Below are 72,089 nucleotides of genomic sequence, written 5' to 3'. Positions count from 1 at the left end.
GAACTGCGACCAAGAGACCAGGGAGCATGCGCAAGAAGGCAAGGTGAAAAGTTCACCTCAGAGGAAGACTTGGAAAGACTCATTTACTTCCTCCCATATGACCACGATACGACCACCAGAGAGCAGTACGAAAGCGCAGAAGGACTTGGAACTAATTATAATATGAAGCAAGGATAGGCGGGGTTAGGAAATGAATATGTATTAGGCACGTTGTGCAATTTTATGCAGATGTAAGACTTTAGAGAGTAAATAGACGAATAGGTGCTGCTGATGGTGCGCATGTCTTTGAGGAGCTATCCCACATGCATCTCAGTGCTGAATAAATACATACCTATTTTACAATCTTTACAAGTTGTAGAGTTTTTCTGTGTATCACATGGAAAAAACAGACAAGGGGCCCTGCATTAACATTCCCTGTTTTTTAACTGGGCATAGTACCATACCCCTTGTGTGAACGGTAAAATTTTTTTCAAATATATTAATGGCAGTACGCAGTGTAATAATAACATGGGTCTGTTACAGGATGAGGATGGTCACCTCAGAAAAAGGGACAGAGACAAGGCAGAGATGTTTAATGCATTCTTTGCCCATCTTCCACACGGATGACAGACCAAGGGGGTCTCAGTGCCCTGAGCTGGAGGACCATGACTCTGAGAATAATCAACTCCCAGTCAACCCGGAAATTGCGCAGGATCTGCTGTTTCAGCTGGATCCCCACTGTCAGGAAAATGAATCCACAAACACTAGAGGTTTATGCCCTGTGAGAAATGACATTCACTTTTAAAATTTCAAAGGTTTATTAAACCTTTACAAAAATACAACAAAGGACTAAATAAGGAAAAATTATAGCACTGGGAGCATGGAACTAAACCACCATGTGCCCATCTACAAAATGGATGGTCCGCCTTTTATACCTCTAGCCCCTCCCAAAGTCTTGTCAGTCAACTCCTACTTTGCCATCTAACGGTGATCACTTTCTTAGATCTTGATTGGAGGTCAGGTGTTACCATAGTAACAATCTGACCCTCCCCAAATGCCCCAACGACCAAGGCCATCCCGTGATAACAATGCAAGGGGGAGGACATATTACAGTAACATAACTATACATCGACAGAACTTCTCCTAACATATGCATAATATTCAGCCCTTAATTGTGAGAGCAAACAATCGCATTTCTCATCTATAACATGTCCAAAAAGGAGACAGAGGAGTCCTTTAACTTTATTTGAATAAAGAGAGAGGCCATGGGGCATTTCCCCTGGGGTCTCTCAAATTTTTGGAGGACACAGCCTCCTTTTTATCCTAATTTCCCAGCAGCATTTCCCTCTCTCTTTCCCCATTGGCTGAGGTACTTGAGAGGTACAGACTTCCCAAAACGCTTAATACCTAAGACCCCCTTCTAATGTATACTCCCCCACTTTTTCTTTTGCTTGTGTCAATTAGAAGAATTCCTATGGAATTTATGGTTCTTCTCATTGTTTCTTTCATCTCTTAGTATCCAATTTTATTTATCAGTAGACCTACATTTTGTTTGTAAAGACAAGTCCTTCATTCCTTTTGCTACAGATCTATGGGACCTGATGGGATTAATCTAAGAATCCTGAAGGAACTGGCTGATATCATCGCAAAACCTCTCTCAATGATTTTTAAGCAGTCTTGGGAATTCAGAGAGGTCCCAGCTGACTGGAAGTTGGTGAACATTGTCCTGATTTTCAAGAAGGGCAAGACAGAGGACCCTGGAAACCACAGGCCTGTTAGTCTCACTTCAGTGCCTATTTAAGTTATAAAGAAGATTATTCCGGGAGTGTCTTTGGTTGCAAATGCAAGATGTGGTCTGGGGTGTGTATTCTATTGCCATCTGTTAGAGGTAGGGCAGTTATCTTCTGTTAATTGGGCCACCTGTTAAAACCAAGTGGGGCAGTTCTCTTTATCTCTTCCACAACCAATCTCCCTCTGGGAAGATATCTTCTGTTAATGGGCCATTGAGTCTCACTACATGACTGATAAAATTACATCATCCCCATTGTGAGATGCTCCGCCCAGGGGGAGGAGCCAAACATTCCTACCTGGATATAATCGGCAATTTGGAACACCACAGTCAGCCTTTTCCTCCTAGATTCCCAGAGGAGAAGCTTTCTTTTCCACTGGATTCCCAGAGGAAGACCAGGCCCATCAACACTACCACTGGACCTTCAGAAGAAAACTACACCCTTCTACAGGATCACTGCTTTAACAGAACCACATTTTTCACTCCAGGAAGACTGCAGCCACCATTTAATGAAACTGCTACCAACATCCTGACTGTGATGGGTTTAGCACTGGCCAAACACCAGTGCACCCACCAGAATATACTTACTCATTTCCTGCTGTGAGATAGGATTAGGAGGAAGGCAAAGCATGCTCAAAAGCTTAAAAGAAAGCTTTAAATAACGGTAACTAAAAGAAAGAATAATAAGAATCTGAATAACACCTTTAGTACACCTCTCCTTCCTCCTACAACATTTTCTTTCCCACTCACAATGTACAGAAACAATTCAGTCAGTTTATCACTTCTAGAATAGTCTTTCTTTAGTTCTCTTAGGGAGATGTTGGGAAGGATGAAAGTTTGACAAGAAAGTTTAATGGATACATATGCTTGGCAGAAAGTTCTTTGAATGTAGAATCTGAGAATGAAATAGAGATGGAAGCAAGTTTTGATATAAAAGAATAATAGATATGTAAATTGACAATTGCTGAGCCAGTCTTACTGGATAACTAAGAAGGCAAAGGTTATGTCGAGATGGAAAGAGGTTTTATGACTTAGAGCAAAGGATAAGCTGACCACAAAAAAAACGATGTTTTTACCAAGCAGAAAGATACCACAGGCAAAAAAGACTGCTGATGTTGCAAGTAGAAAAAAGGTCTCAGAATTTTCCACTGCAAGAAATCTGAAAAACAACTTTAAGCTTAAACTGTAACATACTAATTCATGTGATTGGATAGTATTAACCATAATATGGCAATTATAGTAGTTATGATAGGCTATAGGTAAAAGTAAAGGTATAGATTAGCTCTTCTGTATTAAGATGCTCAGCAAAGAAAAGTATATAATGCAATGTTACCAAAATTAAAGGGTCTTCAGGCTTGTCTATAGCTGGAGCTGACAGCTGTAGGTGCAGGTTCAGTCACCCATGACCCTGGACTGTTGTAACATCTTGGATACAACTGCATTTTGAAGAGTCGCCTGAAGTCCCGCATCTCTTGTTCAGGCTCTTAATGGGAGAGAAGTCCCTCTAGTTTATGGAGACTGCTCCACAAGAAAACAGTTCTCTCATGGCTTTTATTTTCCATGAATAGCAACTGCCCTGAAAATCTGTAATCGTCAAATCCCTCCCATTTTCACAGCTTTTCCCACAGTTGTGTTTATGGGCCATGTCAACTTATGGAGTACTACTTTAAAGATGAGCTGGTTAAGAGCAAAGGTCTTTTTTATCGATCTCTGAGATCATCTTCATCTCTGGAAAAAAGAGGTTTTCTTCTTCTCTCCCTGGGGGCACAGGGTCTCATCACTCTTCTCTCTTTACCTGTTCAAACTTCTCATAGGATCACAGCTACTTCAACATTTGCTCACTTTCGAATGGAGGCCTTTGCCAGATATATACAATTTGAACACTTTCATCTCCCCATACTTTTAACGAGTTACAGGGAAAAAGAGTCTGATGTATCAATTACATTCTTCTCCATAGCTTTACAAGTGGATTTCAGACCTAAGATTTAGGCATCTCCTCATCCCTCCCATCTGGGACTTGACTTCTTCACTGACCTCAGTGTTTTCATGTTGTTCCTTTACGTGCCTGCATTTTGACCTTTTCTCTCACTCGAGGAAAGACTGAAGCACTGAAAGAGTTAATATCTCGCTCGGGGCTGCAGATGGTCGGGTGAACCCTGCCAGGCTCGGTATCTTGCAGTCGGAGTTGTGTCTGGGCTGGGGGAGTGGCTAGGATCTTAGCCACCAGGCCAGAACTCAGCAGCAGCACACCGAGGCCCTGTGGTGTCCCCTCCCTTGCCCGTCAGCCAATGGGGCCCGGCGGGCTCCCTGGGAAGGGACCCAGCCCCGCGACAGGGGCCACCCAGCCCGGCCCGGCTGAGCCGGGGGGGAGGGGGGGGGGCAGGCCAGCTGTGTTACCTCTTTGCCAGCCAGAAGGGAAAGAGAGAATTCCTGGGATTTTTCATTTTTTACATGCGTGTTCACAGAGGCATATCAGCTTTCTCAGTGATTTAACAGATTGTCAATTCTCATAACTAATTACTGATTTTTTTTTTTTGTCAGACACGGAGGAAACTGATAGCAGCTTCTTTTAGAAAGTCACTTCAGTGATTGCCTCCAATATAAAACCACCACACTGACCAAGAGGGTGTCAGGTCATATTCTGACTCTGTCAGTGTTGTTTTGTATTACTGCATTTTTATTTTTATTTTTCCTAATAAAGGACTGTTATTCCTACTCCCATATCTTTGTTTGAGAGCCCCTTAATTTATAAATTATAATAATTCAGAGGGAGGGGTTTTACATTTTCCATTTCAAGAGAAGCTCCCGCCTTCCTTAGCAGACACCTGTCTTTTCAAACCAAGACAGGGAGGTATTGAAAAACACCTGAAGGACAACGCAGGCACTGGTCACAGCCAGCACAGCTTCATGAGAGGAAAGTCCTGCTTATCAAACCTGATTTCCTTTTATGACAATGCAATCCACCTGGTCAATCAAGGGAAACAAGTTGATGTCATCTTTTTGGATTTCAGTAAAGCTTTTGATACTGTCTCTCTCAGGATCCTTCTGGACAAAATGTCCAGCCCCCAGCTGGATAAACACATCATGTGGCCTGTGAGCAACTGGCTCACAGGTGGGGCACTAAGGGTTATAGTGAATGGGATGACATCAGACTGGCGGCCTCTATCTAGTGGGGTTCCACAGGGCTCTATCCTTGTCCCTGTGCTCTTCAACATCTTCATTAACGACCTGGACACAGGACTGGAAAAGATACTAAGCAAGTTTGCAGATGATACAAAACTGTGAGGAGCTGTCAACTCCCTCAAAGGCTGGGAGATTCTGCAGAGAGACGTCAACAATTTAGAGAGTTGGGCAATCACCAACCATATGAAATTCAACAAGGGGAAGTGCCGGACTCTGCACCTGGGACAGGGCAATCTTGGATGTACAGACAGACTGGGGACTGAGATGCTGGAAAGCACTGCCAGGGAAAGGGACCTGGGGGTCCTGGTCAACAGAAAGTTGATTATGTGTCAGCAGTGTGCCCCTGCGGCTAGGAGGGTCACCCGTGTCCTGGGGTGCATGAGGCAAAACATTGCCAGCCAGTCAAGGGAGGTGATTGTACTGCTCAGCTCTCTAATACTAAGCTATTAGAGAGCATCCAAAGGGGAGGAACGAAGATAGTGAAGGGCCTTCAGAGGAAGCCTTATGAGGAGCGGCTGAGGCTGCTTGATCTCTTCAGCCTGGAGAAGAGGAGACAGGGGAGACCTCATTGCAGACAACCAGGGGAGGTTTAGATTGAATTAGAAAAAAGGTTCTTCACCCAGAGAATGGTTGGGCACTGGAAGAGGCTCCCCAGAGAAGTGGTCACAGCATCAAACCTGACAGAGCTCAAGAAGCATTTGAACAATACTCTCAGGCACATGGGGATGGTCCTGTGCAGGGCCAGGAGTTGAGCTCAATGATTGTGGGTCCCTTACAACTCAGCATATTCTGTGATTCAGTAATGACCAGAAGTCATATAAATTGAGGGGTGTATTGGGTTTGAATCACCTGGTTTTTGGGGGGGGGGGGGGGGGGGGGGCAAGTCTACAGGAGTGGCTTCTGTGAAAAGGTGCTAGAAGCTTCTACCATGTCTTGCAGAGTCAATCCCAGGTGGCTCCAAAGATGAATGTGCCACTGGCCAAGGCTGGGCCAATTAGAAATGGGGTAAGACACGTGATAACATATTGTAGCAATGTATCTGAACAACTTAGGCCTCATTATGCACCAGCCATGGTGTCTGTAACTGTTCTTATCAGAATTTTCTCAGACTACTGTGGAATTCATCAAGTTTACTAAGACATAAACTGTGCTAAAATAAGAACGAAGAAGCTGAGAAGCCACATATCAGGATCACAAGAACTAGATAACAGAGGACTGTAAAACACCTGCACGGTAACCAATCACAGATGCTGAGAAATGGAGGCAGAGAACAAAGGAACAAGACAAAGGCACCAATCAAGAAATGTGTACTTAGTTTATAGAATCTATAAAAGTGTGTGTAATGTAAACAATAAATGGCTTCTGCTTGATCATATTGGTCAGTTGTTCAGGAGTCCTGGATTTCCCACAATAACATATTTAAGAAGAAAGAAAAACAAAAAGTTTTTTGCACAGTTGTAATTGTGACCAAAGAAGAGCAGAGGGAGAACATGTGAGAAGAACTATGCAGACACCAAAGTCAGTGAAGAAGGAGGGGGAGGTGATGATCCAGGCACCAGAGCTCATTCCTCTGCTGACTGTCATTAAGACAATGGTCAAGCAGGCTGCTCCCCTATAGCCCATGGATATCCATGAGGATGCAGAGATGCACTCGCAGCCCAGGGAGGAGACCCACGTGGGAGCAGGTGGATGACTGAGAGGAGGTTGTGACCCCATGTGAGACCAGAGGTGAGAGGACCCCATGCTGGAACAGCCTGTCCTTGGAGGACTGCACCCTGTGGAAGAATGACCCATGCTACAGGCAATATTAGGAGGATTGTTGCCCATGGAATGGACTCACGTTGCAGCAGTTTGCAGAGGTCTGTTGCTTGTGAGATGGACGTGTGAGAAATGATACTCACTTTCAAAAAAAATTTTAAAAGGTTTATTAAATCCTTATCAAAAATACAACAAAAGACTGAATAGAGAAAATCATAGAGAGCCTGGGAGCAAAGGATTTTTCCCACCATGTGCTTGTTCACACAATGGATGTTCTGCGTTTTAACCCTTTAGCCCCTCCCAAAGTCTTGTCAGTCAGCTCCTTCGCTGTCCAGTGGTAGAGATCACATTCTTACATCTTCATTGGAGGTCAGGTGTTGCCATAGTAACAAGCCGACCCTCCCAAATGCCTCGACTACGCAGGCCCTCCCATGATAACAATGCAAGGGGGAAAGGGGGGGGGTAGTGAAACAGAGTGTAAATTTACCAGGGTGGAAATCCATTTCGGATTTAGGTGAAATGTGCTGTTTAAAAAAACTGCCTCAGCTGAAGGAAAAATGCGAGAGAGATAAGAGGGACTCCTTGAACTTTGAAACAGATGAAAAACAAAGCTGAGGCTGCGGGAGACAGGGAAAGATGGCCCAGGAGTTCTTTCTGTACTTTCTGATTAAAAAACTAGCTGCAAGTGTAATGGGAAACCAGTAAAATGAATATGTATGAACCTATTGTGAAATTCTATGCATATGCACCAGTAAGGGGGATAAAAAAGGATCTGGAGTTCTCAGGGGTGCGCATGTCCTTTATGGGGAATGATCCCCACATGCGTCCAGCGCTATAATAGACATACCAGCTTTACAACTTTTACAAAGTTGTGGAGATTTTTCCTTCCACAAATCAGGTGAAACATAACTATAAATCTATAAAACTTCTCTTAACATATACATAATATCGACCCTTTAATTGCGAGAGTCAACCTTTGCATCACTCATCTATCACAGACTCATATTGGAGAAGTTTGCAGAGAACTGTCTCCTGTGGGAGGGACCCCATATTGCAGCAGGGGAAGGACTCCCATCCCTGAGCAGCAGGAGAAACCATAGGTGATGAACTGACCATAACCCCCATTCTCTGTGCTGAGGGTTAGGATTCACAGTGAATTTTTTCCCATTTGTCATCTGAAAAGATACTGGGGGAAGGAGATGGGACACCCCTGGGGATAAATGGTAGGTTATTGAGTGAACAAAAGGAGTAGCCAATCACTCTGGCATACCTGGGAAATGGTTTGGGGAGGGGAGGGAATGGGAGTTTGGCAGTTCTTAGCTGGGTGTGGACAGTCTTCTTCCCTGCTGGGAGCAGACTCGTTCATGCAGTTTTTGCCTTGGACTTCTGTGCAGAGGCTCAGTACTGCTGTGGAGTTCTCCTGGCCACCTGCTTGTAATCCCGTTCCTTGCGAGAGAGAATCCTAGCTACCCTGTTGACTTAGACTTTGGTGGCTGCCAGTGCTGGGAGACCAGCACAGTCCGTGTGAGTGCTCAGGGGAATCACCCTCCCCATACACTTCCTTTCTCTCTTCCGAACTGCCATTATCCCTGGTGAGGTTCTGCGCTTGCACCAGAACACCCCATTGCCATCACGAGTGAGCTACTGCACGTTCTCCATCTTGCCAGAGCCACCAGCATCCCCTATCAGTTGTGGTCGTAACTACACCAAAGGGGAAAAATAGTGCTTAATGGGTGGGAAATGTTTGTTATTGTTTTGTTGTTTGTTCTGTTTTGTTATATATATATTTTCTAGTATAGAACTGTTATTCCTTTTCCTACAGTTTTGCTTGAAAGCCCTGTAATTTTCAAAGGTATAGTAATTTTGAGGGAGGGTTCTTTCCATTCCAGAAAAGTTCCCTCCTTCCTTGGCAGACATTTGTGTTTTAAACCAAGACACCCTGTCTCCTTGTGCCACTGGCGTAGGAGGCAGAGCTGGGAAGGGGGGAGGGGTGGGGGAAGGTGTTTTCAAGGGTCTATTTTACTTCTCATTATCCTGCTCTGATTTTGTTAATAATAAACTTAAATCGTATCTCTAATTAAAGCCTGTTTTGTTTGTGATGGTATTTGATGAGTGATCTCCCCCGGTCCTTATCGCAACTCACAAATGCTTTGTTAAATTTTCTCTCCCCTGTCCAGTTGTAGAGGACAGTGAGACAGCAGCTTTGGTTGGTGCCTGGCATTTGGCCAGGGTCAACCCACTACAAGAGGCTGTCAGGAATCTGCAGGGAAATGGTGACTTTGCGACTGATGAAAACCTGAGGATCCAGCATATTGCCAGGCATGGGGGAAGGGGTGGGAGTGTGGAACTATGAAGGAATGTGCAGGGGAAGGGGATCAGGGAGGAACAATGGGAGAAGAAAGAGACAGGGGTATAAAAGGGGCCAGCTGTATGCAGAAGTTCTGCTTGATTGATCCAGCCCTGCGCCTGATCATTGCAGTTTGTCCTATATTTTCAGTTGCCAAGGTACACGGCGACAGCAGTGACAGCACCGGCAACTATGGTAATTCTGGAGCAAAACACCTGAAGGAGCTAGGTGGGGGGTTCCCAGAATCAGGGAAAACCAAAAGAGAGTGGAAAGATGTGGCAGTATCTGGCAGCTCTCATGAGAAAGGCTGATGTGGCAGGGGCATTTCTACAGCAACCATGGAAGATTTAAATGGCTCTAAGGAGTGCAGTGACCAGGGTGGGCAAACAGAATGTGGCACGGCAGCTCATGCTGACACAGCATGTAGGAGGGCACAGCCACTCTTGTGGCTCCTGAGGCAAGGTCACCTGATGTTTTTTGCCTGCCCAACTAGAATAGATCCAGCGATGGTTTCCACATAGTTGAAAGGTGTCTCTAGAAGGAGCATGGTGATTCAGATGGAGCTCCCACAGAAGCATACAGCTGTCCATATTTCTGCCTGCAGGGAGTGTTTGAACCTGGCATTAGTACCAAAGGGCAGCAGAGATAGCACCTGCATGCAGTGTGACAAGGTGGATGATCTCGTCAGCCTGGTGGCAGAGCTTAAAGAGGAAGTGGAGAGGCTGAGGAGTATCAGGGAGTATGAGAGAAATATCTTGGTGGAGTCACACCCTTACAGCCCTGAGGGAAATGCAGTGGATGGAAGCTTGTTGAGAGTCAGAGAAACCCTGACCCTCAATATAATAGAATCATAGAATAGATTAGGTTGGAAGGCACCTTAAACATAATCTAGTTCCAATTCCCCTGCCATGGGCAGGGACGCCACTCACTAGATCAGGTTGCTCACAGCACCATCCAACCTGGCCTTGAACACTTCCAGGGATGGGGAATCCACTACGTCTCAGGGCAACCGATTCCAGTGCTTTACCATGCTCTGAGTAAAAAATTTCTTCCTAACATCTAATCTAAACCTGACTTTGAAAAACGCCAGTCACTTGTTTTAAAATTTTAAAGGTTTAATAGTAATAAAATGGTTATAAAAATAGTAATACAAATTACAGCAATAAGAATTTGGACAATCAGAGTTAGGACAATAAAGGACAATAAAAAGCAAAGAATTACAGACGTCTGGGTGCATTTTTCTCTCTCTGCCACACAAAAGCACACCTCTCTAACAAAGGATTAACCCTTAAAAACAATAGCCTGTTGCATATTCATATATCTCATACAGAATTCAAAAATTCTTTTCAAACAAAGGGTGTTTTCTGGTTATTGTCAACTTCCCCCCTCATCTTGTAAATCAATGTTTTGACTCCTTGAAGTTTGGTTCTTCCTGATAAGGAGGCAATAATTCTTCTCTTGGGGATTTTGGTGTCTTGTTGCTGTTATCTCTGTGTGAAGAATTTCTTGATTATCTTATTCATTTCTTGAGATAGTTAGAAAAAGTATCTTAGATTGCATAGTTTCTATTTTAATATTATGTTATAGCCTAAAACTATATTTACCACACTACTTTAAAAGGATTAATACAGTACTGCAAAGTAATACAACTTTCCAACCTAACACATTTAGTATTCCTTTTAATATTTGCGAAGAGCCAATCATATAATATGTGTTTTTCACAACTACCATAAAACAACTGACAAAGAGTATTAAAAGAATAGACTGACATTTGTTTGCTTGAATACTTTCTGGTGCTGAACCTTTTTGTTCAGGTTTCTTTAGCTTTTTAAAGGCTTTATGATCTGGCATTTTTACATACTGAGCATTATCTTACTCCACATGCAGACATATGGAAATTAATGGATCTCTGAGAAATTGTCATGGAATGAGTGGGAGCTTCAGACAAGCCCTGCCTTGACCTCAGATTTTTGGCAACAGCATAAATTTAAGAAATCTCTCTGGCCCACATGTTCTGAGGATGGCAGATCAGGTCTATTTATAAAATGAGTTAGTTATTGAACAGACAGGAGATAACAGACAAAAGGTCTTAATCAGAGTTACTATACAGTATAAAATTTAAAAACTACTGGTAGATTACATAAAACTGGGCAATATCAAGGTACCTGTATTAAAGCTAGCAAAAGAAATGGTATTGATTAGGAGTCAAATGTAACTTACCACAGAAATTACAATAGTGTACACAGAGTCTTTTCACTCAATCTCCAGAGTAACCACAGCAGGTGTCCCTGCTTTGGGGAGAAACTCCACACATTTCTAGGGAATGTGCAGAAGATTTCTGCTTTGTGAAAATTTGGTGTAGCTTTCATAGTTTGTAAAATGAGGTGTCTCTCAGTCAGAAATCCAGTTTATCTTTCAAGATCTCGCTTCCACAGCAAGATGTTTATTGTCAGCTGGGGGTGTGTATTGGGTCTGACTGAAATAGAGTTCATTTTTTCTTGGCAGCCCTCACAGTGCTGTGCTTTACACTGGTAGCTGGAAGGGTGTTGATAACACACCAGTGTTTTGGCTACTGCTGAGCAATGCTGTCCCTCTAACATTCCTTCCCCCCATCAAGGGGCTGGGAGTGGGCAAGATCCTGGGAGGGGACACAACCAGGCTAGCTGACCCAAATTAACCAAAGGGATATTACATACTATATGGCATCAGCACAGATGTAAAAGCTAAGGGTGAGAGGAGGAACAGGGGGCATTTGGTCTTCTACAATGTTTGCCTTCCAGAGAAACCCCTATACGTGCTGTAGCCCTCCTTCCCGGGAAGTGTCTGAACATTGCTCACTGATAGGGAGTAGAGATTCTTTTTTTTTTTTTCCCTTTTGCTTATGTGTGTGCAAACTTTTGCTTGTTTTTTTCCTCTGCTTTAGTAAACTGCCTGTGATGGGTTGATGCTGGCCAAATGCCAATGCACCCACAAAAATAATTTATTCATTTTCCTCTGCTATAGTTAAGCAGAGGAGGGGGTGTCCTAGGGTGACATTATGATGCTTGTATCCCCATTCATGTGTTCTGTTAATGTTGGATATTATGTTCTGTACCTTTAAGACTGGCTCTGAAGAGGGAAAGTTTTGTTTTGGTTTTCTTATCAGCCTGGCAGGACACAGAGACTGCAGCTTTTGCTTTTTCTGCTTTTGCTTTTCGCTTTGCTCTATCTCTCGCTCTTGCTTGCTTCGCTTCTGCTTGCTTTTGCTTTTGCTCATTAGCTAGTTTAGCTAAACTGTCCAAATTTCTTCCTGGACTGTTTCTCTTTTCCTTTTTCCAACCATTTCAAACCTGCTCTGGACTGGGACCTGGGAACACCGAGAGTTTGCACCTTGTGGCCTGCAACAGCTGCCCCAGCGCTGGAGGGACTGAGAACAGAGCAACCATCCCCGAGAGAGACTTTCTGAATTTGTCATCCTTTTCAGAGTGGTACCATCCGGTATTGTTCATTTTGTGTGCTGGGGGGTGCTGTGCCTATTAAATAAACAGGTTCTTTGCACTTCTCTCTGAGGAATTCTTCCCGAACCGGTTGGGGGGAGGAGCCGTGTGGGTTTGCTTTCTGCAGGGGCCCTCCTTTGGAAATTCTCTACCAAATTTGCCCTAAACCAGGACAGGGGGAAAGAAAATTCATGGGGTGAGACAAGGATTAGGACAAAAAAACTTTAAGGTCAAAACAGGCTTAAAACTTTAAAAGGTATAAAGAAAAATTTATTAACAGAATTAAAAGAGGATAATGAGAACTAAAAATAAACTCTTAGAATACCTTTCCCCCTCCCCCCAGCCCTTCTTTCCTTCCCACCGACAGCACAGGGAGACAAAACATGAGATTTTTAGTCAGTTTGTCACTTCTAAAAATCTTTCTTCAGTTCACTTAGGGAGAGGAGTCTCTTTTGCTATGCCAAGGTGTCTTTCCTACAGGAAACAGTTCTAGGTGAACTTTTCCAATGTGGTTTTAATTTTCACGGCTAAGAGTCCGCCCAGAACCTGCTTGCAATGTGAAGTCCCTCCCACGGCTTGCAGTCTTCCCACAACTGCTTTTCATCAGCCATTTAGCTTATGGGGTGCAATTTTTAAGGATGAGCTATTCTAGTATAAAAGCAAGGATCGTCTTCCTCTATTTCTAAAAGCAAGGGTTTTCTTTATCTCTGTTCAAGCCTCTCACCCGATCACAGCTTTTCAGCATCCACATACTCCAGCACCAGTGCCTTTTTCTCATGGGCTGCAGGTGAATGATGCATCCTCCCCATGCACTTCATGAATTACAGGGAAAGAGTTTGTTGTATTATAATCCTCACCACAGCTTGCAGAAGAATCTCAGCTCCAACACTCGAAGCACCTTCTTCTCCCCCTCCCTCTTTTGCACCAACCTTAGTGTCACCATGTTGTTCTCCTCATGTTTCCTCACTTTTTCTTCTTCTCTGACTTGGGAGAGAATTGGTGTTTGTAGATTCATTTGTTCTCAAGTTCTATCAATTGAAACATTTTTTATAGAGTTATGCAGCCCTGAAAGGTTAATTTTTCCAGGCTCTGCAATCGGGGAATCGCTTGCCATGCTTCTTTCTCTATTGGTCATGTGGTCTATGCTGGCACTGCGCAAGCTGCACCTTTTCTTCATGATGGACGCCAAAAAAAGAAAAACTGCTGCGGCTGCTGTTTTTTTCTTTCTGTCCGCAGCATGTCTGCTTAAAAGTGGCTAAGTATATAAAGTCCATTGTGAGCCATGCTGAGACAACTGCAGCTGTGCAGCGCCACCCCAGCTGCATGGTTGCTTGTGGAGCCAGGATGGCCCCCAGCAGCATGGCCCAGCAGCTGCACCGGGATGGGGTCAAGTGGCCCTCTCTGGGAAGGGGCCCCAGCTGGCTGGCCCCCCCACCGTTCTGTAGGGAGCAGGGAGCAAGAGAGCTTCCAGTGGTTTTTCATTCTTAAATATCTTATCATAGAGGTGTTATCAGCTTTTTCCTAATTGGCTTAGCAGTGTGCTAATTGTCAGAGCTGGGCAGCGATTGGTTTTGCCAGGCACAGAGGAAGCTGCTAGCAGCTCCTCACAGAGAATCACTTCTGTGGCTGACTTTTTCCCTCTTCGCCACATATCAATTAATGCTAAACCAGCACACTGCCTTATCTTAACCTATGAGTGGTTTTCCATCTTATTTTCTCTCCCCTGTCCCACTGGGAAGGGGAGTGATAGAGCAGTGTATTGTGACCGTGGTCACAGGGGTTTTCAGGATGAGAGGAGAGACGAGAATGTTGACTCCATGATCAGAAGGCTTGATTTATTATTTTATGATGTATATATATATTACATTATAACTATACTAAAAAGAAAAAGAAAGACAGGTTTTCTCAGAAGCTTGCTAAGCTAAGAATAGAAAAGAAAAGAATGAGAACAAAGGCAGCTCTCTCGGACTCTCTCCGAGATAGCTCTGTCTTGATTGGCCCTTAATTATAAACATCCAAGAGGGGCCAATCAGAGGTGGACCTGTTGCATTCCACAGCAGCAGATAATAATTGTTTACATTTGTTGCTGAAACTTCTCAGCTTCAGCAGGAAAATCCTAAAGAAAAGATTTTCACGAAAAGATTTTCACAAAAAGATGTCTGCGACAGTGTAGTGGGCACCTGACACCCAGCCAAGGTCAAACCACTACAGGGTAGTTAATCCCATGGCACCAAAATAACTACAAGGGAGCTTGTCCTCATTGAGTTATTTCACCAGTTAACAAGCAACAGATAAGGTTTTGTGGGGGGCAAGATGCCCTGCTAAAGAAGTGGCTACTCTGTAGGTAAGGAATTCATGGTGTGGTTCCAAAAGTAGGTAATAACAAGCAGTGAGAATCAATTAGCCTTTGCAAGACTGTATATTTTTCTTTGTGTCTCTTCTGCTTTCTTTCTGCTTTCTTATGTTTAAATTCCAGGGACAGTCCATTGTAGGTAACCACTGTTTCTTCAATGCAATCATGAAAAATACATTTCATAGTAGGTAAAGCTCCTCATATACTTGTCTCCCTTGACTTCTCCAACACTATGACTAACCAATAAACCCCCACAACAGAAGAAGATCCAGAGGAGCTGGGCAAGGGCATGTGCCCATGAAACTCAGAGGATAATGAGGGATGTAACTGACCACAGCTGTTGCAAAGAAGTTGACTTTATCTCAATACAAAGGGGACTGGAGGGTGACCTTTGTTTTAGATAAACAGCTATATGTCAGTTGAGTGAATCAACTGGTGGTGTAAATGCTTCTTGCTTGATTTTGTAAAAAATGTGTAAATCTCTCCTTGAGTTAGACACACCACCATGAGCTAAGTGAATACATGGCTTTGCCCAACATAGAGTATAAAAACTTGGCAGCTAAAAAAAGAATTTCAAAGTCAGCAATGGGCTTGAACTGGCTTTAATGCATGGATTCCTTCCTGGTGACTGGGGATGCCCAGCATTGTGACAGTAAGCATATTCTAGAGATTGGTAATGGGAATAACATTGGTATTGTGATCAAACTGTTTATTGCACTTGTTATATATATTTTTCAAAGTGTAACTCACATTTTTATTGTGTTATGGAATATGTTTTGTATCACTTTGCTAAATCAGAAATCCTATGTAACATCAGCTATCATTAAATAAATAAATTTGATATTAAATATACTCTCCATGTGTGGAATAGCTAAAAAAGAAAATATCAGAAAGTACTGGATTGTGACAAACACAAATCTAATTGAATGTTTTGTATTTTGACCATCAGTGGGATTTGCCTTATTGAACACATTATTTTTGCAATTGGGGTTTTTATTTTTTAGTTTTCTCAGTGAAAGTTTTTTTTTAATTTATTCTCTTACTTTCACTCACAAAAATTAAAGATCATTTATAGCCAAATCTTAGTCTTGCAAAATGATCAGAAACATCAGTATAAAATTTAGATGTTGGGAAGGATGAAAGTTTGACAAGAAAGTTTCACAGATATGTATGCTTGGCAGAAAGATCTCTGGATGTAGAATCTGAGAATGAAATCGAGATGGAAGCAAGTTTTGATATAGAAGAATAATAGATGCGTAAATTGACAATTGCTGAGCCAGTCATTACAGTCATTACTGGACAACTAAGAAAGCAAAGGTTAAGTCGAGTTGGAAGGAAGTTTTATGACTAGAGCAAAGGATATGTTGACCACAAACAAAAAAGATGTTTTTACCAAGCAGAAATAGGTCTTAGGAAAAGCAGAAAGATACCATAGGAAAACAAACATGCCGATGTGGCAAGTAGAAAGAAGGTCTAAGAATTATTCCACTGCAAGAAAACTGAAAAACAACTTCTAGCTGAAACTGTAACATACTAACTTTTAGTGATTGGAGAATAGTAACATGAATATGGTAATGATTGTAGTTATGATAGGATATAGGTAAAAGTAAAGGTATAGATTGGTTCTTATGTATGAAGATGCTCAGGAAAGAAAAGTATATAATGGATTGTAACCCAAACCAAAGGGTCTTCAGGCTTGTCTACAGCTGGAGCTGACAGCTGTAGACATGTCTCTGCCACCCACAACCCTGGACTGTTGTAACATCTTGCTACAATAAACTGCATTTTGAAGAGCCGCCTGGAGTCCCGCATCTCTCATATCAGGCTCTTACTTTTAGGGATTGTCAAGGGGTGTTTGGTCTTATAGCTTTGATCCTTCAGAAAACTCCAACTTGCTGCCAGAATCTTCCTGTCTTGGTGTCACCAAAAACCAGGAAATAAACTCTCCAACCAGTTGGTTAGGTTAGAAAGCTGACATTATTCAGTGCACTGGGTGCATGTGGAATAACTTCACCAAAATGCATGTGCAGCAGCCTAACAGACCAGGTTTTATTAATGAAACTAGCATATAGTCACTACATTTTTATTACATGTTCGTTTCATTGCCTCAATATGCGCATATTCCAGTAATTTTCGTGGACTTATTTGGATATGAGTAGGGGTCTTTGAGAGTCTTTGGTGGTTGTTTGGGTACATCCCATTCCCCAAATTTCCCTTTTATGGTTCCAGATCTTGTAATGAATATTCTCTCCTTGAGAGGATCTCAAATATGTAGTCAGGTCATGATGCACTTCTCTTATCATTCTTTGCTCTGACACACTATCGTTATTCTCAAAACTAAGACATCTGCTAGTACATATTAATCATTGCTATAAGTAAACAAGGAAGCATTAGCTGGCACAAGACTATTAGTCACAGATGTAGGGAGCTAACACGAAGCCACATTAATCTCTGGTATTTGTACTAAGCACTGTATGGCAACCATGGCAAACACTATCGTGCTAAAGTTTAAAGAATTTTTCAACATCTTCCCACTCTGCTGCAGAGAATCCTTTTAAAATAAATATACCTTGTTTGGTAACATTGGCATTTGTTGACAGATCTCGATTCCAGTTATTGCTGGCTGTTAGCACAATTCATGCTTTGGGTTTTTTTTCTTCCCAGGAGTGGTTTGGGTGCACCCAGGGCTGAGGCTTTCCCTTTGTAATTTGAATTAATGGCTACAGGCTATGCTGAGCCTGTATATTCAATCGAGTATATGGGAATTGTAAGAATTAAACATGCATTTCAACACACTAAATGCACGCTCCTTGAATTAGGTTGTGTGATTGTTGACCAGTGTCCCACAGATCCTGCCTCCTGATGGTTCCCCTCTCTTTCTCTCTGCCCTATGCATGCACTATCTTCTCTGCAGATGTAAGACTACTGTTGTGTTTGTCTCACAGAGAATGAATGACTTGTCTCTGAACTTTGGTAAAGGGACACCACCTCTCTGCTAGGCTTTTTTCCCAGTCTACAGGAATGACTCCTTGGACCAAGGGACACTGATCAGGGTAGGGCTGTGATATGAATTAGTCCTGTTGCTTCAACCTGGCCCTTACCCAGAGCAGCAGAACTTGGTCAGAGGTCACAGGAGGTGTAGGAAGACAAGTCACAAGAAGGTAGAAGCTAAAATAATCTCTCCTCCAACTTTTTCTAGTGAAAAAAAGTTGTCTGCAGTGATCATGAAATGGTAGAGTTCAAGATCCTTAGGGCAGTGAGGAAGATGCACAGCAAGCTCACTACTCTGGACTTCAGGAGAGCAGACTTTGGACCCTTCAGGGATCTACTTGATAGAGTATCATTGAATAAAGCCCAGGAGAGAAGAGGGGACCAATAGAGATGGTTAATATTCAAGGATCACCTCTTCCAAGCTCAGGAGTAATGCATGCCAGAGAAAAGGAAGTCAGGCAAAAATGCCAGGATGCCTGTATGGATGAACAAGGAGCTCCTGGACAAATTCAAACACAAAAAGGAAACCTACAGAGGATGGAAGTAGGGCAGGTAGCCTGGGAGGAATAGGGAGATTGCCCGAGTAGCCAGGGATAGGGTTAGGAAAGCTACATTCCTGATAGAATTAAACCTGGCCAGGGATGTCAAAGGCAACAAGAAAAGCTTCTACAGGTATGTCAGCAATAAAAGGTAGACCAGGGAAAATGTGGGCCCTCTTCAGCAGGAAATGGGAGAGCTGGTTGAAACAGGGGGTTGAAAATTTAACTCGGGGTAGAAACCAATTTTGGATTTAGCTGGAGTCTGCTTGTTTAGTCTGTTAACTTGTATGCTCACAAAAAGGCCTGCAGAGACAACAAAGGAGATTCAAGGCTACTTAGAAAGGAATGCAAGCATCCAAGCTGAAGAAAGATAAGAAGAGGTCTCACTGACCCTGAGGCTGAAGCAGATGGAAAAACTGAATCTGGGTTACAAACACCACATTAGAACTACCTGACTGAAGAACTGTGGAGGTTCACAAAAATTGATAAGACAGTCTAATACATATGCATATGTCTTTTATGTATATGCAACAGGTTAGGGGATAAGGTAGACTTGGGAATTTTCAGGGGTGTGCATGTCCATGGGGAGCATGCATCCAGCGCTGAAATAAATCATACCGGCTTTACAACTTTTACGAGTTGTGGAGGTTTTTTTCCGCAAATCATTTGTGGCAAGCCAGTCAGGAGGGTCTCTGTCCCCGCAGGAGCAGGGGTGGGGGGGGGGGGGGCGGACTTCCTAGGCACACCCCTGGATCTTCCCTGGAGGAGCTCCGTGCCTCAGCTTGCACCCTGTGGAGAAAAACAACGACCTGCTGGTTCGAGGATAAAATGGCATGTATCCTTAGAAGGGCCCTGGGGGGGAAAGGAATAGGGCTGCTGATAAGCTGCTCAGAGACATCTGAGTGCATGGCCTCATCCCTGTGTGAGTAAAAGTTTGAGGTTTTGCCCGCACCCATCAGTAGAGTGTGGCCAGCGGCGGAGGGGTCCCCTGGTATATAGGGCGACCAGGGAGGAGTTCACTGTTCGATTGCGAGACCGCTAGTGGCTCTGGGGGTGAGCCGAGTGAATCTGGACCTTATTGCTACTACTGTGTGTTTGTGATTGTGTGAGTGAGTGGCTTGGTGGGCTTGGTTATATGAAAGGGGGAGCGAGTGAGGGAGTGCACCCACGGAGGGATGGGGGGGAGGCTCTACCCGCATCTGACGTGGCTGAGTGAGGCCCAGGGCAGCGGTTGGGGTGCACCAGCTGGGAGGCTATGGGGGCAGATAGCATCCCGCAGAGAGGCAGCTGGGGAGAAGCATAGCAAGCAGAGAAGTGTGGGTGAGGACACCTGGCGTTTTAATGTGTTTGTGTAGAATGTGCATGTTTTAACCGTGGCTAGATTAACTGAGGGGATTCCACTGCCTCAGTCGTTCAGGCTTCACCCCTGGGATTTTGTGAATCCAGTAAATCACTGGATCCAGTTAAAAATTTTACTGTGTGCTGTTATTTTGATTGTGTCCAGAGAGTGTGAAGGCCAGCGGAAGCTGATGTGGGTGGATGCTGAAGTGTCGTATGCTGTGTTGTGTTGAGAAAAGTGGACACTTTAAGAGATATCCCCTTTCCCGGTGAGTTTGTGTTTCTATAGACCCCCACAAAACACAAAGCACCAGAGATCTGTCAGAAGGCTGTTTAGACTTATTTATTAAAGCAGCATGTTGCTTTTATAGTTTTACAAGATGTTTACATTTACTTAATGAACACATACACTGCCCATTGGTCATAAAGAAGAAACAAGGCTTTCAATAGGTGAAAGGAGCCATACCACTGTGTAAGCCAACCAAAGTCCAGGTTTTTTGCTTATACTTTTTTCTTCTCTCTTTCTTCGCATTGTCATGGTGATAGCCTTGGTAAATTCTTTGAGAGAGATATGAGGCTTTCCTTATCTTCAAGAAGCCTTCGCTGGTTCACAAGAACAGAACAGAAATGTCTTTCCCACAAGTTTGTGTGTGAACTTTCTAGTTGCAGGGAATGGTATTCCCTGTGACACCTGGTGTTTGAGTATAACCAGTCTTTCGTCAACGCTTTGTGTTTGGGTATTAACCAATTTTTTGCCTGTGAGACTTGGGAAGCAAGGGACAGATGCTGTAACATGGTGCCTTTGTGGGCCCTTCTCCTTGTGGAGTTTGCAAAGTTGCTCTGTTAAAGCTGCAATAGAGACAGCTTGCTGTAATTGACTCTCGTGAATTTGAGGTACAGGGGGTTTGTGTGGTTTTTCCCCCGCATTGTGGTAATTTGATTCTCGGGATTGTATGGTTGTGTTTGTGGAGATTTTAGGATTTTGTTTGCAACAAGTTTATCATTTTATGCAGAAGAACAACAGTATGGTGATTTATGTTTAACCATGGTAAAACGAATTAAAGGAATTCCAGGAATTCCCCTCCCCCAGCAACTTAAGCCTTGACTCTTGTGAATTTGAGATAAAGGGGGGGGGGGGGTCTGTGTTTGTGGGCATATCATAGTTTTTGCTGTAACAGGGACAGACTTTTGCAAGGCAGCAAAGTGAGTGTGTCCTGTGTCAGTGGAAACAATGCTTTAATTGAAGATTGGATTGTGCAGGAAGAGAACTGGAAAAGACTGAGATTTTGTAAAGCAAAGTTTAGGTGGAGGAGACCAAGAGAGGCACTTTGTCATTTGTGTTATTCTAAGGAAACAAAGGCTACTCAGAGAGCTATAAGGATTTTAGTAGCAACCAGTTGTGAGAAGCAAAGAAGTAATAGGGTGTTTGAATTGTTAGAAAAGAGAGTTTCAAGTAAATTAAGAAACCCAGCAAAAATAATTAAAGCTGAGTGTGCTCAGCCTATTTTTATATTCCAAGACTTTTAAAATTAAGTCAGAGTAGGGATGAAGTATAAAAATGGGGGACTAAGAAAATGGAATTTTTAGTAGACATGGGGGCAACATACTCAGTGTTAAATAAAGCCTTGATACCTATAACAGATGATTATGTTATGGTAAGGGGGCAACTGGCCAATCTGAAAAAGCATATTTTGGCAAACCATCAAAATGTAAACTTGGAAAACAAGTGAGGATTCATAGGTTTTTGTATATGCCCAACTCTCCAAAGGCACTGCTGGGTAGGAATTTGTTGGAGCATTTGGAAGCAAAGATCACATTTAAAGATGGGGAGATTATTTTGGAGGTAAAGGATCAAAGATATGTAGACATACTAAACTTGATGTTAACAATTAGTGAGACCAAAATTGAAAATGAGCATGAAGTTAACAAGAAAATAATGGATCCGGTGTTTCCTGGGGTATAGGCCTCTAACATACCAGGGAGGGCAGAGAATACACCTCCTGTGCAAGTTAAGGAAAACAACCAGTTAGGGTCAGGCAGTAAAAGCCTGATCTGTACCCAGTGGTGGCAAACCCATAAATGTTTGACACATGAACTAACCTCATTTACTGTTTTAGATTTGAAGGATGCCTTCTTTTGCCTCCCTCTCCATGAAGCCAGACAGAAAATTTTTGCCTTCGAATGGGAGAATCCCAAGAGTGGGCGTAAGACTCAGCTCACATAGATGATATTGCCCCAAGGTTTAACAACAGCCTCAGGATATTCGGAGAACAACAACTTGAAAGAGATCGAGAGTCCTGGGAAACTCCATCAGAGGAAGGACAGCTGCTGCAGTATGTAGACAACCTCCTGGTAACTACCCAAACCCAAGACGCATGTGTGGATTAGACGGTAAGCCTCCTGAACTTTTTTGGGTTTATAAGGGTATAGAGTACCTCAGAAAAAGGCTCAGATAGTGAAGCAAACAGGTACCTACCTGGGTTATGAGGTCAATGCTGGGCAAAGGACTCTAAGGCAAGACCAAAAAGAAACACGCAAGTTCACCCTGGGCCAGAAGATGACTCTGCTAGGGTCCCATACAGTGTCTGCAGTGCTGGAAGTAAAAGGCAGACACTGGCTTTCCCCAGGAATGTTCCTGAAGTACCAAGACATAATGGTAGGACAAAATGATGTAGAGATTGTAGTCACTAGCCTTGTGAACCCAGCTTCTTTTCCCTAATGAAAGAACAAGCAGCAGAAGTCTAAACTGTAAATTGAATAGAGGGTGATACAGGGGAGGAAAGATGGGTCAGCATGTCTCAGCCCAAGAAAAAAACATTGCTAATATCTGGATTGGCATGTTGGGGAGAAAAGGCAAAAAACGTGATAAGCATATGCTACAAGCTCTGATATTATGGCGTAAGACACAAGGCTTCTATATCGATCTGGAAAATACGTTTAACATAGCCTATTGGGAGAAGACGGGAATAGTAATTGTGGAGTCTGCCTCTCAGGGTGACGAGTTGGCGGGGCACATCCTTACTACCTAGAGATCACTTTCAGACACTTTGAAGCTGTTAAAGGTGGAAAGTGATGCAGAAATGGGAGTTCCCATAGACCCAAAAGCATGAGGGGGACCCAGGGGGAGCAGCGGGGGCAGTGGAGCAGCACTGGGAGAAAAAGTGAACTCGGAGCTGCTGGGGGCGTGTGCAGAGTCAGACACGGAACAGAGTGTGCCATCCATGCATGTGCAGAGTGCCTGTATGGGCATCACCCCTGTGCATGCACAGTCCCCCTGTAGGGGCATGTCATGTTGTTTGATGGACATGATCCTCATGCATCCACGGTGCCATGATACGGATGTGATATGTGCAGCTGCGCAGTGCCCAGGTGCGGGGGAAGGGGGGGGGAGCGGGAATCACCTGCATCTCCTAGCCTTACAAACTCAGTTAATCCCTCTTTGCATATGAGTGATGGGAATGTTAAGAATGCACCTATACCAACAATACCGCTTCTTGATTTGTCAATCCCTCAGCCACCACTGAAAGAGGAGGGTAAAACTCCCTCTTTGATAGACATAAGAGACCTGAATTTGGGAGACTCTAGCCTGAACCCTCCTGTTAACGATAAGGCTGGTACCTTTGCTTTCTGATCAGCTACTACCCCTGTTCAGAATCCGATTAGTTTCTGGAATCAAATAAAATTGATGGCTGCAACTGATGAAGACTTAGAATGTGCCCAGCAAATCACTGTGCCCATGCCAGCTGGTGACACAGATCCAATGAGTAATACAGCTGGAGCATTTCCCATAATGCAGAACCACAGTTCTGTACCTGATGTCCATGTGGATTTTAAGTGGAAGGTGCTTTAATTAGTAGCAAAGCATGGACTTGCATCTCCAGCTGTAAAGAACATGCTAGGATTTCTAGCTGCAGAGGAGATGACACCTTTTGATGTAAAGCAATTGGCAAAGCTGGTTTGTAGCCCAGTTCAAGACATGATGTTTGAATCTACGTGGCAAAGGCTATCAGAAGAGAGAGCCTTACTTAATGCTAATTTGACAATAGATGACCCACGATGTGGTGCTGGACTTGCCACCCATAGCGAATCCACAGTTACAAGCAAGACTCCACCCTTTCATATTAGATCAAGCCAAAGATCTGGGATTGCAAGCAATATTAAAGGTTGCTAACATGTCCACACCATCTCAAAGTTACACAGCCATAAAACAGGGTGCTACAGAGCCATATTTGCAGTTCATAGACAGATTGAAAGATGCATTAGAAAAACAAATAGTAAAGAAAGTAAGCCAAAGAACAAATAATACATCAATCAGCCAGAGATAATGCTAACTAAGAATGCAGGAAAGTTATTGACTTAATGCCTGGAACCATTCTTTAGACAAAATGATTGATGCATGCTCTAAAGTGGGGACTGCACCTTCTAACATAGCTTTGTTAGCCGATTCTATTGCAGCTGCAATGAAGGTGCCACTTCGATGCTTCAACTGTGTACAGTGAGGCCATATGAAAGCATACTGCCCCAACAACTCTGATTCATCAGACACATGACCGAAACTGAGACCTGTGTCTATGATAGAAAACTGCAGCTGATGTGAGAAACCTGGTCATCTTGCCAAGCAACGTAAGTCTAAGTTCCATGCTAATGGTCAATTTCTTGGTGAGCAGGGAAACTGCGACAAGAGCACAAAGGGAGGGAGCGCAAAGACACAAATACCTTCTCGGCCCCAGATGCAGGCCTGTGCAACCGACTCACAGGGACAACAAGAAGGGTTGCTGGAATTGATGTTTCCATCACCACCTCTGTCACTATAGACTCACTGCAGGTACACAAAGTTCCCCTTGATGTCTACAGACCTATAGGGAATGGACTAAGTGCATTACTATTAGGACAATCCAACGCTGCAGTACTAGGTGTTTTTGTTTGCCCTGAAGTTATAGATGCAGACTTTACAAGACAGATATATGATGTGGTATTGACACGTACTCCTCCTGTGAATATTCCAGCTAAAACTTGTCTTGCTCAACTGTCGCAGACAACTTTTATGAAAAATCCTTTCCTTAGGATTTTTCCTCCTGAGAAGCTGAGAGGCCTCAGGAACAAAATGTAAACATTGATTATCTGCTGCTGTGGAATGCAACAGGTGGATCTTTGATTGGCCCATGTTGGATGTTTGTAATTTGTGGCCAATCACAGCCCAGCTGGCTCGGACAGAGAGCCGAGCCACAAAACCTTTGTTATCATTCTTTCCTATTCTATTTTTAGCTAGCCTTCTGATGAAACCTTTCCTTCTATTCTTTTAGTATAGTTTTAATGTAATATATATCATAAAATAATAAATCAAGCCTTCTGAAACATGGAGTCAGATCCTCGTCTCTTCCCTCATCCAAGAACCCCTGTGAACACCGTCACATTCAACTCGTGCCTTTTAAGTCTTGTGTTTTAGAAAGTGATTCAGAACTGCAAAGAAACTAGGACTCTGGATCAACAGGAGAACCTCAAATGTACTGAACTCGGGTTGTGTCTGATAGAAGACCAAATATGGTTTGTACTCTTACCATGCCTCAAGCAAACCCACCCCAAATTGAAGTTAATGGAATGATAGACACTGGAGCAGATGTTACTATCACATCTGCAGATGCATGGCCTTGATCATAGCCCCTCACAGCTGCAGGATTTTTCATTTCCACAAAAAGCCATTTAAGCAGAGACTTGGTGTTAATTAAAAATCCTGAGGGCCAGGTAGCCACAGTCCATCCCTACATTACTGCTGCACCATTCAACTTATGGGAGAGGGATGTCTTGTCAGCATGGGGAGTTCACCTGAGTACAGATTTTTTAATGGGGGCCACTGTGATGAAGGGCATAAAGTACCCTACCCTGGCTTTGAAGTGGCACACTGAGAGGCCAGTGTGGGTGGACCAGTGGCCCCTGGAAAAGGAAAAACTAGATGCCCTTAACATGCTAGTTCAAGAACAATTAGATCAAGGACATATTGACCCATCGACCAGTCCCAGGAACATTCCTGTATTTGTAATTAAAAACAAATCTGGAAAGTGGAGATTACTCCATGACTTAAGGAAGGCCAATACTGTAATCGAGAGCATGGGCTCTTTACAGCCTTGAATGCCATCCCTGACCATGATACCAGCCACATGGGACATTTTGGTTATCGATTTAAAATATTGTTCCTTGACCATTCCTTTGCACCCTGACAATACCTCAAAGTTTGCATTCACAGTGCCTTCTGTCCATCATGCAGCTCCAGCCAAACGATACCAATGGAGAGTTTTGCCACAAGGAATGAAAAACAGTCCAACGATTTTCAATAGTATGTTGCACAGGCATTGTCCACAGTCATGGAACAATTCCCCGGAGTCTATTGCTGTCACCACATGGATGACATTTTAGTAGCAAGCCTGACCAAAGATGGCGTTGCATAAATTCAGCCAAAATTAATACAGGCATTGCAAGAATTTGGACTGCAAATTGCCCCAGGGAAGGTGCAGCAGCAAGCTCCATGGAAATACCTTGGAGTGAAAATTTTAGACCAAACAATATGGCCCAAATCAATTCAATTTTCAACTAAAATCCAGACACTGAATGATGTACAGAAACTTTTGACTAACATCAATGGGGTAAGATCCTATTTGGGGTTGACCACATCACAGCTATCACCCTTGTTTAACATGCTTCAAGGTGACCCTGAGTTAGCTTCCCTGAGAAGGTTAACCCCAGAAGCAAAGGCCACACTTCAGACGGTAGAGTGGGCTATCAAAACCAGACACATTCATCAACTGCATCCAGAAATTTCCATCACAGTATTTGTTTTTAATGCATATTTCCATCCTACAGGTATTATTGGTCAGTGGAATGCTCAGTGGTCTGACCCCCTTTACATACTGGAATGGGGTTTTTTTGCCCCACTAGCCAAAAAAGACAGCACCTATGATTTTTGAATTAGTTGCACAATTGCTAATCAAGTGCCGTCACAGGTGCTTGCAGTTGAATGCTAAAGATCCTTCTAACATCATTATTCCTATGAGACCGGAACACTTTGAATGGGGTTTTGTAAACAGCACACCATTGCAGAGCGCTTTACTAAATGACACAGGACAAATCAGCTATCATTTGCCCAGTCACTGCTTATTGCAATTAGGTCACACCACTGAGCTGACCTTGAAACCTCTAAGCAGTTGTACACCTTTAAAGGGTCTTACTGTTTTTACTGACGGGTCTGGGAAAACAGGTAAAGCTATTGGGACCTGGAAAGATGACAATGGATGGCACACGCTAGAGGGTCATGTTTTGCAGAGACAAAACTCCACAACTTTGTGAAAGTTTTAAAGCCGGTATGTTTATTACAGCACTGGACACATGTGGAGATTACTCTCCTTAAAAGACATGGGTACCTCGGGGAACTCCAGATTCTTTTTTATCCCCCTCTCAAATACATATGCATACAATTTCACAATAGGTTCATACATATTCATTTTTACAAATTTTGCGTGACATTTGCCACTAATTCCTTTTTATCAGAAAGAATTCCTAGGTCAGGTTGACCTGCTCTCACAGCAGTTTCTCTGTCTCTCTGTCTTCCCCCCCCCATCTCTGTCCTTCAACTGAAGCAGTTTCTCTGAGCATAGGCTTTTTGCGAGAACAGGCAGTCAGACTAAACAGCTATGTTTTCAAACTACAGACTTAAAGATGTACATTTCACCTAAATCAAAATGGATTTCTACTCTGGAAAATTTCTACTCTGTCTCAATCACAATAGCGGGTCACCTCAGTTGATTGAATTACGTGCTGAAACCATGGCATTCCAACACTTTCCTCATGATCCCTTGAATATTGTAACTGATTCTGCTTATGTTGCAGACATCACACAGCGACTGGTCCAAGCATTGCTGAAGGAAGTTGATAATGCAGCATTGTTAAAAACTTTGTGGTTTGTCATTCAAGCCAGAAATCATCCTTGTTATGTGTTACATGTTCAGAGTCATACCAATTTGCCTGGTTTCATAGCAGAAGGTAATGCCTAAGCTGATTTGCTAGCCAGTCCTGCCTGGACAGCGCCACAGCCAGATGTGTTGGAACAAGCGAAAGCATTACATGCCTTTTTTCACCAAGGTGTTCAAGCCTTACAAAGATAGTTTTCATTAACAAATACTGAGGCCCACAATATTGTCAACACTTGTGCTGATTGCCAAGGCCATGCTGCACCATTGCAGATGGGTGTAAATCCCCGTGGTCTGCAAGCTTTACAAATTTGGCAAACAGATGTCACTCATATTCCTGAATTTGGCTGTCTAAATTATGTTCATGTTTCAATAGACACCTTTTCATCGGCTATATGGGCCTCAGTTCATTCAGGAGAAAAGGACCGTGATGTTATCATGCACTGGCGATTAGCTTCTGCTGTCCCAGGTATTCCCCGTACTATTAAAACTGACAATGGCCCCACTTATATCTCACAACGTGCTCGCAAGTTCTTGCAATTATGGGGCGTGTCGCATGTCACGGACATTCCTCATTCCTCAACAGGCCAAGCTATTGCTAAGTGCGCCCATGGAACTTTAAAATGTATCCTTGACAAACAAAAAGGGGGAATGCATGGTGAAACTCCGCAAAGTAGAGTAGCTAAAGCCCTATACACGTTGAATCATCTTACAATGTTGCCAGACACTCAAAATCCTGTTATCTTGAATAATTTTCTGTCATTACAGTTCTCCAGTGATGTCCAGTTGGCCAAGCCTAAGGTACTGGTGTGGGATCTCATTCCCAACAAGTGGGAAGGCCCATGGGACCTCGTCACTTGGGGGCATGGGTATGCATGTGTTTCTACAGATGCTGGTGTGCGATGGGTGCCTGCCCGATGCGTACGCCCTGCACTGCGCCCTGATCTGGGTCACAACCAGGAACACCCCCCTGATGACCCCACAGCTGGTGCTGTGGATCAGTTACAATGTTTAAATATCATCACTGTAGTTATTGTATGATGCTAAATCATACCATTTACATAGATAACTATTTTAAGTGTGAATAAGTTTTTTTCTTTTCCTTTTTTGGAAATCTTATAGAATACATCTTTGCTACCTTTTATTAGTAACAACAAAGGCTTTTGTCAATTTAGTTAAGCTCCTTATTCAATTTAGTTAAGTTGGGTTTATTTGTCAGTTTAGATAAGTTAAATTGTTGCAATAATTCTGATAAGTTAGGTAAGCTGTTTTGTGACAAAAGGACTGAACGAAGTTTCTTTAACTTTGAGTGTTTTAGTTATAGAACTAAGTAGTGTGTGATACACTGTTTTATGCTGTCATACTGTTGTTGCTTCTCTTTTGCTTGCTCATAAAAGATTTTAAGTAGATTATTAGCAAGAGAAATTAAGTTTCTGAAGTCAGGTAAAGAACCTCATTCTATCTAAGCTTGCTATTCTGTACCATCGTAATTGTTTCATTCATTGTGCCATATCTGTTGCCCTGTTTGCGAAGAGCCCTGCAGAAGACGGTGGAGATCAACTTTGAACTCGTTAAACAAAAAGGGGGAACTGTGGTGGTGAAACAGCAGGTCAGAGGCCTACAAACTGAATCCTGACTCGAGCTGACAGAAGCCATGAGAAAGCTGACAGCTCTTTGTGAGAACAGAGTTCTGCAGCAGTGAAAAACAACTTTTTTTTCCCTGAGAAAGAACTCTAGGACTGTGATAAACACTAGCCATCTATATAAACTGTTTTTATACCATTAGATAGAAAAATGAAAACTATCTCTCACAAACAACTTTACCTGCATGTACACACTGGGGTTTGAATGACCAATGAATACAGGGTAACAACTTGTTACTGACCAATTGAGGATAGACAGGGGATGTTCTTAAAAAACCCTATTAAAAGAGATGTGCGAAATAAACCAGGATCGATCTTTTTGCACCATAAAGTGTGCCCTGCATCCTTCTTTATGGAGTGTCACAGTGACACCTGACTCCAGAACCCCAGAGGTCATCCTCAAGTCTCTCCAGGTACCTTCTGCCAAAGGCACCAGGAAGGACTATTCTTGCCAGCTGCAGTGTCCACACGTTCTTCACATCCTATCCTCTCCTGACTGACCCAAAGGCTACTGTGTGGGCAATCTGCTGTTTGATCTGTTCAAAGGCTTGATGTTGATCAGGGCCCCACTTGAAATTGTTTTTCTTTCATGTCATGAGGTAGAGAGAGCTTACAATCTCTCTGTACTTATTACAAAATGGAGCCACCATGTTGACAAACAGAAGAAAACATATTTTTTAATAATTCACAGTGCATTTTTATGTTGTACTTTATAAAATGATTGTTGAGGGATATACTTCTAAAATGCCCCATATGATCTAAGATCCCCCAACTCTTCTACTGCAAAATAAAATAAACCAAAGAAAAGCTAAAAATGCCACTGTAGTACAGAGTCTGATATACTGGTACCATCTTGATTATTTTATTCTTGGCATCAGACTTGTTTGCAAGTATCCATGTCCATAGGGACATACATTACCCCTTGCTATCAAAAGTAAATTTTTCATGGTCCAATGCTATTTTTATAAACTGAATCTCACATGTTTCTTAGACTGTGCTATTTTACAGAGAAACAGCTGAGCTTTGAAAAAAAGAATTCTAAAATCCTTATGAATTGGAGGAAGTAAAATGGTAAATAGAGAGATCTCTATTCCTGAAGCTTCTATCCCTTATTGCCTTGATTACATAAACACAGAATACTATAAAAGGCTTGTGTGGCTTCAATGAAATTTCTGCTAATTTGCTGAGCAAGCACAAAGCCCATGTTTCTTCCCAGAGCTCATCTTTCACAGTGTAGAAGGCTACAGACAGTTTTGGTTGGCAAAGGGAAGCCAAGACTCAGGTAACTAGATAGAAAAATACTTCAGTGGTGAAAATATTTCAGGAATAATGAAAAAAAATCTAAAACAAACCTCTTAAAAGCTGTTATCTTGTGCAGCTGTGATACATGGCTGATCACCTTTCAGTTTTTCATTGGCTGGTATTGTATAACCAAGCATATGGATACAACTGAGATTCAAACTTCATCAAATATTACTTAAGTGTCAAAATTAGATGAGATACAATTACGGTGACAGTTTTATCTTAAAATCTTCAATGATAAGCCCACTCAATGTTTTCACTGGGAAGTCATTGTTAAATTGTTTTGATTTCTGAAAAAAAAGTAGTTTACAGCAGCCTGTAAAATAATAGAGTTGTTCCCTGCTTCTTTGCACTTCCAAAACTCCCTTTCAGTAGGTGTGGTAGTCACTATGATTAACACAGTAATCTTTCCTCATCATAACAGTTTTATTTTTGTCACAGAATTCACTGAGAACCCAGAAATAGTAACAAGAAATTCATACCCATATTCATGGAAGGATGATGCTAAGATAATTCTTAAAGATTATATTTTGTTTCAGTTCATCACTTTAAATGCTGAATAGTAGAGCAGAGATTGTATTAGCATATCATAAAACGCATTTATCAATTTTTTATTCATAGCTACAAAATATGTTTATAATTTTCAACATTGAATGACTCACAACTCAGAAAATAAAGAACACATATCATTACTTCTGCTTTTAGATGCACAAAAAAGTCTACTTTTTGGGATGAAGTAATATCATAACTTTGGAAGCTGCTCTCCTGTCTCAGGACCACCAAGAGAATGTGGACGCTTCATGAGGATCAAAAAGTATGAATAACAACATTCATATTTTTCAATCTCATCTGTTTCTCAACTCACAATAAGAACTGGTACAATCATTACTATGATTTGGTTCCAACAGTTAATGAAGAAGGATAGCAAGTCAAACTAGACTAAGGTAGGTGCAACCCTGAGGTGGGACCAGCTATAAATGAGCTTTGATAATCCAGACAGTAACACTGCCTACAAAAGACCATCTAAAAACTAGGCCCTTTCCTCATCTCCAAACCAGGATTTTAAGTCAGATATATATATTTACAAGAAACTTACAAAAGACATAAACTACCATTACTGCCTTGATTCTTGCAATGCTAAGTTATGAGCTTCTGGATTTATTCTTTAAAGCTCCTAGGAAAGGTATATTTACCCATCCCTATAAAGAATATACATTATTATATTTAATTTAAAAGAAGCATATGCTATTGCTAGTGTTGATTCATCTATGTAATGGTTTCTTCATGTGTTGCTTTAAATGAATGAAACTGTGAACTCAAAGTCTCCTCATTTAACAAATAAAGGTCAAAATTTCTAGGCACATTTCTTCCAGAAATGTTCAAACAAGTCAATTGCATTTGCACTTGTTTATTTAAAAAATAAAAGGAAGTAAAGGATAAACTGTGGGGGCAGAAATTTCATGTTTCGGATTGTCTTGGGGTGCAATGTAAGGTGTACCCAAATCATGTATTCTACCACCATCTACTTGACCTGTTAAAATGGGTGGAGCAGTGTTTCTTTATCTTCTCCATGACTCAAAAGTGATAACTCCCTCTGGGGAAGCAGCAGCCACCGTGAGGGGGCCATTTCTGCTAATGGGCCATGAAGGACTCCTCAGAATGACTCATAGAATTACATCACCCCATTGTGAAATTCCTCGCCCTGGGGGAGGTACCAGACATTCCCACCTGTATATAACCTGGCTTGGGACACCACCATACCACCACTGGATACATCAGAAGACAAGAGCTCTCAACGACCACCACTGGACCTCCAGAGAAGGATCAGACCTTTCTACAGGATTACCATTTTCAACAAGACCACATCCATCACTCCAACAGGACGGCAACCACTGTTTAGTTGGACTGCCACCACCACCCTGCCCAACAGGGTGTCAGATTGTATTCTGACTTTGTTGGTTTAAGCCAGTGTTTCTGTACTATTGCCTTTATTGTAAATTTTCCTATTAAATTGTAGTTCTGACTTGGAATCTCTCGCAAGATATTTGGGTGAAGTTAATTCTTCCCACTGGTTTACCTTCAAACCAGTACAGAGATTGATTCAGAAAATGATCTAGAAGTCACAGAGATTGAAATTCTTAAAAATTGCATTATTATTGGCCATTTGAGACCTCATGAGGCTCAAATAAACACTTTTGCATACAGGAATATAAGACTAAATAGAAATCCTTGAATTCATTCCACTTAATTTTAGGCCCTTAAAAACATTCAGTCTTCATCAATGGAGAAGGCAACTGATGCCATAATACAATCTTCTGAAGGCATCTCTATAGAATATTAATCCCGATGTTTTCGGGTATGTCGTGCCTGGGTTCGTCTAGCTCTCGCTGATGGACCAAAGGCGGCAGCTGTGGCGTTTTACCCCAGAGATACCTTTGGCCGACTGGATGCTGCAGCTAGGCACTCGGAACAAATCCAGGCAAAGTAGGAACTCAGTTTACCTCTGGTGGAAAAGGTTCAGGCGAAGGTGAAGAGAAAAGGAGCGGGTTCTATCGTAGAGTCTTAATCCAGAGTTTTATTTCAGCATGGTAGACCTCTGAATGTTGTAACAGCTCACAATAGAACTCTGGGCCGCATAGTCTCGTGTCCTTTTAAGCCCCGGGGACAGGGGGAGGGGGAGGGACAGGTGAGGGCCAACCAGGTGTGAGGAGGGGAAGGCTCAAGGGATACAGACGCTTGAACAGGCCAATGAGCCCAGACCTGAAGGGCATCTTTTGAACTTCTGCCAACCACACGACGACCCTGCTGGAATGTTAAGATTGATTGACAAGCTCTTAGCAGGAGGGCAAAAGGGGGAGGGGGAAGGTTGGCACACCTGGGGCGGTTGGGATAGGTGAAACAGGAAATCACACTGCAACACATCTCTTTTTCTGTCTGTCTGACTTACCCAGGAAACCTAGGCAGCTGATTTTTAGATGGCTAAATTTAGCACAGGATGAATCAGAACAGTGTGGAATAAAACCAAATGTGATATAGTAGCATAATATTACCATTACAGAACAGCCTGTAATAGCATTAAAGTCTGAGATGCCAACCCAGATATGCTTTGTGGTTATTGACTGTCCTAGGGTGACGTTATGATGCTTGTATCCCCAATCATGTATTCTGTTTATGCTGGATATTATATTCTGTGCCTTCAAGACTGGTTCTTGTGCCTTGTAATGAAAAGCTGCAAAACTCACAGCAGTGAGACTGTTTTACGGATAAGAAATAATAAACACTTGAGTCCGAACAAGAACTACCATCTCAAGTGCCTTCAATCCAGACCCGGAGAAACCGACAACTGGTACTGCGATACCTAGGTTTATTTTCTTATCCAGAAATAGATCCAGTATTGACCCTAATACATAGTTTTTGCAGTAGAGGGGCACTGACTTGAATAGCTATCGGGCTGGGCTTGGTGGTAATGACTTGTAGGAAGTTTATAAAAGTGCTGGAGCCTGTTCCAGGTATGTATGGTTCATGGTTATTGTTATGTACCCAGTTTGTTAGAGGAGGAGCAGGGGATGAGGCTTTTCAGCCTTTGCTTTACTTCTTCTCTGAATCTGTTACATCACTATTAGAGAATGTTCAGTTTCCCCTGAATGATAAAGAGACCATCTTTCTGGTATTTAATCTGGCAAGCTTCCTCTATACAGTCTGCAGCTTCTCTAGAATGAAGGCTGAGATTTCTAGAGGGGCTGATGAGACCCCTGACCCAGGAGTAGACCCAGGCATGGAAAATCTTGAGTGGTGTGGGAAATGAGAGGATATGGGCCAAATCCTGAAGGAATTCTCTGACCCTATAGTCTGGGACTTTCCACGTGAACAAATTCAGAACCCAGCAGAGGTGGGGAAATATCTAAAAGAGAAGTACCATGATGACCCTAAGGAGAAAAAGATCATTGCAGTAAGCTGGGCCCTGGCCTATTCTTATCGCACACTGCTAGATACTGTAGGGCAGCAGACAGAGGAAGGGGGGCAGGGAGATAAATCAACAGCTATCCCAGTCACTCAGGCTGCAGCCAACACCCCAGTTACTAAGCCAGTAGCTAAACCAGGCAGTAAGCCTCAACCAATGGCTGTTGCTACTAGCACGAGAAGTGGAAAGTGGACAGACAAGACCAATCGACCAGTGGATGATGATGATGATGATGATGATAATAATGATGCAGGAGAAGGACCCTCAACGCTTCCTGACATAAAATCAGGAGTCAAAGCAACTGGCACAAGATCAGAAGCCAATATTGAGTCCTTTTCCCTGAAGGACCTTCGTGGCCTAAGGAAACATGAGGAGATGGGATGGAAAATCTACTGCTGCTCGGGCACAACAGGTGCGTGAATTGAAGGAAGGCAAGACTCAAAGAGGAAGTTCCACCAAAAGGAAAGCAGCTCCAGTTGCCCATAGATGAACTTCCAGCTATGATGATGATGATGATGATGGCATGTCCGATCCCCTTGAAGGAACCTCCAAGACATATGTCCAAGGAAAGAAGGATAACCAGGCTTAGAGGGGCCCTGCCTCTAGCCAGGTAGAGGCTAGGGAAACTCTCATATTTTGGACTGTGTGGATTCATGGGCCTGGCACATCTGAACCACAAGAATATAAAGCTTTAGTCGACATAGGTGCGCAGTGTACATTAATCCCATCAAGACATGTGGGGGCAGAATCTGTATCTATTGCTGGTGTAACAGGGGGATCACAGGATTTCACTTTGGTGGAAGCTGATGTGAGCCTGACTGGAAACACCCTATTGTGACTGGCCCAGAAACCCCATGCATTTTGGGCATAGATTACCTCCCAAGTGGGTATTTCAAAGACCCAAAAGGACTCAGGTGGGCATTTGGGATAGTGGCTGTAGTGACAGAAGGCATCCAGCAATTGAATACCTTGCCTGGACTGTCCGAGAATCCATCTACAGTAGGACTTCTGAAGGGAGAAGAGCAACAGGTACCAATTGCCACTTCCACAATGCATCACCGACAGTATAGAACAACTTGAGATGCTGTGATTCCCATCCATAAGATGATCCGAGAGCTGGAGAGCCAAGGGGTGGTCAGCAAAACCCACTCACCCTTCAGCAGCCCCATTTGGCCTGTGCGTAAATCTGAAGGAGAATGGAGATTGATGGTGGACTACCGTGCATTGAATGGAGCGACTCCACCACTGAGCTGCTGTGCCAGACATGTTAGAGCTCCAGTACGAGCTTGAGTCTAAGGCAACAAAGGGGTACGCCACTATCGATATTGCCAATGCATTTTTCTCCATTCCTCTGGCAGCAGAATGCAGGCCTCAGTTTGCCTTCACCTGGAGAGGCGTGCAGTACACCTGGAACTGACTGCCCCAGGGGTGGAAGCACAGTCCTACCATCTGCCATGGACTGATCCAGAGTGCACTAGAAAAGGGTGAGGCTCCAGAACATCAACAGTATATTGATGACATCATTGTGTGTGGGAACACAGTCAGGGAAGTGTTTGTGAAAGGACAGAAAATCATCCAAATACTCCTGGAAGCTGGTTTCACCATCAAAAAGAGCAAAGTAAAGGGACCAGCTTGTGAGATCCAGTTCCTGGGAGTAAAGTGGCAAGATGGACGGTGTCAGATTCCTACAGATGTCATCAACAAGATCACAGCTATGTCTCCACCAACCAATAAGAAGGAAACACAAGCTTTCCTAGGCGCCATAGGCTTTTGGAGAATGCATATTCCTGAGTACAGTCAGATCGTGAGCCCTCTTTACCTGGTCACCCACAAGAAGAACAAGTTCCACTGGGGCCCTGAGCAGCAACAAGCTTTTGCCCAGATTAAACCGGAGATTGCTCATGCAGTAGCCCTTGGCCCAGTCAGGACAGGACCAGATGTGAAGAACATACTCTACTCTGCAGCTGGGAGCCATGGTCTGTCCTGGAGCCTTTGGCAGAAGGTGCCTGGGGAGACTCGGGATCAACCACTAGGATTTTGGAGTCAAAGCTACAGAGGGTCTGAAGCAAACTACACCCCAAGAGAGAAGGAAATTTTAGCCGCCTATGAAGGAGTCCAAGCTGCCTCAGAGGTGATTGGTACAGAAGCGCAACTCCTCCTGGCACCCCGACTACCGGTGCTGGGGTAGATGTTCCAAGGCAAGGTTCCTTCCAGTCACCATGCCACCAGTGCTACATGGAGCAAGTGGATTGCTCTTATCACACAGCGCGCCCGTATAGGTAAACTGAATCGCCCTGGGATTTTGTAGGTAATTACAAATTGGCCCAAAGGTGAAAATTTTGGTGTCACAGATGAAGAACAAGAACCAGTGACATGGGCTGAAGAAGCTCCACCATATAACCAACTGCCAGCGGAGGAAACATGCTACTCTCTTATCACTGATGGTTCCTGTCGCATCATAGGGATGAATCAGAAGTGGAAAGCAGCCGTTGGAGTCCCACACAACAGGTCACAGAGGCCACTGAAGGAGAGGGTAGATCAAGCCAACTTGCGGAACTCAAAGCCATTCAACTGGCCCTGGACATTGCTGAAAGAGAGAAGTGGCCAAAGCTCTACCTCTACACTGATTCATGGATGGCAGCCAATGCTCTGTGGGGATGGCTGGAAAAGTGGGAAAAGGCTAACGGGCAGCATAAAGGAAGACCAATTTGGACTGCTGAAGAGTGGAAAGACATTGCTACCAGGGTAGGGAAGCTACTTGTGAAAGTCCACCATGTAGATTCCCATGTCCCCAAGAGTAGAGCTAATGAGGAGCACCAAAACAATGAGCAGGCAGACCAGGCTCCAGGATTTCCAAGAAAGATCTAGATTGGGAACACAAGGGAGAGTTATTCCTAGCTCGATGGGCCCATGATGCCTCAGGCCATCAGGGTAGACATGTGTCATGGTTTGACGCTGGCGCAATGCCAGTGCCCCCATGAAAATACATTCTCCCTGGTGTCTGCTGTGAGATGTGACCAGGAATAAGCAAAGCAGGCCCCCACTTAGAAATAAAGAAAAGAAAACTTTATTTACTAAACTACAACTATATGTAACAAGAAACACACAGGAAAAATGAAAACCTTCCAAAAACATTTCCTCCTCCCCCCACCCAATTTCCAATACATCCATCCCTCAGATTACCAACTCTCGGTCCATCACCACCCTTTAGATAATCAATTCTCAGTTCATCAAGAGGAGAGGAGTCCCCCTTGTGCCATAGGCTTCCCCAGGAAACACAGTTGAAATCTTGTGTGTTTCCATGTCACTCGTGGCACCGCCCGGACATTTGCCATCGTGACCTCTTCCTTCCATGCCCAGTGTTCTCACCACTGCACATGGACCAGAGCTGCTTCTAGGGTTGTCCTTTTAAGGATGCTTTGTCCTGTTCCAAAAAGAGCACAGTCTCTCACCTTTGGGACACCTGTCCCCCCCAAATTTCAACCCCTGGGGCCAAGGGGTCTCAACACTGAACCCTCTTGGTTCCGGGCCATTGCCTCCCCCTGGATGCAGTCTCCGTGTAACAGGAAACATGGTTCTGTCCATGGCTATACAAGAAAAGTCCAGCTAAGGCCACTCCATCATCTCTTCCCACCTAAGATTGCTCTCTACTCTTCCAACATCTTTCACTTGCACGAACTTTCATCACACTTGCCCATTTCTTCTTCCATTTCATCTCTATCTCTCTTCTAGGAAAGGTTAATGTTCTGCAGAGTTTTCATTCTCCAAAAAAGGGTTCAAATCTCTGGCTCTACCCACCTGGAACTCCTGCAGCAGCTGGACACCTTCTCGCTACACCCCCCCCCCCCCCCCTTCTCCTTCTCGGCTGTGCTGCCGGCACATGTTATCAAGTTTCAAGGTAGCACAGTCACAGGCACAGGCTGTACTCTCTCTCTCTCCTGGGGGGGGGCTGCTCGATGCCTCCTGGTGCTTCTCTCACCCTTCCATCCTTGGGGCCTCTTCACCTCCCATCTCTGTCCAAAGCCCCGGCCTACCTCACCTGGCTGCATGGCTTCCCCTCCCCCGCCCAGCCCGCAGCTGGGCCGGGAGAGGGCTCTGAGCTCTTTCCTCACCAGAACCCAAGAGAGCTTCCCCCGGGAGTGCTCTGCTTTTAACCCCTGTGTTCTCAGAGGCGTATCCATGTCCCCAGTGGCCACACAAGGTGCCAATATTCAAATCTGAACACCTATTGGCTTGACCACAATATATCCCAGAAAACTTACTTCCTCTCAAACCACGACAACATGCCACCTATAAGTGGGAACGAGACCGAGGGGTGGATTTAACCATAGACAGTATTTCGCAGGTTATCCATGACTGTGAGATGTGCGCTGCCATCAAGCAGGCAAAGCGAGTGAAGCCTCTATGGTATGGTGAGCGGTGGTCCAAGTAAAAGTATGGGGAGGTCTGGCAGATTGACTACATCACACTGCCCCAGACGCACCAAGGCAAGCACTACATGCTCACAATGGTAGAAGCCACCACTGGATGGTTGGAAACCTACCCTGTTTCTCATGCTACTGCCTGGAACACCATCCTGGGCCTGGAAAAGCAGGTCATTTGGAGGCATGGCACCCCTGAGAGGATTGAGTCAGACAATGGGATGCATTTCAAGAACAGCCTTATCAACACCTGGGCTAAGGAACATGGCATTGAGTGGGTGTACCACATCCCCTACCACGCACCAGCTGCAGGAAAAGTGGAGAGGTACAATGGACTACTAAAAACCACCTTGAAAGCCTTGGTTGGGGGATCTTTCAAAATTTGGGGGTAGCATTTAATAAAGGCTACCTGGTCAATTAACACCCAAGGTTCCATGAACCAAGCAGGTCCTGTCCAGTCTGAGTCCCTGAATATAATAGATAAAGTCCCAGTGGTCCATGTCAGAGGTTTGTTAGGGAAGACCATGTGGATCAATTCTGCCTCGAGTACAGACAAATCCATTTGTGGGGTTGTCTTTGCTCAGGGACCAGGTTGCACATGGTGGATAATGCAGAGAGATGGAACAACACGATGTGTACCTCAGGGAGATCTGATTGTGGGGTGAGACTCATATGCAAATATCACTGTTTGCTGGATGTTACTGCCACTGTCTGTACATTAAACCACACAGACATGAGATAGAAGGAAATGATTAAGTGTCGAAGGTCTGGGCAAGTGAAAGATGGAGTTCTGAGTGAGTAAAATGAAAGTGGGGAATCCTGCAGCTCTGTAGTCTGGGGCCTGGATTCAGTGGTGTCCTTGTTCAGGGCAAATTTGGGAGAGAACCCCCAAAGGGGCTCCTCTAGGAAAGCAGATTCAATTGGCCCCTCCCCCTAACTGGTCTGGGAGAAAATACCTCCTTGGAGAAAAGTGGAAAAAAACTGTTTATTAAACAATAAAACCTAAACAATAATAATCAATAAAACCCCTTGCTGCTCCAAAAGAGATGAAAAACTGAGAAAGTCCCCTCCCCGGGTTTCAGCTCAGCTCACTCAGTCTCTTATCAATCCCTCAGGCGCTGGAAATGCCTTGGCCCAGGCCCAGCCCAGTGGGCCACAGGTGCGAGCTGCTGGTGCTCTTCTGGGTGTTCAGTCCAGAGCAGGTTTAAACAGGTCCAAAGAAAAGGGGAAAAGGAAAAATACCCCACAGTCCAGGGAACTTCTTTGCCTCAGCTAGCTAAACTAACTAAAAAGCAAAGGAGAGCTCTGTCTTGCTGTCTGTCCATCCGCAGACAACACAGTCCAGGAGCAGGAATGTGGACGAGTGAGTTCAGTGTATGAAAACAAACTGTGTGCTTCTTCTCTCCCCCCTTCACTCTCTGGAACAAGTCTTAAAGGTGCAAAACTTATTATTCAGCATAGACAGAACAAGACGATTGGGGAGAAAAGCGTCATATAGTCAACCTAGGACAAGTGGTATGGTGTGGGGACACGACAGGGGCATGATGAGTATTGCTTGCAATTTTTGGGGTGGAACAGATGGAAGTTTTTATGTGAATAAAATGCATGATTTTTGGTAGTAATTTGACGATATGGGGATAAGGGGTGGAATGTCCTAGGGTGATGTTATGATACTTGTATCCCAAATCATGTGGTCTGTTTATGCGGTATATTATATTCTGTGCCTTCAAGACTGTCTCTGAGAGTGAAGGCAGGGTATGGAGAGCTAGGGATCTGCGTGCGGAAGATCTCGGGCTGTACGGGTAGATAGGAAGCCCCCTCTCACCTTGCAGTCTGACCTTTGCTCTGTACCTGGCCACACCCAGCCGGACGTGAGCAGAAGGAAGTGACACAGACTGCCCAAGCCATAAATACCCCTGAGACCCCTCAATAAACGCCATTTGCTGTCCACCATATTGGTGTATGTAGCATTGGACCGAGTGACCCTGGGCTTTGGGTCACCGTGCCGGACCTCCCGAACCAGGTCGCCATGCCGTAACAGCGACAGCAGGGAAAAGAAGCACAGAATTTTGTTATCAGCCTGCACTCACACCTCCACAGTCTGCTGGAACACAGAACTCCACTGTGTTGTCTGGGCACAGATGGGGCAGAACACAGCGCTCCTTTGCTTTTTAGTTAGTTCAGCTAGCTGAGGCAGTCCCAGTTTTCCCTGGACTGGTTTTCTTTCCCTTTTTCTTGGAACCGTTTGAACCTGCTCCAGACTGAGACCCGGGGAAACACGGAGAGCTCACACTTTGTAGCCTGTCAGGGCCTACTCTGGGCAGCAGCCTTTCCCAGCGCCGGAGGGACTGATAATAGAGCAACCACCCTCAGGAGAGACTTTCTGAATTTCTCATCTCTTCAGAGTGATGAATGAGTTTTGTCATCTGGTATTGTTCATTTTGTGTGCTGGGGAGTGCTTTGCCTGTTAAATAAACAGGGGTTTTTTTCCACTTCCCTCTGAGGAAATTTTTCCCGATCCGGTTGGGGGGAGGGGCCATGTGGGTTGGCTTTCTGGGGGGGCCACTTTTGGAGGTTTTCTCCCAAATTTGCCCCAATGCAGGACAGTGACCCATATGATCCATGTCTTTGCAATTCCCCAGTCTTGACAGGAACGTTCTAAAGATAAACCAACAAAGCTTGATTTTATGACCTTGTTTTCCTTCTTTCATCTTTAGACGAGGAGATTTCTTTGAACACCAGAGATTCCCAAGAGTTGTACTATACTGGACTTCAGAAGCATTTTCGGCAGGGTTGCCCTCTGAGTTTATAAATGCAACAACAGAGTAGTATTTTAGTACAACAGAACTGGTATCACCAAACCTCACAGTGCTTTAATAGCAGGGGAAAATAGCTGCATATTTCAAAAAGAATGCTTAGAAAAGAGAAGCCCTAAGAGGAAGGTCTGTTTTCTCAGACAGTCAAAGGGCTTCAGCTAAAGATGGTACAATTTTTTGCAGGGATCACAGCTGGAATAGTGTCAGTAAGTCATTTGGAATATGATTGTTGTTAAACAGCTTGTTGGATCTCTCATCAACAGAGACTGCTGCCCTTCTGAAATTATTGAGGAGGCTGGTTTTTAAAGTTACAAGCATAGAATCATAGAATGTTAAGGATTTGGAATGGACCTTAAAGAACATCTAGTCCCAACCTCACATAAATTAAGGGAAAAGTTAATCTCTGCTTCCCAGTGTTTGGACACTTCCTGGGAAGCAGGGCTTCAGCACGCGTAGGGGTTTTTCTGGAAGGCAAACATTGTAGAATAACAAATGCCCTGTCGTTTGTCCTCTTATATCCTTAGCTTTATATCTGAACTGATGCCATATGGTATGAACTATCCCTTTGGTTAATTTGGGTCAGCTGGCCTGGTTGTGTCCCTTCCCAGGATCTTGCCCACTCCTAGCCCCTTGATGGGGGAAAGAATGTTAGAGGGACAGCGCTGCTCAGCAGTAGTCAAAACACTGGTGTGTTATCAACACCCAGCTACCAGTGCAAAACACAGCACTGTGAGGGCTGTGAAGTCTACCTCAGTGTCCTAGGATGATGTTATGATGCGTGTATCCCCAGTTGTCTGTTCTGTTTATGCTGAATATTATGTTCTGTGCCTTAAAGACTGGCTCTGAAAAGCGAAGTTTTGTTTTGTTATCAGCCTGCTCACTCCCCCACAGTCGGTGGGACACAGAGACAGGGCAGTACATAGTGTGGCTTTTGTTTTTGCTCTTGCTTTCACTTTGCACTTGCTCCTGCTTTGCTCTTCCTTTTTGCTTTTGCTTGTTAGTTAGTTTAGCTAGGCAGTCTGAATTTTCCCTGGACTGTTTTTCTTTCCCTTTTCTTGGAACCATTCGAACCTGCTCCCGACTGGGACCTGGGAAACACTGAGAGTTTGCACTTTGTGGCTTGCAACAGCCATCCCCACCACCGGAGGGACCGATAACAGTGCGACCACTCCCAGGAGAGACTTTCTGAATTTGTCATCTTTTTCAGAGCGGTGAAAGAGTGTTGTCATCCAGTATTGTTCATTTTGTGTGCTGAGGGGTGCTTTGCCTGTTAAATAAACAGGTTCTTTCCACTTCTCTCTGAGGAATCCTTCCTGAACCGGTTGGGGGGAGGGGCCATGTGGGTTTGCTTTTTGGAGGAGCCCCCTTTGGAGGTTTTCTCCCAAATTTTCCCTAAACTGGGACACTCAGTCAGAACAAATACATCATCCTAATACAGGACACACATGTTGGCATATTATGAGGTTGTGGGAATTTTGTATTGTCATGCTTTTGAACTCTTCTGATATGGCATGAATTGGCCCTTCGCTGTAACTGTCAATAATGAAGTACTCTCTGAGAACAGGTAACTATTCTTCAGAGATACAAGAAGTTTGTGAGACTCCCTCAATACTATTACTTAAGGTTAGAGGGAACATCAAGATATATAATATTTGTATACATTAATAGTTGTTTTGACAAATTTAATTCTTGCTGATTTGAAATATTACTGTGGTTTTCTTTACTTTTAAAAACTGTATTTATACCTTAGTTTTATTTATGATGGGGAAAGTTGTTCTTTGTCTAAAATACTCTTACCTAATTGTTTAAATGTGACCTGCAAATACTTCTCTTTAATTGGGAGTATACCCTGTTATTCTCCGTAAAGGGTTCAATTAATCTGTAAAAACATTTTTTTGACTTTAGTAATTCAAGGAATTTATCAACAATTTGTCTTAAAGGTGTGAGGAATATTTATTGTAAGTACCCAAAGTTTTATTTGAAATGGTGAAGATGTGTTACATATAGGTAAAACCTTATAAAAGAAAGGCCTTGTAAAATCAGGCCTTGTTATTTCGGCTAAGCTAACAGCTAGCCTAATAAGTTCCTGTGAGAAAAGAATTGTAACAGTGAGAATCAGCTAACATAATCTATTCTTATGAGAAGAGAGTTTGCACCTGTGAAAACTATCCTAGATCGTTGAAAGACGAATGCAAACATCTCTAAAGAAAGAAACTAGCAAGCACGTAGCCACCACTAAGAAACTAACCAATCAAACAGGTTACCATCCAATTAGAGAGAGGCACAATACTTTTAGAAAACCCTATAAATTTAGGCTGAGAATAATGAAGAGATCTTTTGCTGCTTGAAGAACAAGTGTGTCTCGTCCATCTCTAATGTGAGGTTACAGCAACAAAGATGCAAAGTCACTAATGAAGATTACCTTATTTAAAATATTAACCTAGTAGTTAATCAGTAACACCAAATAAAACGCAAAACTTCAAATTATTCAAGTAAAAATCCCTTTCAACTTTCACAGTGTGTGTTTTCAGATTTTTCACTCTTTTCCAGTCATCATAAAGTACTTCAGTCTAGATGGGATTTTAATTTCTGATGTTAGAGGTAAGCAAAGAATTTAAATATAGATTCAGGTCTTTGTTGTATACCATAAATAGCAGTATAAAGGAATTAATAATTGGAGTTATTTTCTTTGCAAGAAAACAGATAAATAATGAAATTCTCCTTAAGACTGCCTCACATAAAGTCTGTGGTAGCTGAAGACAAGCGCACCATATGGAGAAATTTCTTCCTTACCTCCTACGTATCCCAGAGCTCAGTTTCTCTTCTGGCACCAACATAGAAGTGCAAAAAAGAGACAACAGAGGAAAAGCTAGTATATTTATGCTTATTTAGTGCAAGGAAACCTGTAGGTTGGAAAATTTCTCTGAGACAATATGCTGAAGTTATATAGCTTGCCTTGAGCAGGGGACAGTAGGAAGAAAACTTTTTCTTGTTGTATAGTTCACTGCTGTTGGAGGTTAGGATTGTTCTATTTTTTTTTGTCTCAGGGAATTTTCTCCCATCTATTGCATAAGAGACAATAGTGACCAGTACTGTACTTAAGAGAGACAAAGCGACTAAGGTAGGGGGAAGTGTGCAGCTGCTCTCTAGTGGCTGAGGGGCATTCTTTGGGAAGGGCAGAGATACCATGAGATTTTGGCTGGGGGGAGGGGCTGGGCTCGGCTTGCCCCGCTCTTGCTCTTGGAATTGGAGGGGAACAGTCGAGTTGATGCCACTGCGGAGTCCAGCTCAGCACTTCTTCTTTACCATGGGTGAGCCTTTTGTTCGTAAGAGCAGCCAGTGAACTGGGACCTCACTGATAAGGACCCTCACCATCTACTCAGGTGCCTCAGGGGAAACCCCAGGATTCCAGCCCGTCTCCCCTCCAAGAGAGCCTCTCCCGGCTGCATTCAGGACCCTGGCTGCCGCTGCCCAGCCCTGCTGCTTTCTGTCCCTGCTTCAGGTTTTTCACTATATTTTAACCCAGCACCCCATGCCTGCCGGAACACCCCATGGCTCCTGCTACAGCTGCAGAATTTCTGCTACACTTTGTTGGCTACCCTGGTTGTGCCCACCTCTGCCATTATAGATGCTACTCCGAGGTCCCCACTACAGCCTATTTTGCTGTACGGAGGGACACTGGAACTAGCTACCCCTGTCAAGTGGCAAAGGAAGCCCCTTTTCTACCTCTTCTGCCTGCCCACCCACCATTACCCACATGAGAGACAGCTGAGCTGGCACCACAGTGCCTCCTGCAGCCGCAGGGAAATCATCGCACGTGCCCTACCTCACCAGGAGCCAACAGCGCCCCTGCCGGCTGTGACCGTAACTATACCAAAGGGGAAAGTGCCTGACAGCTGAGAGAAGACTCTTCTTGGGGTTTCTGGTTTTGTCTGTTGTTGCTGCCATTTTTGTTGTTTGTTTGTCTTGTTATACATTTACATACTAGTAAAGAACTGTTATTCCTTTTTCCCATATCTTTGCCTGAAAGCCCCATAATCTCAAAGCTATAATAATTCAGAGGGAAGGGGGTCATATTCTCCATTCCAAGGGAGGTTCTCGCTTTCTTTGACAGACACTTGTTTTTCAAACCAAGACAACTGCACGGCCTGATTACTTAGGCTTTACATAGGCAGCTGCAGCTTGAAGGCATACACTACTGTAAAGATTGTACTGAGTAATGAAATGTGCTAAACTTCAGCTGCCTATCATCCACTAAAATCTTACCCCAAGCTCTCAAAAAGGATATGAACTTGGTGCTGAATTTATTTTTGCCTTTTTGCTTTTATATTTTTTCATATATATTCATAGTTCTATTGCTGTATAGTTCCTAGTTAGCTCCAGTACTTTTCCCTCCCCGATAGGTTGAAAGACAAAACACATTCCAAAGGCTCCAAACTCTGGGGGTCCAAGGCCCTTATCCTATCTTGGTTCTTCCTGGGACCCAAGGTTGAAACCAGCTCTTTGAGACACATTTTCATAAATAAAGTTTAGTTCTTATCTAAAGGATGGCTACAGAATATGTGGAACCAAAATGGGGGAATTATTCCATCACTTACCCTTCTAATTGGTGATTCTTGTCAGTTATGCTAATTTGCCAAACTTATAAAACTGCATTCACCCCATGCGGGGGTGGGAATTTTCCATATCTGCCCCTTGGAGGCCTCGAATAAAGACCAGCCTTTCTATTACCTCCTATACTAATATTATCTCGCAAGTGTGTTCTTTCATTTCTAGGTTCTTTAAGGCACCAAACTGGGTTACATTCGAGTTAATATTTCTGTAAATGGCTTATATATTTGTTGTTTGAAATAAATTATGAAACCACTAAGTGTACTTAACAAGGCTTTAACTGTGTGTGAAGAGCAAGTTTTGAGGAAAGAACAAGTTCTATTTAAGTATATCATACAATCAAGCCACCTCTTGCTTCAAAACAGGAATTTACAATATTTACAGCAATGGTGACAAGGTTTCTTATGCAAAACCCTCAAGAATTTACAAAATATGCATAGATCACTGAGGTTATAATGCCAGCAGCAAAATAAAAAATAACTCTTTACAAAGAATATCTTGTGCAATGTGAACAAAGTTGACAATAGTTTTCAAATGTTTTAAGTAATTCAGATAAATATTATAAAGCACTAGTTAGTTATTGTTTCAGCCTGAATTGCTGCTAGTAAAGCCCAGGGTAAAGGAGCAAAAAGGGCCTTTGCATGGTATCCACAGATGTTTTATTCAGCCACGTGGTCAGATGTTCAGGTCCCAGGCACACATTTGTGGAGGGTCCAGGTTTTCTCTCTCCCAAGTGACCCCAGGGGTGAACCTGGTCTCGGGGCAGTACAAAGATGAGGGCCAATCAGGGAATAGGGAGGGAGAGGCTCAGGGACATAGGAACAGGGGAAGGAGCTAATTGGGTCTTAACAGCTTTTTGAGGGAAGCTTCTTGTGTCTCCCTTACCTAGGGGATGCTCCCCAGGGTCTCCACATGTTATCAAATCTCCTTTCCCTCCTCACCAGAAATAAGTGCTTTCCAAATGCATGCATGGCAATTCATAAAAAGTTGACCTTTTTTGTGGGTTTTGACAAACATACACACAACAGATGTACTACAATATTTTGCAAGTGGATACTTTCCACAAAAGAGCCCTTAAATTTGGTCTTTAAACATATAGGACATATTGATTTACACTTCTCAAAGAGGTATTACAAGGCAAAGAAAGTTTCTTATAAGGATTCTTTTTGTCCTGAAAAATAAAATTACTTGAGTTTCAAATAATAGAATGCTCCAGCTTCTACTTTGCTGATGACACTATATTTCAGGCTTTGTTGAGCAATTTGTATTACTCTTCCTTAACAAACAGTGTAAATTGTAAATCAAATCTAAACTAGGAGTTAATTAGAAAAAACAGAATACATCTAACAACAGTTTATAGCAACTTCTGATGTCCACAAGTGTTATGGTTTGACGCTGGTGCAATGTTAGCGTATTTATGAAAATACGCTTTCTTTAAACAACTGTTGTGAGATGTGACTAGGAATAGAGTAGGCTTAAGCTTAGAAATAAGAAAAAAACTTTATTAATTTGCAACTATAATAAAAAGAACACACAGAATTTAGAATGAAAACTTTCTAAAACATTCTTCTTCTTCCCACCCAATTTTTACTAAAATACAGTGAGACAAAAGTTTGGATTTTAGCTAAGTTATTACTCTTCAGATAATTAATTTTCAGTTCATCACTACCCTTCAAATAATCAATTCTCAGTTCATCAAGGGAGAGAGGAGCTTTTTTTGTACCACAGTCTTCTCTAGGAAGCACAGTTGAAACTTCTTGTGTTTCCATGTCACACATGGCACTGTTCAGAGAAGAATTTGCCATCGTGACATTTTCTTTTTATGCACAGCGCTCTCATTACTGTTCATGGAATAAAATTGCTTATAGGGTTCTTTTTTAAGGATTCTTTGCTAAGTACTAAAAAAGCAACAGTTTCTTACTTTCGGGACAAAGGTCTCTCTTATTTTCACTCCCCTGGGGCTGAGGGTCTTGAGAACAGAGATCTTCTTCATTCTTGAAGACAGAGAGCACCACCACACTCTCTTCATCTTTCTCTGTTCACTTTACTCTTGTACTTGGCAGTCACTGCAGCAGGCCACTCTCTTGGTTTAAGCTATTGCCTCCCCCTAAATGCAGTTTTTTGTGTTATAGGAAAAATTGGTTCAGTCTATGGCTATACAAGGAAACTTCAGCTAAAGGCCACTCCATCATCTCTTCCCACTTAGGATTCTTCCTCATCTTCTTCTGACATCCTTCCCTTGCTCAGACCTTTACCACACTTGCTCATCTCTTTCTACTTTATGTCTGTCTCTCTCCTCATTCAAATCAAGGAGGATTAGTGTTCTGCAAAGTTTTCATTGTCTAAGAAAAGGGTTAAAATTTTGGGCTCTGCTTGCTTAAGACTCTCACGGCTGCCGGGCACCTTCTCACCGCACCCCCCACTTCTCTTTTTTGGCTGTGCTGCTGGCATATGTTATCAAATTTTAAGGTGTCACAGGCACAGGTGCTCTCTCTCTCTCTCTCTCTTACCTCCCCCCGGGGGGGGGGGGGGGGATCTGCTCAATGCTTCTCAGTGTTCCTCCACCCCTCCAGTCCTACAGGGGTTTCGGCTTACCTCAACCTCAGACACACAGCTTCCCATCCCCCAGCCTGCAGCTGGGTAGGGAGAGGTCTGACCTCTTTCACCGACCAGAACTAAGAGAGAGTTCTCCTGAAAGTTCTCTGCTTTTTAGCTCCCTGTGTTGTCAGAAGTGTATCCATGTCTCCGGTAGCCACACCAAGTACCAATATTCAAATCTGACTACTGATTGGTTTGGCTACAACTTCCCAAAAAACTCACTTCCTTGTCAACCCAAAACAACAAGTTAGAAAGATACATGGAAAATAATGCTATGTGTGTAGGGTAACTATTAAATATTAAGCCCCGAATGTTTTGGGGTGTGTCCTGCCTGGCTTCGTCTAGCTTCGCTGCTGGACCAAAGGCAGCAGCTGTGGCGTTTTTCACCCCAGAGATGCCTTTGGCTGGCTAGGTGCTGCAGCTGGGCGCTCAGAACAAGTCCAGGCAAAATAGGAACTCAGTTTACCTTTGGTGGAAAAGGTTCAGACGGTGAAGAGAAAAGGAGCGGGTTCTGCCGTGTAGCTTAGATCCAGAGTTTATTGTAGCATGGTAGACCTCTGAATGTGGTATCAGCTCCAGGCAGACAGGCAGAGACCAACCCACAGCAAAGACCACAGCAGAGCCCCCAACTGCACGGTCTCGTGTCCTTTTTAAGCCCCGGGGACAGGGGGAGGGGACGGACAGGTGAGGGCCAACCAGGTGTGAGCAGGGGAAGGGTCAGGGGATGTGGACGCTAGGACAAACCAATGAGCCCAGGCCTGGGGGGCATCTGCCAATCACACGACGCCTTGCTGGAAGGTTTAGGTTAATGGACAGCTTCCAGGCAAGAGGGAAAAGGGGGAGGGGGAAAGGTTGGCACACCTGAGGGGGATGGGATAGGTGAGACAGGAAATGGCGACACACTGCAACAGGTAACAAAAAGGAAAGAAAAAAAAATCATCTATACAAATAGATGATGGGATGAAGCTGCATCAGGTGGGTAGGGCGGGTGCAATGATTCCCCCGAAGATGCAGGGTGGTCCTGTCTCCTGGTGGGGCCCATACTGGCTCTGGGCTTCCTGACAGCAGAGCAGCAAAAGAAGCCCATCTGGCAAGCTCAGTAACAGTACCAAAGCAAAAACAAAACAAAAAAAAAGCAGGCAAAACCCACAGAAACAGCAGGACACCTGGTCAGAGATACTGGCTGCATGTGTCTAGCCGAACCACCCACCAGAAGAGAGACGGACTGCCTCTTGCCCCGCCCCGAACTCCCCCTAGAAACCGCAGCTCAGTTTCCAATCATCATGACAGCCCTGGAGCCAGGGAGGATGAGTGGGTGGGGTGGGGACAGCCACCACTCCTGGGCACTAAACAAAAAAAATCAGACCCCAAACATGGGATGGGATAATAAACCATCCCCAAGACAACTTATAAAACTACTTGCCCTATGTCATGTGTGCATCTTTGGTGCATTTTCAGTGTGTATTTCAGCGTATTGGGCACCTGGAGGGATCCTTCGTTAAAGGTAACTGCATTTTATCATCTAACTTTGTCTGGCTCTTGATTTTAGGGGCTGAAAAGGCAACACCTAGGGCCTCTTACTAATTTTGTAACATGCAAAACTTGTCTCAAGCATTCCATGCACGTGATTGTTTTCAATCACAATGTCACACGCTCATACGGTGGTTTGCCACCAAGAAATGAGATTCCACTGCATCCTTCAGCAAACACATAAATTAGCAGGGCCTTTAGGGCTAACATTCTCCCATTGTGAGATGCTCTGCCCAGAGGGAGGAGCCAAGCATTCCTAACCTCAATCCTGCCCAGTTTTTGTATGCAGAATCAGTAGAAGGACTAGTGCATGCTTGCTTAGAAATCATAAACTATCAAACCAAAGTGAGAGAGGATCTGACAGATCAATCCCTGCAGGGGAGGAAGCAATTATACAGGGATGGTTCCTCGAGGGTGATTCAGGAGCAGCAAATGTTAGGATATGCTATAGTAGATGAAAAGTTAGCAACCTTAGAAAAGAGAAGGTTAGCCCCTAGTTGGTCAGCTCAAGCATGTGAATTGTACACTTTGAAATGAGCCCTCCCTTGAAATATTAACACAAGAGAGGGGGACTGTGTATACTGACTATAAGTATGCCTTTGGGGTGGTGCATATGTTTGGGAAAAATCTGGGAAGAAAGAGGATTGCTAAATTCAAAAGGGAAAGGATTAATTCATGAAAGGCTTATCTCAGAAGTATTAAAATCCTTACAGTTGCCAGAGGAAATTGCTGTTGTGCATATTCGGGGGCATCAGAAACAGACCACCTTAGAAATAAGAGGGGACAACTTAGCAGACTTAGAAGCTAAAAATGCAGCTGAGTCCAGGGAAGAGAAAGCAATGATGATCCTGACCTCTGCAGGAGAAATTCAGGATCTACCAGTATTCAGTAAAACAGAGGAAAAGAACCTCCTAGAAATAGGAGCAAAAAAAGACAATGAAGGGAAGTGGGTGTCATCTGATTGGAGGCAGTTATTAAATAAACCATTGGCCAGGAATGTCACAGACATCTTTCATGAAAAATCCTTTCTTAGGATTTTTCCTTGTGAGAAGCTGCAGTTTCAGCAACCAAAAGTAAACAATGGTTATCTGCTGCTGTGGAATGCAGCAGGTAGACCTGTGATTGGTCTCCTGTGGATGTTTGTATTTACTGACCACTCATGGCAGAGCTGGCTCTTGCTCTCTGTCTGAGACACAGATCTTTGTTATTCATTCTTTTCTATTCTTAGCTTAGCTAGCTTCTGAAGAAACCTTTTCCTTTCTATTTCTTTTTAGTATAGTCTTAATGTAAGATAAAATAATAAATCAAGCCTTCTGATCATGGAGTCAACATTCTCGTCTCTTCTTCATCCTGAAAACCCTTGTGACCATGGTCACACAGGAAAATATTAGAAAGCATGTATAGTAAAATTCATTGGGGTACCCAAGCGCTGAGTGATAAGTTCCTGAGAAATTTGGGGTTTATAGGAATTTTTAGAATAGCTAAGCAAATAACTGAAAAGTGTACCATATGCCAAAAAGTAAACAAAAAGGTCATGATGGGACCCTGTCATAGAGGGTGAGAATTAGCCTTACAACCCTTTCAGATTATCCAAGTAGATTTCACTGAACTCCCACAAGTGCAACAGTGGAAATTATTGTTAGTAATAGCAGATCGTTTGACCCATTGGGTAGAGGCAGTACCAGTAGTTAAAGCTACTGCCGATGTGTTATGCAAAACTCTTCAAGAACTAATCATTCCCTGGTATGGGTTAGTAAATAACATCGACTCAGACTGAGGAACCCATTTCACCTTAAAAATACTACAGCAAGTAGTCCAAGCTCTGGGTATAGAATGGGAACTACACACTCCATGGCATCCACAAAGTTCAGGGCAGGTTGAAAAGATGAATCAAACTCTCAAGAGAACTCTAACTAAACTGATGATTGAAACCCAAATGTCATGGGTCAAGTGCCTACCCCTAGCCTTGTTGAGAATCCAAACACAGCCTAGATCAGACTTAGGGGTTTCACCTTATGAAATGATGCTTGGTTTACCTTTTCTGATTTTGCCAAATAGTATTACCACTTATGAAGAAGGGAAGGACAGTGTCAAGAAATATGTCCTGTCTATAGCACAAACTCTAGAGAAACTATGGGAAAAGGGAAGAATCCCTCAGACTGCTACCCTAGATTTCAAAATTCATAATGTTAATCCTAGGAATTGGGTAATGGTTAAATCACGGAAAGACCAACCTTTAACCCTACAATGGGAGGGTCCCTTTCAGATGTTGCTGACCACTGAATTGGCTGTATGAACTGCAGAATGAGGATAGACCCACGCTAGCAGAATAAAAAGACCAATAGAAGAAGAACCCCACAACTGGAGGATCATCACTTCCAAAGAAGGACTGAAAATTACTCTAAAACAAAATGCGCAGGCTCAATGTGGCAAGTAAACCATGAGCAACCGCACATCAATTCAGACTGGGAGGGAGTTCCCCTTGGGCTTTATCAAATCTTTTGTATTCCCAAAGGCCAGAGGCTTTCTAAACTCTGGAGCAGTAATTTACTACCTCCCCAGTCAGGGAGATTGGGGATATATAGATTAACAAACACCAGGTCCATAAACAATCCTAGAGGTTTTGCTTTTGCCTGTGACATGCAAAAAGAAAATACATCAGGTCTCTGCTGAGACATCTCCCAGATTTATTCCTGGTTACATACCCTGCTTGAAGCACCCTGAAACTAGACACTCAAGTTGGGTACAATGTCAGTGTGAAAATTGTGGCCAGCTCTGGTGTTATAGCTCCCCCAGGAGACAAGCGTGTTGCAAAATTTGTCAAGATAAAGAGACAAGTTCCAACACAAATTGAGGGCAAGTACCAATTCAAACGCTTTGTTGTAGAATTGAATGGATGCTCCCCAATACTCACAAGCTATTAGAAGATGAGTGGGAGACTGTAGTAAATCAAAAACAAGGACCATATTTTGAATGCAGACAACAACTCCATATGATGGGGAGGTAATAAGACCCTATTCTGCAAGTGAAATTAAAAAGTGCTGGCTATCTAAGAAACAATAAAGAACCACAATATTAGAAAAGAAGGTGACATAGATAATTTTGTGATAACATGGTAAGGAGGCAAGACCAGATTAACCACTGTACTTGCCACCAAGATCATATTTACATGCTGCGGTCAGCAATCCCATCAGGCATGGAAGGTGGGGGTACACATTATACTGGGCTCCTAATACTCCTTGTAAGTCTTCTCCCCCTTGGGAATCTAGATGATCCGTGTGCCCAATGCTACAGACCCCTGTACCATGGAAATCCCAAGGTTCTTATTTTAGTTTTCATACCTCCCTCTGCCACCACTGTTATAATTCATCCAAAGTAGACACCTGCCTACAAAATGGCTGAATGTATGGGGTTACGAAAATTCTGGGATCAAAACACGGATGCTGGCAAGGAGATAGATGGGTTTGTTTCTCCATGAGTCAGACTCAAGAATGGAAAAAGGAACAAGATTTGATGCGAGATTTAGTACAAGAATGAATAATAGGCAAGCAAAGAAAGCAGATGCAACAGGCCAACCCAGAGCCAAATCTGCATGGAGATTTCTATGCAAAGCTCAAACAACAAATAGAAACTGAGATAGAAATCCCAAGGTTAAGGAAGAATTTGTTTGTAGATCTGGGAGAAAGGATCAGCAAAGAACTGAATGCTACCAAGTGCTGGGTATGTGGAGGGGCTTTAATGTCTGAACAGCGGCCATGGAAAAGTAGTAGCCTAGGCCCGGCTGAACTCCTTAAATGGAATATAACCAACATGAAAGGAGAAAATCAACCAGAAGGGTGGATATTAAGCTCGAAAATAATAAGAGAGGAGTGCCTCTGGCATTTGGGAAAAGAATTCTTGGATAACGTAGGATAAACTTCCTGTAAAAGATATAAAGTTTTTAATGGAACTTTCACATGGTGGATCCCTGAAAAACCAACACAATATTGGACCCAAGAGAAGAAAAAGAATTGTAAATATGAAAAAGAGATTAAACTTTTCTGGTGTAATGACCCTAGAAGAAACCCTGATTATGGGATCCCTGAAATAGCTAAATTCTAGGAAAATGTGATTAATGAAGGAAAAGAGTACTGGAGAGCACCAGATGGCTTATTCTGGATATGTGGGAAGAGGGCTTATCCAAAACCTCCTCCCCTACGGAAAAGAAGTTGTACTCTAGGAATCATACAACCAGGATTTTTCCTGCTACCAAATCAAGATGGGGACAATTTGGCAATACCAGTCTATGATGCCTTAAAAAGAGACAAAAGAGAATTAATCAGAGAAATTGGGGGATATAAAAAGTGGGGTGAGGAAAAGTGGCCTCCTGAACGAATAATACAGTTTAGCCACCTGGGCACAGGATGGGAGTTGGGGATATCGTACTGCTACATATAAGCTAAACCGTATCATAAGACTCCAAGCAGTTGTAGAAATCATAACTAATGAAAAAGCTTGGGCCATGGAATTAATACTCAGCCAGCAAAGGCAAACCAGAGATGCTGTGTATCAAAATTGGTTAGCATTAGACTATTCGTTTAGCAGAAGAAGGAGGAGTTTGCAGAAAGTTTAGCACATCTGATTGCTGCCTGCAAATTGATGATAATGGGGATGCAGTTTTGGATATAGCAAAAAACATCTGGAAAATAGCCCATGTACCAGTCCAAAAGTGGGAATCTATAATGAATAAAAGATTGTGAGAAGACTTTTTGGGAATATCCTCATGGAAAAAAAGTGGGGTTTATAATGCTATGTAGAATAACAAGTTTATTTTTCTTCCATGTTTAATTCCATGTCTTATCCAATTAATTGCTTATGTAGTTCAAAATATTCAATTAATAACAATGCCCACCGATCACAAATCGAGAACCTCAAGAGAAATGCAGGAAATTATGGTGTTAAAGAAATCAAAAGATGACAAGAATCTTAAGAAGGCACTTAAGATCTACAAAAGTTATCTGTGCTGAGAGCACAAAGGTTCAAAAATTGTAGCTCAAGTCAAATAAAGTAAGAAGAGGGGGAAAATTGTGAAAAATGACAGTTTAATATTGGCTTTTGCATTCATGTTCTAGCTTTTGCATGTTGTTATTAGTCACAAGTATTTTTGATATGGTACAATTTATACTTACTTTTTAACAGCTTTTGGGTATAGTATAATCTGTTCGTTTATGTATGCACCATATAGTTTATATAAATAATAGTGTGAAAAAAATGCTACATTCTAGACTTTAGCAAAATGTTAAAATAGAGACTATGTAATTGTGACAGACAACTGCTCACTTTAAAAATTTTAAAAGGTTTATTAAACCTTAACAAAAATACAACAAAAGGACTGCATAAGGAAAAAGTTACAGTGCTGGGAACTACCTTTGTGGCTGACTACCACGTGGCCAGCTCATCCTCAGGATGGATGCTCAGTCTTTTATACCCCTGAGGGTTGCATCAGCCAACCCTGGCCCCTCCCAAAGTCTGTCAGTCAGCTCTTCTTTGCTATTTATCAGTGAAGACTGCTTTCTTGTAACTTGATTGGAGGGTCAGGTGTTATTATGCCGCACCCCCTTAGCAACAAGCTTTTCCATTCCCAACTGTCCCATGGAAGGGGCACATGTGCATGCCTTCTTTCTACCTGTCTTAGACAACCCAGGCTGTATGATGGCAACAATACAGAGGGGGGTGGAAAAGGGAACTATGGGGAGAACAGAGGACATCTAAACTACAATAACATAACTATACATCACTAAGGCTTCTCTTAATATTCACACAGTATTCATCCCTTAATTGCGAGAGCCAATCATCTTGTGAAAAGTGCATATTATATGGCTCTACACAGATATTTACTATATGCATTATATTGTATTGATTAGTAGTGCTGTATTAACATTTTAATAGTATGGTAAATGTAGTTTTGTAGTTAAAATAGAAACTATGTAGGTGAGATATTTTTTTAAAGAAAGGAATGAGGTACTCTAACTTCTTCCCGCCTTGCTCAGTCATGAAGACTCCATCAGAATTAAGAGGAAGAAGTTGACACTGACCAGACAGAATCCTTTGTTTGAATGGAATTTATGCATCATGTATGAGATGTATGAATATGCAACAGGCTATTGCTCTTAAGGGTTAATCCACTGTTAACAGGTGTCCTTTTTCGGGCTTATTTTGCCCAGAAAGAGGTACCTGGACTGTCCGTAACTCTTTGTTTTTATTGTCTTAATCTCAATTGTTCAAATTTTTATTACTCTAATTATATTACTATTTTTATACCCATTTTATTACTATTAAACTTTTAAAATTCTAAAAACAAGTGATTGGCGTTTTTCACAATATCATTATTCATCTATAACAGTAATGTTAAAAATGCTTTTATGTAACTAACTCAGAGAATGGTGCAAAACCATTATGCTGTTTCTCACATCTGCTGACCAGCAAGAGATAAGATAACGGTGAGAGAAACCAGAGCCCTAGAGAGGATTTATTTACTACTTGTTATCAGAGAGTGTGAAACAATGGGATGGAACTTCAGGAAGAAATAAAATATATGGACCTAATTTGCAGAATGTTATGCAGACAAGTCAGAGGTTGAAAACAAACAAGAGTTCCTGGAACATCAAAAACTCAAAGGAATGTTTGAATAATGTATAAGCTAATGAATATGCATGTAACCCCAGCAATGGAACTGTATATAGAGAACATGATTTTAAATTACCAGTGTGCTCTTTGGCCGTTCGCCAAAAGCACCCCAGTGCAGGATTAATTATTCATCCTTCTTTTATCCTTTATTAAACTTTTAAAAATTCCAAAGAGTGAACTCTGTTTTTCACAGAGAAACCCAAAATGGCGGGGTAACACCCCCTTCTTCCCCAAGATGGCATCTGCCACAGGAAATCTCATGTAGGGAGACAAAGGGAAAATGGCATCAAGACGCCTTTCCCACTTATCTCTCCGGCAGCAGATCCGTTAACAAGGGCGGCTGGTATTCTCTGGATTGAGTCTTGTGGAGGATCTTTGCCTTCCTCATGGCAGAAGGTGGCATGGGAGTTGGCTGGAGCGTTTTGGACTCCATGCTTTCGCACTTTGTCCAGACACTGGTAGCAGGCTGGAGCGACTTGGACTGGAGTGGGGCTGCTCTGTTACTCAGTGCCTTCTCTCCTCAGCTGGGCGCTGCTGGCAAGCTGAGGGCGACCCAAACCAAAGCAGGGCTGCTTTGTTTCTGGTGCGGTGCCACAACTGCAGACAGGCACTTGTGGAATTCACCTTAAGGCAGTCTAAGATGTACAAGAGGAACAAAAGTGTGAAAAGCAAGTTTCACTATTTAAGATTTTTTTTATAAAAGTTTAATAAGGGATAAAAGGGACAATATCCAGCACTGCGGTGCTGTGAGAAACAGCTGCTCACTTTGAAAATTTAAAAAAGGTTTATTAAATCGTAACAAAAATACAACAAAGGACTACATAAGGAAAAAGCTGCAGCGCAAGGAACAGCCCCTCATGCATACCATGTTGCCAGTTCATCTTCAAGATGGGTGCTGAGTCTTTTATACCCCTAGGGGTTGCATCAGCCAACCCTGGCCCCTCCCAAAGTCTGTCAGTCTGCTCTTCTTTGCTATTTATTGGTGCAAACTGCTTTCTTGTAACTTGATTGGAGATCAGGTGTTGCCATGCCGCACCCCCTTAGCAACAAGCTTTTCCATTCCCAACTGTCCCATGCAAGGGACACATGTGCACGCCTTCTTTTTTACCTGTCCTAGACAACCTCGGCTGTCTGATGGTAACAATACGGGGGGGGGGAAGGGAACTATGGGGAGAACAGAGGACATCTAAACTACAATAACATAACTATACTGTGGTATTGCACTAAATAGTTTTATTTAGTGGCTGTCTTTGTATTGGGTGATGGGAAAAAAATGTTACTGGTCACTTGGATGGTGTATTCCCCTCCCTTTCACATGGTTGCGCCCTCACACACTTCCCCCCCTTTCTGTATTCATGGGTGGCCCCTCCCCTCGCCCCTCCCCAATGGCATCCCATTGGCCATGGTCCTCTTTCCCCGCCCCCTTTCCCTGGGGCATAAAACTCCACTGCAAGGGGGCCACACCCTCTTTCCTGCCTGGGTGGTCACCATCTCCAGAAGTGTCCTGTCCCAAGCCAATAAACAGGATACTCGCTCCCACGTGGGGAAGAGCGCTTCTTATCTTTTATCTTCAGTCCATGCAGGTCCATGTGGGCTTGGGTTCTAGCTAGCTGGAACCAGACCCATACAAAGCCCAGAGAACCACGGATTACTGCAGGTGGCGCCCAACGTGTCCATCTCCCACGATGGCCATGAAGTAGCTGGTAATTCCACAAATGGATTACATCAGCTTTTTGGTCTTCCACCTTCCCGTGACTTCTTCGTTATGTTTTTGTCGGCAAGGAGCCTAGAGGGTGGAGTCGGGACCCCGCCGTGCGCCTGGTGGACCAATCCCGGACAAGGACTTCTTTACAGCTGTCCCAGGCAGCCAGGTCCCCAAAGCGGGGTGAGTATTCCCTGCACGTCTTAGGGGGACCCCGGGGGGGCCCTCAGAAGGTGGGGGTTAGCTCCCGGTGCAGGAAAAAACTCTGCTCCTGAAAAGGGTTAGCGTTTCCCGCTCGGCAGCGCGGGCGGAGAGGCTCCTGTGCACTGTTTCGGGGGTTGCGTGGTTCCAGCGGCGTGTTCCCACGGTGCATGGCTCCCGGGAACGGCGGCACCTGTTGCGGGCAGCGCGATTTCGCGGCGCCGGCGGGTTTCACAGTGAACCCGGAGCTGCGCGCAGGCTCCAGCGCTGCGGCAGTGCGGGCAGTGGAAGAGTGTCTGCAGCTTGTGTTTTTGCCGGGAGGGGACGTGCCTGGGCAGCGGCGGGACCCGGCAGGTGGCGGGGACCGGCACCAGGCGCCCACACGGCATCCACATGGTGCAGGGGGTGCCGGCAGCTTTGTCTTCCCCGGAGAGGAAGAGGGGGGGAGGCTGCCCGGATTCTTTCCCGGATTGACTGTGGACTCAGTGCTTTCAGTTTTTGTTTGTACTGGCTGTAAAAAAAGGTAGATTTATGTGCTGCAGAACGCAAACATGGGTGCTAAGTTTTCTGCAGCACGGCGAAGCATTTATACCCTAATTTTAGAAACCCTAAGTAGTGGAAACATTACAGTTTCCAAAGCAGTTTTGAAACGGTTTGTTTGCTGGATATCTTTTCACTTCCCTCAGTTTACCCAGCAGAATGTTAATTCTGTCTCTGCCTGGGATAAAATTGGAGCCTTGTTAACAGCAAAGGCAGAACAGGGAGATGGGACAGTGTCTCAATTTTTTCCTGTGTTCCTAGTGATTCGGAAAGAAGTGCTAAAGAGGGATTTGAAAGGACATCCAGAGCAAATCTCCCCTCCTGCGGCTTCTCCTGCCCCTCTTCCCAAACCCTCTTCCCCTGAACTGAGAGAGATGAGCAAAGCTTCCCGGCAATTTCAGGGTACGTGGCACTGCAACTGCTCCCCTGGCTTCCCACCTCTCTCCCAGTACCCTGGCCCTGGCAGTTGTGTGCAGGCTGACAGAGCACCTTCCCTGCACCCCTCTAAACTAGCTCCTGTTACCCCGAAGTCCTGTTCTAACCCCCCCATTCCCAAAATGGCTGCGACCACATGGTTGGCATTCACGATACTGCTGACCGCATGGCCGGAACCCAAAATGGCGGCATCCACGTGTTTCAGCCCTCCACTTACCCCTCTTCCCCCGACAATCCCTTTCGCCCACCTATCCCCTCCCCCAACCCCTTCTGGTCTCACAACCCCTTCCTTCCCTTGGACGGTCCTTCCCCTCCCTTCATGTCCCCGCCCCCCGTTACATCATCCTGTAACCCTGCCCCTGGTTCCCGCAGTTGCCCCGCCCCCCTGCCTGTTCTCCACGCCCCCTTACCTGGGTCCCAAGAGATTAGGGCCGAGGGCTGGGGGGGTGCGCCCCTGCCCGGTTCCCACAGGGGTGGGGCAGGGGGAGGGGATGTCCCTCCTCCCAGTTACCAAGGCGCCGGGGTGGGGGGGGCAGAGGCAGGGGGTGTACCCCCTCCCAGTTTCCATGGGGGTGGGGTGAAGGGTGTTTCCCCGCCTGCTTCCCAATGCAGTCGGGCTGGGGGAGGGGGTGTTCCCCCTGCCGGGTCCCACGGGGGTGGGGCTGAAGGGAGAAATCTTGGGGTCCAAAACTGGGAGGAAGAAGTCATCCCCTTGGTAGCCCCTGTTCAATACACAGGTGGTAGGACTGGTCCTAGAACCTACCAGCCCTTCTCATATCACTCAAAGTGTGAGTTATGTAAAAGCCAATTAGAATTTGGGAGAAATAGTGAAATTTTTAGAAGCATGATGAGAGCTACATTAACATCCCTTGAATTTGTTCCTGCTGACATTGTAGATCTTTTCCGGTGCCTGCTTACCCGGTCAGAGTTTGATCTGTGGGAAAGCTCCTGGAAGAGATATTTCAGGGATCTCTTGGAGGAACTTAAACAAACCCCTCAAGGTGCCAAAGATTTAGAAAATAATAACATTACTTATGAACTTCTGTGCGGCAAGGGGGAGTGGCCTAAGCCTGAGGACAAAGCTTGGGTGTTGTCAAAATTCATTCTAGATAAGATTTCAAAGGCTGCAGATAAGGCTTTTAACCAGCTACCAACTGCTGAAGCTAGTGGTAGTTTCCTTGACATTAAACAGTCTCCTTCAGAAAGTTTCTTGCAGTTTATCGACCGGCTCCGTGCACAGGTTGAGAGACGAGTACGGGACCCCAAGACAAAGATGGAGATAGTGAAAGAGATGGCGCAGAGGAATGCCAATGAAGTCTGCAGCAGGGTGCTCCTAGGACTGCCTCTCAACCCCCCACCTACGCTGGCAGAGATGATGGAAGCCTGTGCTAGGAAGGTGGAACTGTTTGCTGCACGGGAGGCGTGGTCAAGGCTGAAAAACCCAGAGACGGTGGTAGCTGTATCTCCAGGAGTGAGGAGGTAACAGATGTCACCAGAACAATTTCAACATGTCATTTGCTTCATATGCAAAAAAACAGGACACTTTGCCCAGGACTGCCCCCAAAGCCAGCAACAAAAAACACCCTTCACACCAAAAAACCCCGATGTCAGCGCGAACCCGCCCCGCGCCACGACATAAATGCAGCAGGCTTCCCTGAGGGGAAAACCTCCCTCAAATCAGAAAAGGGGGAGGAAGGCAAGCGGGGTGCGGGAACACAAAATAACCATTTGCAGGATAAAATCTGGTGGTCTGACAAGCGTTTCAAGCTTGTGACCACCAAAGCTTTTGTTTTCAGGTCTACCCAGTGGACGGTCATTGGAGTGGACCTGCCAGAGGACTTGCAGAACTTGACAAAAGATCGCACAAAATTGGACAGTGAGTACTTTGTTATTGGGGACACTGCACACACACCCATGGAGATTGAGGTCGCTCCCATGACCATCAAAGGAGACATACCTAACCTCATTCTCCTGGCGCGCTGTCCACAGCCACCCTTCTATTTGGCCAAGGGGCAAATCATCGCCCAGGCCATTCCTGGTCCAGCAGAAATTTCAGTAGATGACAAGGCACCAGGTGTATACTGGGCAGAAGTGGTTGGCAAGGACAAACCCCTTATGGGATGCAACCTAATGCGTGGAACAGAACATCTCCACGTGGAAGGGTTGCTTGACACAGGGGCAGATGTGACAATCATACCTGAAAGGTTGTAGCTGTCACATTGGGATTTGCAGCCCGTGGCTGGTCAAATCCAAAGTGTAGGAGGGTTCACATTGGCAAAGATATCAAAGAGCATCGTGCAAATTGAGGGACCAGACGGAAAATTTGCCAGCATCCATCCATTTGTTACTAATTACAAAGCTCCCTTGTGGGGGAGAGACACCATGTCACAGTGGGGGTCAAATTGGTTATCCCTAAAACACCCCAGGATTTTTAGAAGCGGCCACTGTCGAGCACCTTGCCCACAGGTTAACATGGCTGAAAAATGATCCAGTCTGGGTAAAACAGTGGCCACACAGTAATGAAAGGATAGAGGTGCTCGAGGAGCTTGTGGAAGAACAATTGGCTAAAGGACACATTGAAGAGAAATCTAGCTGCTGGAATTCCCCAGTCTTTGTAATAAAAAAGCCAGAGAAGAATAAGTGGCGGCTCCTCCATGATTTAAGAGAAATAAACAAGAGAATTGTGGACATGGGGTCTCTCCAACCAGGGATGCCCTCCCCAAGGATGCTCCCCCAAAATTGGCAATTGGCTGTCCTAGACATCAAGGACTGTTTCTTCCATATTCCCCTGTCGCAGACATCTTTCATGAAAAATCCTTTCTTAGGATTTTTCCTTGTGACAAGCTGCAGTTTCAGTAACCAAAGTAAACAATGGTTATCTGCTGCTGTGGAATGCAACAGGTAGAGCCATGATTGGTCTCCTGTGGGTGTTTGGATTTCTTGACCACTCATGGCAGAGCTGGCTCTTGCTCTGTCTGAGACACAGATCTTTGTTATTCATTCTTTTCTATTCTTAGCTTAGCTAGCTGCTGAAGAAACCTTTTCCTTTCTATTGCTTTTTAGTATAGTCTTAATGTAACATATATCATAAAATAATAAATCAAGCCTTCTGATCACGGAGTCAACATTCTTGTCTCTTCTTCATCCTGAAAACCCTTGTGACCGCAGTCACAATTGGTGACCCTCGACTGAGGAGGACAATCATCACTTGGTGAGACCACCAGAGGAGCATTGCTGCACTGGGTAAACCCTGAATGTGTGGCATTGATGGTTGCTTCACAAGTGACCACAGAAGTGGATTCTAGCCAGGAGCTGAAGAACTGAAGATCCGAATTTGGACAGAGTTCACAGCAAGGCTGACCACAAAGAGAACCTTCTGAAAAGCCTCCCGGAAGATGTTCAGAAAGCTCAGCAGCACCGTGCAGATAGCCAGAGTGTCCTGGACACTGTCACAAGGTACTGTTGGTTTTTCCCCTCCTAAAGATGAGGCCATTCACAGTTTGTGGCTGCTCATCTGGAGGACTTCTCCCCTAGAGGATGAGGTTCCATTCTCCCCTTCAGAGGAGAAACTTATTGCCCTCTGGCAAAAATGGGGTGAAGAGGACGGAATTCTCCTGTTGGAGACAGATTTCTATGAGTTTTTTCGATGGGCAAAGCTCTTTGGGTTTTTTTACGAATGTGCTATATGCCCTTGATATGTTTGTCTGGGAATGTATGGACTCCATTTTCCAATTCTTTTTATACCGGGGGTTCGGATGCCCCTCGATTTATCCAACCTTTTTGAAGCTCTTTCTAGTCTTGAAACGGCGAGCAGCTGTTTTTCCCTGGATTGCTAACTGCAAGGGCAAAGCCCCGTTCCCCCCAATTCCGGGGGAAGACCCTTTGGAGGGGGACGCTCTGCTGCTTTCCAGCCCCCCTGAACCACAGTGGGGGGGTGAAGTTTCGCCCGCAGCCGAAGTTTTTTTTACTGCGTCTTCGGAGCATGCTCAGACGGAGCCGTTTGTTCCCCCCTCCCATTGCTCTCAGGGGGGATGGGAGTGGGCGGCGCCGCCCCGGCCAGCGCCACGGGCACCGCCCCGGCCAGCGCTGCGAGCGCCACCTCAACCCGCCCCGTGGGTGCGGGCGGTTCCCCGCGCGGCACTTCCCACGGCCGTCCCTCCGGCAGAGCCTGTGGGCGCTCCGGCCGCGGTTCCGCCGGCTTCCCTGCCTGCATCTGAGGCCTCAGAGACACCGCTTCCCGCGGCTGCGCCGATGTTGCTGGGCAACAGCGATCCACTGCTCCCCCTGGCCGTCCCGCCGCCTTCTGCAACTGCGGTTCCGCGGCCGATGTCAGAGCCCAGCGCAGAAGATTCTGCCGACCCCGTGCCGCCCCCGCCGCCTCCCCAGGCGGCCCCGCTGCCTGCCCCAGCAGTTCTGCCGCCTGGGGGGACTCCATCCTCCGTGTCTGCGTCAGAGGCTGCCCTGGAGCCGGCGGCAGCTGCAGCGGCGCCTCCTGCATCCAGCGTGACTTCCTCCCCGAGTTTTTTGGGTTGTCCCGGGGCTGCCCCTATGGGGGGAGCTGGGACAGGGGAAGAGGGCGTCAGCCTGTCCTTCCATGGAGGAGGCATGGCCTGACAGCTGGCTGTGGGCGCAGCCCGGCTGCCTGTTTTCAAGATCAGCATTTTTGGCGGGTTGGGGGGTGTTTGGTCCAGGGTTTCCCCCTGGGGGATGCGAATCTCTCTGCCGCCCCTCGCGCACCCCAGTGGCGAGGGGGAGGTGGGTCCCGAAAGTTCTGCCCCTGGTCCCCAGCCCAGAGGGGGTGGAGGTGATGCCGTGAGGCAGATGGGAGGAACACCTGTTGCATTTGCATTGCAGAGGCAGAGGGCACAGCAGGAAGCGAGCATCGCTTGTCTGCTGTGGGGAAAGGACATCCCCAGACCCGAGACAAAGTTTCTCGGGACAGCTTCTGTCTTCCCATTGCCAGCATGCCTCGGTGATTTTGGGGAAAGGAAGCGTTTGGTCACCCCTTCTGCCATTGTACTGGCAGCAGGGTGCGGCTCTGTGCCAATGCAGAGCCTGCCTCGGGGTCTGGGCCTGGGCTGTCTGCCTTGGTTGCTTGGGCCAGGGCCACCTCCCGGCCTCCTGTTGGGTTTGGGGGCTTTGCTTCCCCCTTCTGGTCCTGGGCCACCTTTCTGTGGGCCAGGTCTGGGGTTCCTGATCCTTCCACATGGGCCAGGGCCCCCAAGGGCCTCTCTCTGGCTCCTCTGCTGCTGCTGCTCTTTCCGACAAGACGAAGAAAAAAAAAATTACTTAAATAAAAAAGGGTGAAAGAGCTGGCAGCAGCTCAGAAGCTGGCAGCAGCTCAGAGGCATTGAGGAGCCAGGGATTGGCTTCAGTCCAAGTTGTTCAATAAAGGGCTGTGGCAAGACATTTCAAAAATTTTCTCAAAATTCTTTGAAGACTGTCAATGGACTTTTGATAACTATTGATGGACTTTTTCTGTAGCAAGCCTGTTTCAGGACCAAAAGAAACTTTCAGATATGGCAAAGAGGAACATCTTCAAGCCATGGACTTTTCCTGAAACTCAGCTGCTTGGACTTGAATTTTCTTTGCATTGTTTTTTCATTTTCTTATATTATAGAATTGTTTTAGTAATATGATAGACTTTTATGTTCTACAGGTGAAGAAATTCCCAGTGCATTCCACAGGAGCACTTGAGTGGAGTTTGATTGGCAAGAGATAACCTGTCAAGTGTTTGTCTTTTTCTTCGGCATGAGTACAGCAGAGAAAATTACAAACACTTTTTCCTTTTAATTTAACTAAATAAAAAAAGGTGACATGTCGCAGACATCTTTCATGAAAAATCCTTTCTTAGGATTTTTCCTTGTGACAAGCTGCAGTTTCAGTAACCAAAGTAAACAATGGTTATCTGCTGCTGTGGAATGTAACAGGTAGAGCCATGATTGGTCTCCTGTGGGTGTTTGGATTTCTTGACCACTCATGGCAGAGCTGTCTCTTGCTCTGTCTGAGACACAGATCTTTGTTATTCATTCTTTTCTATTCTTAGCTTAGCTAGCTGCTGAAGAAACCTTTTCCTTTCTATTGCTTTTTAGTATAGTCTTAATGTAACATATATCATAAAATAATAAATCAAGCCTTCTGATCATGGAGTCAACATTCTCGTCTCTTCTTCATCCTGAAAACCCTTGTGACCGCAGTCACATTCCCCTACACCCAGAGGATGCACCACGGTTTGCTTTCTCAGTTCCCACCACCAACTGAAAAGCCCCAATGAAGTGCTACCACTGGAAAGTATTGCCTCAAGGGATGAATTGCAGTCCATCCATCTGCCAGTGGTACGTAGCTTCATTGCTGTCCCCAGTGCACGGCCAGAAAAAAGAGGCAATCATCCTACACTACACGGATGATGTGCTTCTGTGTGCCCCTGATGACATAATACTCCAAGACACACTTGACCTAGTGGTTAAAGTTTTAACCTCTGCTGGATTCCAACTGCAGGAAAACAAGGTTCAGAGGATGCCACCTTGGAATTACCTGGGCTTGCAAATCACTGCGCGGACCATTGTTCCACAGAAATTGGAAATTAAGAGTGATCCCAAAACCCTAGCAGATCTCCATTCCTTGTGTGGGTCTTTGAACTGGGTCAGGCCCTGGCTGGGTCTCACCAACAAGGACCTAGCTCCCCTTCTCAATTTACTGAAGGGAGAGAGAGAGCTAGCCTCTCCCAGGGAACTGACCCCAGAGGCAAAAACCGCCCTCCAAAAAGTGCAGAAGGCTTTGGCCAAAAGGCAGGCTCATTGTTATAAGCCCGAGCTGCCTTTTGAATTCATTGTTTTGGGGAAGTTAGCACACATATACGGGTTGATATTCCAGTGGTTTGAAGGGCAAAAGGATCCACTTCTAATCATAGAGTGGGTTTTCCTCTCCCATCAGTGATCCAAAGCTATCACATAGCCACAGGAGCTAATAGCTCAGCTGATCTGGAAGACCAGGTTAAGATTGTGTGAGCTGGCCGGTTTTGACTTTCAGTGTATTCACCTTCCAGTTCACCTTTCTAAGGAGGGAAAGGACTCTCCTGAGAGGTTGACCAAAAAGAGGTTCAATGACCTGCTCCAGAGCAATGCCAGTCTCCAGCTATCCCTGGACAGCTACAGTGGAACGTATCAGTCCAGGCCCCGTCACACAAACTGTTCAACGAGGAATTCCACCTCCTTGCTCCTGAGAAAAGAAGTCGTAGGCCACTCAAGGCGCTTACAGTGTTCACTGATGCGTCCGGAGCATCCCACAAGTCAGTGATGACTTGGAGAAATCCCCAGACCCAGCATTGGGAAGCTGATGTTGAGTTTGTGGAGGGGTCGCTCCAGATCACTGAACTGGCCACAGTTGTGTGAGCCTTTGAGAAGTTTTCAGAGCCAATTAATTTGGTTACCGATTCAGCCTATGTGGCGGGAGTAGTGTCCAGGGAGGAGCAGGTAGTTCTCAAAGACATCGAGGATGGGCATCTCCACAGGTTGCTCTCAAAACTAATTTATTTGGTTTCGCAGCAGGAGCACCCTTTCTATGTGATGCATGTGAGGTCACACACCGATTTGCCAGGCGAGGTCGCAGAAGGTAATCACAAAGATTCCCTTGCTGCTCCAGCAGAAATGGCATGCCTTCGAGACATCTTTCAACAGGCAAAGCTAAATCACCAACAATACCACCAAAATGTTCCAGGTCTAATCCGTCAGTTTCAACTAACACAAAGTCAGGCTCGAGCCATTGTGGCCACCTGTCCCAATTGCCAGCTTCAGGCAGTGCCATCCCTGGGTGTTGGGGTTAACCCCCGAGGCCTTGGGAGCTGTGAAGTGTGGCAGACAGACATCACACACATTCCCAGTTTCGGTCGCATGAAATACGTACACGTCAGCATAGACACATACTCAGATGCGGTTTATGCCTCTGCCCATGCAGGGGAAAGGGCTGTGCATGCCAAACAACACTTGGTGCAAGCCTTTTCAGTATTGGGGATCCCTAGGTTGATTAAGACCAACAATGGCCCAGTGTATGCCTCCAAGGAGTTCCTAGAGTTTGTCCAGCAGTGGGGAGTGGAGCATAAGACAGGCATCCCCCAGTCCCCCACAGGTCAAGCTGTGATTGGGCGTGCCCACCGCACGCTCAAAGAAGTCCTGGCTAGGCAGGGAAATTCTGCAGCATGGATGACTCCACAACAAAAGCTCTGCAAAGCCTTGTTTACCATCAATTTTCTGAATTGTTCATTTGAAAACATGAACCCTCCAGTAATACGTCATTTCAATAATAACAAGCGGTTTAAGTTGTCACAGCGTCCACCAGTTCTCATTAAGGACCCAGAAACTTGGGAAAGCAAGGGTCCTTATGAGCTCGTCACCTGGGGGCGTGGTTATGCATGTGTATCCACCCCCTCAGGCCCTCGATGGATACCCCAAAAGTGGGTAAAACCTTTTGTCCCCAAAAATCCAGCTCCAGCAGACGGGGATAAGAAGCAAGCAGCTGTCGCTTCCAAGAGAAGACGCCACTGGAAAAAGAAGGAAGAATCTTCCTAAGAGAGTTAGCTGCATTCTGGCAGACCCATGAACTTGAATATGTTTTTTTAAAAAAATGTTTGTTTTCCTTTGTAGAAAAGAAAATCTACCTCCTACCTAACCTCACGATGAGACCTGTCTGAGTTATCATCCTGTTCGCGCTGAGCAGTCTGACAGCTGCGTGGATCATTCCTCAGCCACGCCAAAACATCTGGGTGACCCTGGCACAGACGCTCCAACAGGAAAATATATGCCTGTCCACAGCAGCAGCGAAAGACCCAATGTCTACCTGCCTGGTAGGGATTCCATTGCAAGCTGGAGAGTTCACAGACAAGTTAGATACGCCTATACCTCACCCAAGTCTCAAACCAAATCACACACAACCTCAGAATATCCATCACCAGCGAGCTGTAATGATTAAAACCCCATATAGGAGTGGCTGCCAAAGCTACCCAGAGATGCTCAGGAGCCTCAAGAGTTAGAGCTGTTGGGCTCCTCCCCTGCACCATACTGCATACACTTCTTCTTTATCCCACGTTCCAACACCAAACCTTTTAACAACATTAAACAGTATCGAGAGGAATTCACTGCCAAAAGGTGGTGTAAGGTTTTAAGCCATGTTGCAGCAGACAATCCAGACCGTTCACATCCTAAGACCCTCCCCAAAGGTTTGTTTTTAATTTGTGGGGATTGGGCATGGGCAGGAATCCCTTCTCGGCTTTTAGGAGGGCCGTGTACCATCGGGCGGTTGTCCCTGTTGGCACCCAACCAAACCATGATTGGCGAGTGGACTCAAAAGAACAATTTGGTCAGCAAAATTCATAAGAGAAGCGTAGACAATTTGGAATCAAATTGTGATGCAGACATCTTTCATTGGGCCAAGTCAAAGCAAATTGCTGTATCCCTGTTCTATCCATGGGTAGCAGCAGCCAAAGCTCTAGGTGAATTGGGCCACCTAGAGTGCTGGGTAGTCAAACAGGCAAACTTGACATCCACCGCCATCAGCTCCCTCCTAGAGAACGAGGCGATTACCAGGCAGGCCACACTCCAAAATCGTGCAGCCATAGATTTCCTCCTGCTGCTACATGGACATGAGTGCCAGGAATTTGAAGGACTGTGCTGCATGAACCTAACATCAAAAGCACCCAACGTCCATGCAACTCTCCGAGAAATGAAAAGCCTGATAAGACAAGTCAAGCAGGAATCCGAAGACTGGTTCAGCGGATTGTTCAAGGACTGGGGACTCTCGGGGTGGTGGACCTCTATAATTAGGACAATTCTGTTGGTTTTTGTTGTTCTTTTCCTAGTCATGTTAGCATTTGGTATTCTATGTCGCATACTTTTAAAGGCTATCAATGGTTTGGTCTCCAGTACCGCAGAAGTCAACCGCTCGGAGTTTGTGGGACTAAAGCAAATTGACAGGCCCGCAAACCATGAGTGGTGGACAAATTCATAATCAGCAGCAAAAATAATCCGACCCATTTCCTTTTGGTTTTAGTTAACAGAAAAGGTGGATCTGTTGTATTTCACTAAATAGTTTTATTTAGTGGCTGTCTTTGTATTGGGTGATGGGAAAAAAATGTTACTGGTCACTTGGATGGTGTATTCCCCTCCCTTTCACATGGTTGCGCCCTCACACACTTCCCCCCCTTTCTGTATTCATGGGTGGCCCCTCCCCTCGCCCCTCCCCAATGGCATCCCATTGGCCATGGTCCTCTTTCCCCGCCCCCTTTCCCTGGGGCATAAAACTCCACTGCAAGGGGGCCACACCCTCTTTCCTGCCTGGGTGGTCGCTGTCTCCAGAAGTGTCCTGGCCCAAGCCAATAAACAGGATACTCGCTCCCACATGGGGAAGAGCGCTTCTCGTCTTTTATCTTCAGTCCATGCAGGTCCGTGTGGGCTTGGGTTCTAGCTAGCTGGAACCAGACCCATACAAAGCCCAGAGAACCACAGATTACTGCACTATATATCTGTAGTATATGGTAGAGATAATTCATGCTATATATGTATAAAATATTGTAAAGTCCAAAGTTATGTCTTTGACCACTCTGGCTGGGAGCAGAGTCTTATTTCTATTCAATCAGTTCCCAGACAACGTTAAGATAATATCGAGTCTCTTAACGTATGAATGAAACCTTCTCGGGCCATGATTGCTGGCTTCCCTGGAATGCCTAAGCCACTCACGAGGTCCTGCACCTGGGAAGATTGCATCTACCAAACACCGGCGCCACTCTGCTACATGGGAATGAAGGCTCTTCCAAGGAGTCCAGACAACCATCCAGACACCCGGACTGTCCTTTGTATATTTCTGCACATGTATGGCCCCAGTTCTACATGTGAAGAGACACAAAGGAACATTCGGTCATCTCTGCCCCAGGCAGAATAAACTGTATATAAGCTAGCTGCATGAAGCAGTCAGGGTGAACCACTGGGGAAACGCTGACACTTTGTCGGTCGGATCTCGGTTCGCCCAGCGCCAGCACCCGCGGTTGACGCTGTCTTGGCTGTGGTGGTTTTTCTAAATTCTATTTTTTGTTAACGATCTAATAAATCTTTGTTAAACTTTTATTATAAATTTGGCTGCAAATTTGATCATTTTTAACACATCCCTAAAGCTTCTTTTAATATTCACGCAATAGTTATCTTGTAATTGCGAGAGTCAATCATCTCATTATCCACCTATAACAGGTGCTTTGGCATTCTGCCAAAGGCACACTCTTATAAATGACATATGTAGTTATTGGCTTTCGTATTTATGTATTAGCTTTTGTTTTACAAGTTATTATTGATCACAAAGATCCTGATATAGTACAAATTTTGATTCCTTTTAACTGCTTTTTAGTATAGTATAATCTGTCAGTCTATATATGCACCGTATAGCTTATATAAATAGTTAATGGTAATTTAATAAATATATCTTAGGCCATAGCACAATATTAAAATAGAGACTATGTGATGTTAAAATGCTTTTTCATGTAACTAACTCAGAAAATGGTGTAAAATAATTAGGTGATTTCCCACATTCTGAGACTATCTTATCTGAAAGACAAGATAATTGAAACAGAAACCAGACCACTGAAAAAAAGAAGAATTTATTGACCTTCAATATCAGGGAGTGAAAATACAACAAGATGAAACCACAAGAAGAAATAAAATATATTCGTTTTTATCTACAAAATGGCATGAAGACAAGTCAAAGGTTAAAATGAAGCAAAAGAACATCTAAACTCAAAGGAATGTTTGAATATGTATAAACTCTTAGGAATATGCATGTACGTCCTTTAATGTAACAGTATATAAAGAACGTGGTTTTAAGTTAACTGTCTGCTTTTGGCAAATAGCCAAGCAACCCAGCACTGGATTTTATCCCTTTTATACCTTCATAAATTTTTATAAAAGATTCAAATAG

General features: G+C 44.4%; 1 protein-coding gene across 5 annotated transcripts; it reads left to right on the top strand.

Annotated features, from left to right (window-relative positions):
* The first annotated feature begins 58,742 nt into the window (after nt 1-58,742).
* LOC118701556 (uncharacterized) lies at nt 58,743-71,255 on the top strand. 5 transcript variants are annotated; one of them, XM_054517788.1, is made up of 4 exons: nt 58,743-59,144; nt 61,378-61,616; nt 61,934-62,013; nt 63,306-66,286. In XM_054517788.1, exons 1-4 carry the CDS (start codon nt 59,025-59,027, stop codon nt 63,350-63,352), a joined length of 486 nt encoding a protein of 161 aa, XP_054373763.1. In that variant the 5' UTR covers nt 58,743-59,024; the 3' UTR covers nt 63,353-66,286. The 5 variants fall into 5 exon arrangements, with proteins under 5 accessions (XP_054373763.1, XP_054373762.1, XP_036262124.1 ...); XM_054517787.1 differs by having other exon boundaries at nt 61,330-61,616; XM_036406231.1 differs by lacking the exons at nt 58,743-59,144; nt 63,306-66,286 and adding an exon at nt 68,777-71,255 and having other exon boundaries at nt 60,811-61,616.
* The last annotated feature ends 834 nt before the right edge of the window (nt 71,256-72,089 follow it).

The sequence above is a fragment of the Molothrus ater genome, chromosome W (genome assembly GCF_012460135.2).
Source record: "Molothrus ater isolate BHLD 08-10-18 breed brown headed cowbird chromosome W, BPBGC_Mater_1.1, whole genome shotgun sequence".
In the NCBI taxonomy this organism is placed as follows: Eukaryota; Metazoa; Chordata; class Aves; order Passeriformes; family Icteridae; genus Molothrus; species Molothrus ater.
The sequence above is the reverse complement of the archived record's forward strand: the minus strand, read 5'-3'. Positions and strand labels throughout refer to the sequence as shown.

What these genes read in the sequence shown, in the direction of transcription:
- LOC118701556 (XM_036406231.1), top strand. Translation starts at nt 60,982, where the DNA reads ATGATGAGAGCTACATTAACATCCCTTGAATTTGTTCCTGCTGACATT. An exon ending in GTATCTCCAGGAGTGAGGAG is followed by an intron (nt 61,617 to 61,933) that starts GTAACAGATGTC and finishes TTTTGTTTTCAG; the next exon opens with GTCTACCCAGTGGACGGTCA. An exon ending in AGATCGCACAAAATTGGACA is followed by an intron (nt 62,014 to 68,776) that starts GTGAGTACTTTG and finishes TTTCCTTTGTAG; the next exon opens with AAAAGAAAATCTACCTCCTA.